Below are 72089 nucleotides of genomic sequence, written 5' to 3'. Positions count from 1 at the left end.
CATGTCAATAGCCCCCAATCTTTTTTTTTTTAATGAATGAAGGTAAACCAATCAAATTAAGATATGTTTGGCTACTTTCCCAATGTCTCCCCTTTCTCTCTAGAGCTGCTCAGTCACTCACCCCTGCAGTAAGAATTTAGCTGAGTACATGTGATGAGTGAAAAATTTGGTAATGCACCCCAGAGCAAAACCCAAATGCCTTTTTAGTCACTGTTTAAACTATGTTACTACTCCCTCAGTTTATATAAATAATGACTTAAGTTACATTTTCAAATGTTTTAATATTATACTAAGTAAATACAGTTATATAATATACATCTGAAAATCCTCTGATTCCCTGAGAAAGAAAAGCTGCTCCTGATACAGCTCTTACCCTTTTTAATCTTGCACATTATTAGGCATTCTGAGTGTATTTGCCAGTGCGTTTGTGTGAGTTGTAAATCATATGAATGTGTATACCCATTGACCACCCAGGACAAAATAATGTTATTGATCATCCACACTTTCACACCTAGGCAATTATCCCTGAAATGATCAGACCTTCTGAAATCTGAGCCATATGCCACCAACTCATAAATCAAAGCTAGAGCTCAGTGAAAGCTTGAGTGGCTCTGTCCACTGAGACTGGCTGTGAGGTTCCTTTTGCCCCATGACTTCTTAGTAACCCTGGGGAGGAATGCCTTTCCTGTGAATTCTCTCATTGGCTTGGTATCCCAGGCAGCGCAGCTATGATTTGACATTCATTCTGTCAGTGGAAGGCTGTGTGATTCAGACAAAGGAGAAGCTGACAGCCTCACTTTGGAGTGTGTATGAATATTTAAAACTTATGTTAACATTGCACATGACTGGTAAATAGTGATTTGCTATGCCTAGACTGAATGGATTTTGCACTTATTTTTGTCTTTGTCTTTTGAATGTCTAAATAAAGAAAAAAAAAAGAGTCCTTTAACCTCATAAGCATGCCATTTTCACTCTAAAACCATCTGTACCTTGCTTCATTCAGTCAACTGACAAAAACGTATAATTTATACTAAAAAAGGATTGCATGTGAATTCTTAATTTCTAATTTTATATTGTAGTTTCTAGGTGCATGAGTTGGAGTTATAATTACCCAATATTCTATTTCCTAACTGTAGGATCTTTTATCTAATTTATCCATACTGGATCTTTCTTTCCTCGGTTCTATAATAAAGGCTTGGGTTAAAACAGAGGGCATGTGTTATTTGACCAGTGCCTCTTTATCTAGGCAGAACTTAAAAACTTATAATAATTAATTTTTCAATGTTTAAAGAACAGATGATGTTTTTCCTAATAATAATTCATGTTTTTGGTGTCTTTAAAAAAAAAATTACGAGATCTAGGGACCAAGACCCTGGGACCAACCAACATCTGAAGGCAATAAACTGCTGAACGCTTAGATGGTGCTGTGGTGCTCCAGTGTGCCACTGTTCTTGTGATTCCTCTAACGCTGCGGCTTAATAACAGCTGCTGTTTAGGCAGCCCTTGCAGTAGCATGTTTTCCTACAGCTGCCCTGCTTTGCTCATTTATATTCCCTATCTTGTGAGCATGTGTTTGCAACCTCTGGAGCCTAAACTCTAAAAGTCCTGTGATTTATTTCTTGAGAAGGGTCGGGAATAATTTAGCTTTACAGCAAGACATTTTGTTAAGGCCTAAGCTGTTTTTTAAATTACTAAAAGGCATGTTATGTTTGGTGATTTTTGCAGTAACCATATATGACGGAGGCTGATATTCTGCTGCATGGGCTGGAGTCTGCCCAGGTCCTAGACCCTACCTGTAGTTTCTTGCTCCATGGATTTCAAAATAGCTGCTAAACACACCAAACCAGCAAGAACGCTCTCGCTCTAGTTTGCTCAATGACGTCTTAGAGCATTTAACCTAATCATGGGAAAACATGTATCACCTTTGCATTATCTATTGATTAAAAGCAGGTCTCAGGATCTACTTGCTCTCAAGGGGATGATGCATTAGGAGATGGGAATCACTGAAGTCACACTAGGATATTTCTGCCACATATGAGGAAATATTTTTTACTTCAGTAAACATTTATTCAGCATTTACCACATATAGCCTTCATTCACTAAATGCAAAAGAAAACTATAGTGATAAGTACTTTGAAAAATACAAAGTTGAAAAAGATAAAGCTCCTGCTTTCTAGAAAATTACATTTAATGTGAAAGTCAAATCAATACATTTATAATTCTATTTAGGTCTTCTCTGGATGGCTCAATCTGTAAAGAATCCACCTGTAATGGAGGAGACTGCCTGCAATGCAGGAGACCTGGATTCAATTCCTGGGTCAGGAAGATCCCCTCAAGAAGGAAATAAGCAACCCACTTTAATATTCTCACCTGGGATATCCCATGGATAGAGGAAACGTGCAGGCTATACTCCATGGGGTCATAAGAGTCAGACATGACTTAGTGACTAAACCACAACCATATAATTCTACTTATACCCTAAAAAACACTTAAAATGTGTTCATAACGTGCCTCTGAGAGTCTCTTGGATTAAAATACGTTCATTTTGACTTTTTTTTGGCATTTTCTTTTTTTTTTAAATTTTACTTTATTTTTAAACTTTACATAATTGTATTAGTTTTGACAAATATCAAAATAAATCCGCCACAGGTATACATGTGCTCCCCATCCTGAACCCTCCTCCCTCCTCCCTCCCCATACTATCCCTCTGGGTCATCCCAGTGCACTAGCCCCAAGCATCCAGTATCGTGCATCGAACCTGGACTGGCATCTCGTTTCATACATGATATTTTACATGTTTCAATGCCATTCTCCCAAAACTTCCCACCCTCTCCCTCTCCCACAGAGTCCATAAGACTGTTCTATACATTTTGATGCTTTTGAACTGTGGTGTTGGATAAGACTCTTGAGAGTCTCTTGAACTGCAAGAAGATCCAGCCAGTCCATCCTAAAGGAGATCAGTTCTGAATATACATTGGAAGGACTGATGCTGAAGCTGAAACTCTAATACTTTGGCCATCTGATGTGAAGAACTGACTCATTTGAAAAGACTCCTTTTTTTATTATTATTATTATTTTTTACTTTACAATATTGTATTGGTTTTGCCATACATCAACATGCATCCGCCACGGGTGTACATGTGTTCCCCATCCTGAACCCCCCTCCCACCTCCCTCCCCATACCATCCCTCTGGGTCGTCCTAGTGCACCAGCCCCAAGCTTCCTGTATCCTGCATCGAACCTGGACTGGTGATTCGTTTCTTATATGATATTATATATGTTTTAATGCCATTCTCCCAAATCATCCCCCCCCCTCCCACAGAGTCCAAAAGACTGTTCTATACATCTGTGTCTCTTTTGCTGTCTCGCATACAGGGTTGTCGTTACCATCTTTCTAAATTCCATATATATGCGTTAGTTTACTGTATTGGTGAAAAGACTCCTATGCTGGGAAAGATTGAAGGAGGGAGGAGAAGGGGATGACAGGAGATGAGATGGTTGGATGGCATCACCGACTCAATGGACATGAGTTTGAGTAATCTCCGGGAGTTGGTGATGGACAGGAAGGCCTGGCGTGCTGCAGTCCTTGGGGGTAGCAAAGAGTCATACACAACTGAGCAACTGAACTGAACTGACTGAGACTGTATTTATTTCTGATAGTGGACTAAAAGTTTCAACAAAGTGTTCAAATATATTTGGTTCTTTTGCTTAGCTCTCAGTTTACCAGCGAAATGAATTTGATGATTGTTGTAGAACAAAGACAAAGATAATGCCTTTCATTCTCTACTTCACTTAAGTATAAGTATGATATAAAATCAAAAAGAAAACAATCAATGCCAGGCACAGAATAGGTTATCAACATCTTATGGACAGAGGAGCCTGAGGGGCTATAGTCCATGAGGTTGCAAAGAGTTGGGCACCACTGAGCAGCTAACACATCATAGGTTATTAAAATCTTTGTTTATTTTCTCCTTCAGGAACAGGAAGACCATTAATGGAGAAAACATGTTGAAGATTCTTCATAGTTATTTGTGAATGCTTTAGTATCACACTGAGTTTTTCACGGTGGATTGTCTATAGAAAATGTATTATACCATGTATCAAAAATGGGATGTCTTGCTTCCTTATTTTAGCACACCTCTGCCTAACACATCTTATCCTTGTTCTCATCCCCGACACCTTAAGGAAAAAAAGAAATCACATTCCAAGTGCTAACGCAAATTTCTACAAAGCAGATTGCAGACAAAGACTTTAATTGCAACAGCTCTAAAAGATGCAAACACACGAAGCACATGGGACCGTCCACAGTCTCTGCTTAAAGTGATTGATAGCAAAACCTCATCGGGCGCTAATGAGACCTGTGATCCCTGCAGAGACAGCGTGTGCTCCCTAATTAGGAGGGAAAAGTGCTCTTCACTGCTCCATTATGACATTTTTAGCAGGGAGAAAAATGGAACATTGTTCATATTACACTCAAAATTATCTACTTAAATGTGTCCTGTAGATTCCTCTGGCAGAGACAAATTTCTGTATTCTCCAGATTCCCGTCAATATATATGCATGTATAAATAGCAAATTAAGGAAAGTCTTATCTATGGATGATCCACTGTTTCCTTATTTGCTGCAAATAAAGCCATATCATTTGCTCATTTTTTCCCCTATTTCTTAGAGAGCAAAATATGGCCTTGTTTGTCTTTTTTATTCAGATTTTGTAGAGTAGACATTCCAGTTTAAATGATTTGCTTAAATCAACTTTCAACCTAAATTCTTACCAGTCTGTTCTCTTTGGATTTGAGGGTGCTGCTCATTTTTCTCTGAGTCTTGAAGTTAGAAAAGAAAAATACTCAATTTGGCATTTTTTTTTCCCTCATTCAGCGATGATCTGCAGAATATTTAGACTTGGTGATGAAATGGATTTTATCCTTATTTTACAGAGAAAAACAAGACTTAGGATGTTGAGAGTCCTGCCCAGTGCCTCCTGGTGACTAGTACTCTGGATGAATAAAAAGAAGCTTGAATATAAATGTGTTGATTATGACAATGAAGGAATCAGGAGTTTTTCTTTTCTTGCATCAGATATTCCATTTGCACACACATGTGGATAGAATAGATGAGTATTATAGATTCATATCTTGCTTTTGCAGCTGGAGCATGCTGTATGTAAATAGGACTGCGTATGTGCAGTCTATTCCCAATCGTCTAGGAGCTGACTGAATTTTCTGTGTTTAGGCTTCTCCTCTAGTCATTTCATCAGATATAGGACTCCATCAGGCAACTGCTTCATCGGCAAATACCTCTTCATTTACAATCCCCTGCTAATCTCTGTTGGACATACACAGTGAAATAATGAGGTGTCAGTTGTCTGCTCCAAAATTACCTCCTGAATATTTTTGCCTCTGTTGGGCACCGGTGTCAAACGTATTAGTGTGTCAGACGGTGTTTTAAGTGAAAATTTCAAGAATACGATGAAAAAGAGGTTTTTGTGCTGAGAGTCATTTTCTTCATACCAAAAGCAGGTCAGTTTCTTGCCTGATTCATTCCCATCATGCTACAGCATCAAGGCGTTTAATGTGTGTTATAAAAAGGAACGTATAGGAATTAGGGAGAGACAACTGAAAGGAAGCATTTGTGAACTTTGTGTGTAAGTGAATGGATGAGCCAGCAGCTTAGAATAGGAAAAGTGTCACGTTGGGTTAGCCTGAGTTACTCTCCAAAGTGAAAGTGCACCCAGGGCATTTCTTTCCACGGGAGATTCGCTTCTGACTGTAATGTCATAAATTGTGCTTCTACAACCCTGCAGTTTATAATCAAGTGCATGAAGCTGAATTTCTTAGTCCTTACTATATGTGACTTATGGGGTAAAATACATAATATTTTACCAGTAACATATAATATTTATATATTCTGAGTAATATATAATATAGTATATTTGTATATTCTGAGTAATACATGATATTTGCTCATGTGAAGTTTACGGCCCAGTGAGGTTTATTTTCAAAAGAGTGAACCAATAAACTTACAATCAAGAGAAACCTGTAAAAGGTGCTAATTGAGCACTAAGTGTGGAATTGTTAGACAAAAAGACCTGTTTTTTGGAAGTCCATTAAGCTGAGGTCTTAGTCTGGCAACAACAACAAAAAAAGGATGTGACATATCAGAGAGCCAGTAGATCAACACAGTAATTATTGTAACTGTCTTGGGTTGGGTTTCTAAGAAGCAGAGCCTGGGCAGGCTGATTTATTGAGAGTGCCCTTGGAAGAAACCTGGAAGGTAGATGAGGGAAGCAGGAAGGGTCAGGGGAAGAAGCCAGGTAAACATGTGGTCTTCCTGCAGAGACCTCTGGGGCATGATTGACACCACTGAGTTATCATGCTTTGGGGTGGGTCAGACTTGTGTATCCCATACCAGTCAAAATTGGCTGCAGGATATAGCATTTCTTGGTGAGTTGGCTCCTGTCCCCTGAAGGCAGTTTTCTGGAGAGGCATAGCTGTGAGCTATTTGCAGCTCACCGTGACAGCCACTCGGGAATGGATGGATGCATGGACCTGGTACAACAATGACTAATGTTTATTGCACGCTTAATGTTTAAGGGCCCAGCACTCTGACAGATGTTTTACATATATAAATTGTATTAATTATATGAGGGAGTTAGCAATATTTCTCCATTTGAAATTAAATAAAACTAAAGCACAAACTAAGTGAACAGATCAAGATGACACATCAGAGAAGTGGCAGAGCCACGATTTGGACACATTCAGTCTAATTTGTTTTTTTAAAAATAGACAAGTAAACAACAAAATTGGCCGTGATTTATTTCTCATTTCTCCATAGAAAAAAAATTGTCTAGGTGGTGATTAAATTGCCACTAGTCTATGGAAGCTGAAATTTGTACCTTTTAGGAAAACATTTTCCCATATCTCAGTTGCAGTAGCAGCTTCTACGTGTCAACTCCTTTCCCATTTTGGGGATGGGGACGACCACATTGTTCACCCTTCCTGATGTCTGCTTCTCTCTCCAGGCTGGCCATGCTTCCCTTCACTCCCAGTGTTCCGTGTTTGTTTTGTGAGTGCACCACGCTCCCTTCTGCCACAGGATCTTTGCACACGCCGGTCCCTCTAGCTGAAATGTGATTCATGCTAACACCTCCTCACCCTCAACTGTGTACTTAGTTACCTCTTCATGATCCTCCTGATCTTATTGATCAGACTTCATTCATTCCATTTCCTATCTTGTTGTCTAGGCCAGGGGTTTTTGTTATAGATTCTCATTTAACTACATCTTTCTCCTTCAGAGGACTTTCCCAGTGGCTCAGGTGGTAAAGAATCTGCCTACAATGAGAGAAACCTGGGTTCAGTCCCTGGGTGGGGCGCATCCCCTGGAGAAGGGAGTGCTACCCACTTCAGTATTCTTGCCTGGAGAATTCCATGGATGGAGGACCCTAGTGAGCTACGTCCATGGTGTTGCAAAGAGTTGGACATGATTGAGTGGCTAGCAATCTCTCCTTCAGAGTTCCTATCTCATTTCGTGTTTATGTATACTTTGGTGGGATTGTTTAATTAATGCCTGTCTCCTCTTCTGCAGGATTCCCAGGTGACTCAGTGGTAAAGAATCTGCCTGCCAATGCAGGAGATGTAAGAGACACATGTTTGATACCTGGGTTGGGAAGATCCCCTGGAAGAGGAAATGGCTATCCAGAATACTTTTTTGGGAAAATTGCATGGACAGAGGAGCCTGGCGGTTATAGTCTGTGGAGTCACAAATAGTAGGACATGACTGAATGACCAAGCAAGCACACACACTGCTCTTTTGGACTGTAAATTCCGTGATGACTGGAGTTGTGTTTGCTTCACCCACTACTGTACCCAGTACAGTGCCGATATATTGTTGATATTCAATAGGTGCATACATGCTCAGTTGCTTAGTTGTGTCCAACTCTGTGACCCCGTGGCTCCTCTGTCCATGGAATTTTTCAGGCAAGAATACTGGAGTGGGTTGCCATTTTCTTCTCTAGGGGATCGTCTTGACCCAGGGATAGAACCTGTATCTCCTGGATTGGCAAGTGGATTCTTTACCACTGAGCCACCTGGGAAGTCCATTCAATAGATACTTATTAATAAATGAATAAACTAGGAAAAGAATGCCAACTGTCTGGTCCTCTGTTTCTTCCTACAGAGAAGAGGCAGGCTTGCCTCTCTGATTCAGTTGCATTTGTGCTCTGAATTTTGGTTCACTTCAAGGACCCATGTCTATCCAGCAGACATGTCTTGCTCCAGGTTTGGAGTCCTTTGAACTGATCCAGCTAGTGCCAAGTAAGTTCTGAGCTGCTCTGGAGACACCTATCCCTCACCCTTTATCAATAGCACCATTCAATTTTGAATTAAACACATTTGGATAATGCAGGCTATCACCATGTTCTGTTACTGTAAGACTCCTGTGTGCACGAATTTAGCTTCACAAACTCTTGTATGTTTCAAGGTCACTCTTTGATGATATCCAGATCCACTAAAAGCACACTCATTTTAGGAGTATGAATATTTACACTGATGTTTTAGTAAAATACTTTAAAATAAAAAAGACAGATGTCTTAAGGCTTTTTAATAATGCATCCCAATTATCTATGAATAATTTGTTCTGTTGATGTGTCTTTTTATTAGCAACAAGCTTAAGAGAAATCTAAAGATAGGATTTTTTAATGGGTGACTTTCTTCAGCAGTTGAAAAAGTAAGCAAAATATGTCTGTACCTGTTTTTCAATTACAGTCTCAAATTGATTTTTCTGTTATAGACACAAGTTTCAAAGTAGAAAAGTTGAGATGGATAATAGCTCATTACTCTACATTTTTCATGTTATTTTGCTGGTATAAAGATGGTGCATCTTATTGATTTGAAATAGTGTTGGGGTTATTACAAAAAGGAATTGACTCTGTATGTTCATTAGCTTATCCATTCCCTTTTTTCAAGAAATATTTACTATACATCAAATAAAATTTGTTATTATCTATTACTTAATAAGTTGAAAGCTGTGTTCGAATTGCATCCAGATTTTGTTGATGGAAACACTTACTACAGTTCTTAGCAAAGGGTTCATTACTCTTTGGACTTAGTAGCCCAACAGGTCATTTGCATATCTGTCCTGAGCAACTTAACATTGAAAGGGACCAGCTCTGGTAGGAACACCGCAGCTGCTAAAGTGCAAAAGAAAACTCTGTGTAACAGTGGGATAAAAAGTAAAGCAGTTGAGGAGCTACGCATAAGGTACTGCTATGTATGGGAATTTAAATATATAAGACCGGATGTACCATATCTGCTATTTATCCTATTTGATAATTCTTCTCTGAGCTCCCCAAGATATTCCAAAATTCTCACATTTTTATATTTTAATAGATTATCTTTATACCTTCAGTTTCCACATCAATCTAAAGAGAAAAAAAATATCCAAACTTGGAAACTTTGAATTGATCGCTCTCATGGTGCATCATACGTTTCACAGTGACCCAGTGTTAGAACCTCCCAAATTCCCTTCATGACAAGTAAGGTAACCATATCATTTGTTAGTCAAATTGGAATAATTTTGAGAAGGCTGATGTTCTGAAAAATTATGCCAGGGCCAAAAACTGGGATCATTTCAAGTAAATTTGGTGTATAATCAATCACCCTAAGGATGAATAAATTCGGATCTTTAGTCAGTTGTCCACTTGTCCTTTGTATAACAAATTAAAATTTCCCTCCCCAGTCAGTCTTCCTGTAGCCTCTTCCTATACTTTTAGGACAGTTTGAGGTAGAAAGAGATACCGTGTGACCTGCTCTTCAATATTTTGAGGATGGGATTTCTCACATTATCAAGGTGGATGAGGTGTGTGTGTGTTTTTAATATGCTATCTAGGTTGGTCATAGCTTTTCTTCCAAGGAGGAAGTGTCTTTTATTTATTTATTTATTTTTAACCTATTACATTTTTATTAATGACTTCACATTTTTTTAAAATTTTATTTTATTTTTAAACTTTACATAATTGTATTAGTTTTGCCAAATATCAAAATGAATCCGCCACAGGTATACATGTGTTCCCTATCCTGATCCCTCCTCCCTCCTCCCTCCCCACACCATCCCTCTGTGTTTATCTGTGCATGAACATATGCACAAGCATGCAGGAATATGATCATCTAGTTTGACATTGTCCCCACCCATAACTTTTAAAATATTTCATAGAAAAGTAAAGCCAACAGAAATAAAGTGATTAAAAAAGAATCAGTTTACCTAAATGTTGATTTGTCTAGTAACTGGATAGGTTAAAAACTAGAATTAATTAAGTGTAAAATAAAGACAGATCTTTTTTTTAGGAGATTTTTATTAGGGATATAGGCTTACAATTAAATTATAATAATTAATGTCAAATCAAGAAAGATGCCATTATGAATTAGACCCTAAAGAAAGATGCCATTACAAATTAGACCCCAACATTTCTTGAACGCAATAATTATGTTTTGCTCCATTGCCTTATGTTGTTTTAAAGTTCTATTTATTTTCTCTCTCTCAGTGTCTTCCCTGACTTTAAAACACCTTATGTGGAATTCAGCCCAGTACTGAATGATGCACAGAAAAAAAAAACAAAAAACAAAAAAACACTTCAGTGACTTCTAACAGATTAAGCCTTGGACAATAGTTTCTAAGCAGAAAGCATGACCCCGTATCTGAAAGGGTAAAGCAAACGGCTGTGAATAATGTGAGTGAATGCAGGAGGAGAGCAGAGAGGCAAAAAAAAGTTTCCAGGCTTATTTCTGGTTCAGTTCCACGACTATCTTTTTATATATTTGTCGTGAATACAAGATTTTATCACTGGCTAGCCTAAATGCCACGAAGTTCTGACTTTCATGTTCTTTCTTCGCATGGAGTATTTCATTGCATTCCTCTCTTCCCTGGGATAATAAAATTCTTTATTTCCTAATTGCTCAATGGAGGATCCACATGGCTAGGGTAATAAGAGCTGGCATAAAGCCTCTGTTTCTGAGAGGCTCTGTGGATTCAGAGAAGTCACAAGGTTTGCTCAAGTGAATTCCTTTTTGCTTGCAATTGGTCCCCCAGGTAATGTAGACCAAAGAAGAAAGAGGGGACTTCAGGCATTAATGGGAAGACCTGATCTGGAGAGAACTTTGCTCAAGCAAGGGCTTGTTAGTCACAGAGCTTTTAAAAAATGCATCTCAAAGTTCATACATTTTAGCTACTGAAATAACTTGACATGAGCTGGTTGTATAACATAAAATCCCCTTTCATTGACTCTAAGTGAAACTATTCACATTAGAGATTCAGCCGAAAACCTGTCTAGTGTTTGAGGGATTATTTCTACAAATCCAAGATAGATGGTGTGAATACTAATTGTTTGACTAATGGGAGGTAAAGCTGAACGACAATGAAGGTTGCTGTTGATATCCAGAGAGCAGCACTCAACATAGTTTGGGGCTGGTGGCTCCAGTCCTCGGTTCAGGGTTGGCATTTTGAAGATCATTTTTCCCTGAGATGTGAGTGATGGACTCCTTTCTCACTCTCTCTCTCTTTGCTTTTTATTTATTTATTACAAGTGATTTTTATTGAAGCATAGTTCCTTTACAATGTTGTGTTAGTTTCTACGTCAGCAAAGTGAATCAGTGATTCGTATATAGACACCCCCTCTTTTTTTGGATTTCCTTTCAAGTTAAATCACCACAGAGCTCTGAGTAGAGGGAACAGACTCCCTTCTTTTGATTCCTCCCCACAATGTGAACCATGAAATACTCTTTAGGGCATAGCTGCAATATTTATCCTCAATCATATTACTATTATTTTTAAAATTGAGGGTTATTTTATTGGAAAAGCACCAGGCTCCCTGAATTCGTTATGTGCAGAGGAGTTATCAAGTTAGTATTCTGTTGTGCATTTTAAGGATTATCATAATGTTATACTGAAATGCTAAGGAGGAGCTTAGATACATTGCCTTTACTGGTATTATTTTCATCTCCAGAAAACAGGTAACAGGAAAACATGGTCTTTGGAGTTTTGATGTTGATAAATTTTTAAAGTTAAGAAAAGTGGATCAGTACTTTAGGTAAAGGGTTGTCTCACATAGTGTTGTATTGCACATCCACTAACACATTTTTCAGTAACACTGTGATTTTTTTAAACCATAATTTACCATACTAGATTATTAGACATGTTTTTATCTATGACTCTATTCCCAGAACTGGCTCAATTATTTATCTACTTACTTTAAATGGGTGTCTTTACTGCAGTAACAGAAGCATGGGCTTTGAACAAGAGAGAGACTAGTTGTTCTTATTCCCTTTCTCTGGCATGTGCTCTCAGTGACCCTCTACTTTTTATTGGCTAAAACACATGTCACAAGAAAAATGACAACAACAAAAAAGACAGTGGGAATATTCAGTTGGATGAACAGAAGACTTAGAAGGAATGCGTAAATTGTCCTCAAATATTTTCAAGCTTCTTGGACTTATTGAATGGATGTATAGAGGGATAAACGAGTGAATGAATGAATGAATGAGGTACTAAGTGGAAGGCTCAGGGAAAGCTCAGGGAAGGCTCAGGAACAGTGACTAGAATGACACGCATGTTCTTCACCCTTAGAAAGCTCACCTTCGCAGACGAAGAGGAAATTACTTTCTGGAGCAGTAATTAAAAGGTGAATAAATTGATTTTGAATAGCTCCATAGGGTAGAACCAAAGCAAGTGTCAGTGTTTATCAAAAGTTTTTTTTTTATGTACTCTATATCAAATAGTTTCCAAAGTCTAATTATAAACTTAATTAAATTTAACGTGTTTATTGAAGACCTATTATGTGCAATCTATGCAGAGCAACATGGAGCATGCATCCAGGTGGTCATATTAGAAGGAGTTAGCATACAGGAGACAAAATGCTATTAGGCACTTGTAATCCAGAAAGTAGTTAGAATCCACATTTGCAAATGAATTTAGAAATATCTCAGTGTGGCAAAGTCCAGGTGTTAGGCCAGAATATGCAATTCATTCAGCTCAGTTCAGTTCAGTCACACAGTGTGTCCAACACTTTGAAACCCCACAGACTGCAGCACGCCAGGCCTACCTGTCCATCACCAACCCCTGGAGCTTGCTCAAACTCATGGCCATTGAGTTGGTGATGCCATCCAGCCATCTTGTCCTCTGTTGTCCCCTTCTCTTCCTGCCCCCAATCTTTCGCAGCATCAGGGTCTTTTCCAATGAGTCAACACTTCGCATCAGGTGGCCAAAGTACTGGAGTTTCAGCTTCAACATCAGTCCTTCCAATGAGCACCTAGGACTGATCTTTAGGATGGACTGGTTGGATCTCCTTGCAGTCCAAGGGACTCTCAAGAGTCTTCTCCAACACTACAGTTCAAAAGCATCAATTCTTCGGCACTCAGCTTTCTTTATAGTCCAACTCTCACATCCATACATGACTACTGGAAAAACCATAGCTTTGACTAGATGGACCTTTGTTGGTAAAGTAATGTTTCTGCTTTTTAATATGCTGTTGAGGTTGGTCATAGCTTTTCTTCCAAGAAGCAAGCGTCTTCTAATTTCTTAGCTGCAGTCACCATCTGCAGTGATTTTGGAACCCAGGAAAATAGTCTCTCACTGTTTCCATTGTTTCCCCGTCTTTGCCATGAAGTGATGGGACTGGATGCCATGAAGTGATGGGACTGGATGCCATGATCTTAGTTTTTTCAATGTTGAGCTTTAAGCCAACTCTTTCACTCTCCTCTTTCACTTTCATCAAAAGGCTCTTTAGTTCCTCTTCACTTTCTGCCATAAGGGTGCTGTCATTTGCATATCTGAGTTTATGGATATTTCTCCCAGTAATCTTGATTCCAGCTTGTGCTTAATACAGCCCAGCATTTCACATGATGTACTCTGCTTGTAAGTTAAATAAGTAGGATGACAATATACATTCATTCAACTAGAATAAGTTAGATATTTTTTTCTTATCTAGTTTGTGATAATTTTGATTTATGCACATCCTCTTTACTATACATTAACTTTTCTGTTTTTTAAATTATTTAAATTGAAGGATAATTCCTTCATAATATTGTGATGGTTTTTGCCATTTACCAACATGGATTGGCTAAATATATACATGTGTCCCCCTATCCTGAACCTCTTCACACCTCCCTCCCACCCCATCCCTCTGGGTTGTCCCAGAGCACTGGCTTTGGGTGCCCTGCTTCCAGCATCAAACTTGCACTGGTCATCTATTTCACATATGGTAATGTACATGTTTCAGTGCTATTCTCTCAAATCAGCCCACTCTCTCCTTCTCCCACTGAGTACAAAAGTCTGTTCTTTACATCTGTGTCTCCTCTGCGGCCCTGCATGTAGGATCACTGGTACCATCTTTCTAAGTTCCATATATATATGTGCTAATATGCAGTATTTGTCTTTTTCTTCCTGACATTTTCCTCTGTGTAATAGGCTCCAGATTGATCCACCTCGTTAGAACTGACTCAAATCACTCCTTTCTATAACTGAGTAATTAGGTGCCACAGCTTCCTTATCCATTCATCTGCTGATGGACATCTAGTTTGCTTCCATCTCCTAGCTATTGTAAACAGTGCTGCAATGAACATTGGGGTTCATGTGTCTCTTTCAATTCTGGTTTCCTCTGGGTGTATGCCCCAGAAGTGAGATTGCTGGGTCCTAGGGCAGTTCTATTCCCAGTTCTATTCCTACACTGTTCTCCATAGTGGCTGTGCTAGTTTGCATTCCCACCAACAGTGTCAGAGGGTTCCCTTTTCTCCACACCCTCTCCAGCATTTATTGTTTGTGGACTTTTTGATGGTGCTTTTCTGAGCAGCATGAGATGATACCTCATTGTAGCTTTGATTCGCATTTCTGTAATAATGAATGACGCTGAGCATCTTTTCATGTTTTTATTAGCCATCTGTATATCTTCTTTGGAGAACTGTCTGTTAGGTCTTTTGCCCGCTTTTTGATTGAGTTGTTTGTTTTATATACATTAACTTTTAATGAGAGTAAAGGGCTTTGTGAGATGTAAACTGCTGTTTATTTTTAACCCAAGAAAGAGGAAACACATGTCATATATATGTGTGTTTATATATATGTGTGTGTATGCTGTTTGTCTTATTCCTTTCTTTAAGGACATATAAAAACAAGTCTTTTTCTTCTACTTCTTCAAAGAATCAAACATGTTATTAGATTTTTTATGAATGGTTTATTTTCTTTTTTATTTAAATAGAGAAATCCATAGTTCAGGAGTTAGGTATGAGATCAACATTTGTAATAATTTTGTAACTAGTCTTTCAAACCCAAACTATATATATCCTGTTTTCCCAATTCCCCTCACATCCTTTATACAGATTTTCTACTATGAATTTACTGTCCAACATTGAGAGCCATCCTTGAAAATGTCTTTTCATAGAGATTCTGGAAAAATACTGTTATGCAATAATGAAACTTAATGACCTGTTCTGTGAGCCTTGACCTTGATTCCTTTGAGAAGTTACAGACGAAGTAGCTGTCCAAAGGAAAATGCCAGAATTAGAATGGCTATTGAAATTATTGGCTAGAAGCCATCAGTATTTAAGAGTTGATAATACTATCTTTAGCAGGGAAGTAAACTGTCCATCGTACTCACAGATAGAAACTCATTCTCTGACAATGTTGGGCTTTTGATGGAGGGTATCGTCAAGGACGTTACTTGGTTCTTCTGGTTCTACATGCCGTTCAGTTCAGTTCAATCTCTCAGTTGTGTCCGACTCTTTGCGACCCCATGGACTGCAGCACACCAGGCCTCCATGTCCGTCACCAACTCCTGGAGTTTACTCAAACTCATGTCCATTGAGTCGGTGATGCCATCCAACCACCTCATCCTCTGTCGTCCCCTTCTTCTCTCGCCTTCAATCTTTCCCAGCATCAGGGTCTTTTCAAATGAGTCAGCTCTTTGCATCAGGTGGCCAAAGTATTGGAGTTTCAGCTTCAACATTAGTCTTTCCAATGAATATTCAAGAGTGATTTCCTTTAGGATAGACTTGTTAGATCTCCTTGCAGTCCAAGGGACTCTCAAGAGTCTTCTCCAATACCACAGTTCAAAAGCATCAATTCTTCTGCGCTCAGCTTTCTTTATAGTCCAACTCTCACATTCATGCATGACCACTGGAAAAACCATAGCCTTAACTAGATGGACCTTTGTTGGCAAAGTAATGTCTCTGCTTTTTAATATGCTGTCTATGTTGGTCATAACTTTTCTTCCAAGGAGTGGAGTCTTTTAATTTCATGGCTGCAGTCACCATCTGCAGTGATTTTGGAGCCCCCAAAAATAAAGTCTGCCACTGTTTCCCCATCTATTTCCCATGAAGTGATGGGACCAGATGTCATAATCTTTGTTTTCTGAATGTTGAGTTTTAAGGCAACTTTTTCACTCTCCTTTTGCAGTTCATTAGCATGTAAACATCCGCTGGATCATGGAAAAAGCATGAGAGTTCAAGAAGAACATCTATTTCTGCTTTATTGACTATGCCAAAGCCTTTGACTGTGTGGATCACAATCAACTGTGGAAAATTCTGAAAGAGATGGGAATACCAGAACACCTGATCTGCCTCTTGAGAAATTTGTATGCAGGTCAGGAAGCAACAGTTAGAACTGGACAGGGAACAACAGACTGGTTCCAAATAGGAAAAGGAGTTCGTCAAGGCTGTATATTGTCACCTTGTTTATTTAACTTATATGCAGAGTACATCATGAGAAACGCTGGACTGGAAGAAACACAGCTGGAATCAAGATTTCCGGGAGAAATATCAATAACCTCAGATATGCAGATGACATTAACCTTATGGCAGAAAGTGAAGAGGAACTCAAAAGCCTCTTAATGCAAGTGAAAGAGGAGAGTGAAAAAGTTGGCTTAAAGCTCAACATTCAGAAAACAAAGATCATGGCATCCGGTCCCATCACTTCATGGGAAATAGATGGGGAAACAGTGGAAACAGTGTCAGACTTTATTTTTCTGGGCTCCAAAATCACTGCAGATGGTGACTGAGGCCATGAAATTAAAAGATGCTTACTCCTTGGAAGGAAAGTTATGACCAACCTAGATAGCATATTAAAAAGCAGAGACATTATTTTGCCATCAAAGTTTCGTCTAGTCAAGGCTATGGTTTTTCCAGTGGTCATGTATGGATGTGAGAGTTGGACTGTGAAGAAGGCTGAGCGCCAAAGAATTGATGCTTTTGTACTGTGGTGTTGGATAAGACTCTTGAGAGTCCCTTGGACTGCAGGGAGATCCAACCAGTCCATTCTGAAGGAGATCAGCCCTGGGATTTCTTTGGAAGGAATGATGCTAAAGCTGAAACTGCAGTACTTTGGCCACCTGATGCGAAAAGTTGACTCATTGGAAAATACCCTGATGCTGTGAGGGATTGGGGGCAGGAGGAGAGGGTGACGACAGAGGATGAGATGGCTGGATGGCATCACTGACTCGATGGACGTGAGTCTGAGTGAACTCAGGGAGTTGGTGATGGACAGGGAGGCCTGGCGTGCTGCGATTCATGGGGTCGCAAGGAGTCGGACACGACTGAGCAACTGATCTGATCTGATCTGATCTGAGCATGTAAATGGTTCTTTCATTTACTGATTTGAAACTGAGTGGAGGTCAACTCATACCATAACTACTTCGCTTTTTATAATACAATTACAATTTCTGTAAAATAAGAAAGGTTTAATGAAATGAAATTTGTTTAATAGCAGAATAACACATGGGGAAGGTGAATATCTGTTTTTAACATTCAATAATTTTATTACAATGAAACGAATTCAAAATGCTAAGGGGTGAACATTCCAGTTCAGTAACACATGGATAATACTGAAATCCCTCAAAGTATGAAAACATTAAGTTGAACTTGATGTAGACAAATAAGGTAACAGAGAGAAATGATTGAGTTTTGTCTGTGAAATAGCATTCATTTAGATCATGACTCTGCTATTTGTAGGTTGTCTGAAGTTCGGAAAAATCTAATCTGTCTATTGTTTCTCACTGCATATTAGGAATAAATAATAGAATCTATCACATCATCATTTTGAGAGTTAATGTAAAGTGTTTAGAATAGCTCCTAGTAGGTAGTGGTGTGCTGAGAAATGTTAACAACTGGCTCTGCAAAAAGAAGTTCTGATGTAGTGTTTGCCAATTTCTATAATGTAAATATTTCCATCATGGAGTAAATGCCCTCAAGATGACATCACTAGATGCTCAGTTGGAAAGAGACATGCACAATTGGTGTTCATTCACCTATGTGACCCAGCTCCAGCACGCTACAGATAGTAAGCATTAAATAAATCTTAATTGTTGTTGTTTACATATTAAAATAATGAAAGACACTTAAGAACTTTTAGCTCATGAATCAGATGTGCCATGTATTGTGATCATCTAGTTTGATGGCCTATTTAGCTTATGATTTATGACATAAAAGTCTAATACGCAATATACATTTGCTTTCGTTTCCGTGGTGGAATTAAGTTCTGCATTTTATATTTATCAGTTTGCAAAACACTCTTTAATTTACATTATGGTTGTACATTACATTTGCCTTTCCCAGGTTCATTGTGTTTACATTTTTTATTGTGATGTTGTTTCCCTACAGAGTTTGACTTTTTATTTATGTTCTCATTGTCAGGCATAATGAATTGTGAAAAGGAAAAAAGAAAAAGGTAAATTAAAGGAGCAACTTGTTAAGGTAATGCCTTCCAGATGAGGCAGCAACTGCTTACTTACTGAGGTTGTTAAGTTATCGATAGGCTTCCCATGTTGACTCTCTTTGCAAGCGTCTGTCTACCCATCTTCGGAGAAGGCAATGGCACCCCACTCCAGTACTCTTGCCTGGAAAATCCCATGGACGGAGGAGCCTGGTGGGCTGCAGTCCATGGGTTCGCTAGAGTCGGACACGACTGAGCAACTTCACTTTCACTTTTCACTTTCATGCATTGGAGAAGGAAATGGCAACCCACTCCAGTGTTCTTGCCTGGAGAATCCCAGGGACGGGGGAGCCTGGTGGGCTGCCGTCTATGGGGACGCACAGAGTCGGACACGACCGAAGCGACTTGGCAGCAGCAGCAGCAGCAGCAGCAGCAGCAGCTCTACCTATCTTAGGCAACACACAGTTCAGGCCTTCTTCCTCCTAGGATGACCTTTTAAGAGTGCAATATCAGGATGTGTGACAAGTAATAGAGAAGGAGGCCAAAAGCCTTGTCTTGCAGAGTGGCAGTAATCGTTTTAAGCCTAAAAATCCACCCCAATTATTATATTTGGCTGAATAGGTATTTACATAAAGAGGGTTCAAAATGTGCATAGAAAAAAAAATAGCTTAGATGTTGACAAGAAATTATGCTGAGATTTAAAAACTTGTCATATAAATTAATAACAAGGCCCCTCGTGCTAGAACAGTACCAATTTTTCTTCAGAACAGTTAGAACAAATAATTTATCTCGACATTAAAATTGTCACTACAAAAGTATATATAACTAACACTTCTTCAGAATTTAGATATACACAGCTGGCTATGATGTTATTATATTGGCTTGCCTCATAGCTGGAACCAGGAGCTGTATATCATTCTGGTTGACCTTTAGAAATTTGTAGTACACTTAAGTAAAAAGAGCTTCATTAGTATATTTTGGAGGATGGTTTTGAAGAGTTTTGGAGAAGGAGACCACTTTGCTTTCAAGAGTCACTTGCAATTAATCCTCAGAGGCCTAGAGAGGGTTGCTTTGGAGATGTCTTTACACAGCTAGAGTGGCAGAGGCCACGTTTTACTTTTCAGATGTTGCTAATAGTATTAGTAGCAGTTTTGGAGACTATGTGCAATGTGTGTGTGTGCTCAGTTGTTCAGTTGTGTCTGACTCTTTGCAAACCAATGGACTGTAACCTGCCAGGCTCCTCTGTCCATGGAATATTCCAGGCAAGAATTCTGGATTGGTTTGCCATTTCCTACTCCAGGGGAACTTGCTGATCCAGGGATCAAAAACACTAGCCAAAATTACTCATCCCTGAGACAATCCTCTCAGGTAGATTATTTTTATTCCAAATTTACAAGGGAGAAGATTGAGGTTAAATAGGTTTGTTAATTTGCCAAAGGTTATGGTTACCAATGAAGAAACCTACTTTTCAAAATTTTATCTACGCTTCCACAGCCCCCTTCCTTTCTCTATATCACACTGCCTCTAATAAGACATTGAAAATCAAGACTTCTGTTAGATCTTATTTTTCCATATTTTTATGTTGTGAATTTTTCTTCTCAAAAAATTGTATTAGCTTATTTAGGAAGCAATGTCCATTATTCATATTTTGCCCTTGTTCTCTATCACTGTACCTAAAAAGATTCTCTTGAAGATTGAAAATGACATATTTGGAGTCATAAAGAGAGAAAAGATACAAATTTAGAAATATGAAATACGTAAAAATGCCTATATTAGAGAGGCACTCAAAGCCTAACTCTGCCACTCTGATATTCCATGAAAGAGCAATTGCTTTCCATGGACACTTGGATTCCAAAAAACACAAAGGAAAGATATTTCACTTTATTCAAATTAGTTATAAATTGAAGGGTATATAAAAAAAATCTACAGGCACACCTCATTATGTTGCACTTTACTTTATTTTGCTTCAAAGGTACCAGTTTTTTTTTTGTCCCAAATTGATTTCTGGCAACCCTGAGTTGAGCACGTCTCTTGGCACCATTTTTTCCCCAAAGCATTTGTTCATTTTATGTCTCTGTGTTACATTTTGATAATTCTCACAATATTTCAAATGTTTTCATTATTATTATATTTGTTATAGTTATCTATGATCATGAATCTTTCATGTTAATAATTCAAAAAGATTAAGACTTGCTGAAGGCTCAGAGAGTGGTTAGCATTTTTTTAGCAATAAAATATTTTTAAAGTATGTACATTTTTTTTTTAGGCAGTGTTATTACACATTTAATAGACTATACTAGAGTGTAAATATAACTTTTATATGCACTGGGAAGCCAAACAACTCAGGTGACTCCCTTTATTGCAGTGGTCAGAACCGAACCTGCAGTATCTCTGAGGTGTGCTTGTAGTTGGTAAGTGTTGGGGCTGTTTTCAGGATTGTCTCAATATTATTTGGAAAAACAAAATATCTTGAAAAGCAATCAGTCACTAATAAGAATCAGCTTTAAAAGAGGAAAGCTGATTCTTTTAATTTATTTATTTATTATTTTTTTCTGCACAAATATTCATTGGTTTTATTTTTTAATATAAATTTATTTTAATTGGAGGCTAATTACTTTACAATAATTGAAGGATATTTGCTTTACAGAATTTTGTTGTTTTCTGTTAAACCTCATGAATCAGCCACAGGTATACATATATCCCCTCCCTCTTGAACCTCCCTCCCTTCTCCCTCCCCATCCCACCCCTCTAGGTTGATTCAGAGACCCTGTTTGTGTTTCCTGAGACATACAGCAAATTCACCTTGGTTATCTATTTTACATATGGTAATGTAGGTTTCCATATTACTCTCTCCATACATCTCACTCTCTCCTCCCCTCTCCCCGTGTCCAAAAATTGATTCTTTTTTTTATTTTGGAAAAAGATAACTGAACTTATATTGCTACAGCACACAATGATTCTATTGTGTACTTCTGGGGACAGAAGCTCAAACTGCAGACCCAAGGTAGCTACCATTTTTCATAGACTCTGAGAAAGTAAAGCAGACACAGAATACTTGACACACCTTGATTATTTAGCTTTTATTTTTTTCTGTTGTTAAAAATTGATGGTTCATATCTTTTCCAGAACTGTTTTAAATGTAAACAGGAAAAGCTAGTGTAGTCTGAAGTCAGGGAGCCTGATTCCTATAGTTTCATTTTCTTTGCTCAAGATCAATTTGGCTATTTGATGTCTTTTGTGTTTCTATACAAATTTTAAGTCTTTGTCCTTGTACGGTGAAAAATGCTGTTGGTAATTTGATGAAGATTGCATTGAATCTGTGAATTGCCTTGGGTATTGATGGTTGATTCTCCCAATCCTAACACATGCTATATCTTTCCAACCTGTTTATGTTACTTTCAATTTCTTTCATCAGCATTTTATAGTTTTCAGAGTACAAGTCTTTTCCTTCTTAGGTAGGCTTATTCCAAGTATTTTATTCTTTTTGATGCAATAACAAATGCGACTGTTCCTTAACTTCTCTTTCTGATTTTATGCTGTTAGTGTGTAGAAATGCAAGAGATTTCTATTTATTAATTTTTTAATATAAAAATCCATTGATAAGCTCTAGTATTTTTAGGGTAGCATCTTTAGGACTTTCTATGTATTGCTATACCTGCCATCTACAAGTCTGTGATGGCCTATGTTGCATAATCAACCACGAGCAAGTGAATTTCCTCCATGGAGGTCAGCAAGATAGGAGGGTGAACAGAAAATCCTGAGAAGGGTATCCAGAAGAAATAAGCAAGCAAATATCTTAGCAAGACTGTTCAGAGCTGTCAGGAACCAATGGGGAAATGAGTGGTGGCATAGGTGTTAGCATTAAACAAACATCAAAAGGCCACTTGACACTGACACCTCTTTCATTGGTTATCTTCAGATGATTATTTAAACTGTTCAGTGCTCTGCTGCCTAGAAGTACCTTTTTTAAGTCTATGATGTAGTTCTCTATAGTTCCCTAAGTCTGACTTTAGGAAGTAAATTCAAAACATTTTTGCATGAGATAGGACAGGCTATGTATAGTGAGTACTTTGAAGATGAAAATGGAGAACAGATCACTAGGGATTTTTCTTGTTTTGATGAGCCATGCCAACCTTGTGCTTGAGAGAAAGGGTTTGTCAGCTTCTATACAAAAGTCCCTGGCAGCAATACTTCCCTTGAGATATAGCTTTAAATATTCTTCTTAAAAGCAGTGATTTTTATCAAAGACCAGCAGTTTAAAAATTCATATGATCTTGGACCCTTTTTAAAAAAATGCTTTTTTCAAACCCAAAATATTTAACTAAAAATTTCCTTGCAAATTAACAAGGACTCTGATAGTAGGCTCAATGAATATATCTTCAGATTTCCTTTTACTTCTTCTTTAAAAATATATCTTATTCTCCTTACTTGCTAATGGTTATCTCTCATGTTTAGGGCCCTGGACTAGCTAATTTGCAAGGATGAATTACAAATTTCTGAAAAGTTGGTAGGAATTTCCTGAGTTTAAATGTTAAAATTTCTATATTTTCCTAACAACTTCAAAGTCAATTTTAAATTTTTTGCATGCTTCTTTGTTGGGCCCATAGAATAAATATAGACTTTTAAATATTTATGTTATTGCAAAATATCAAGAAATAGATATATAGAATAAAATGTAATTCTGCATATCAAGCTAACTATTAAAGTACCAAATTTCTTGTCCAAAGATAATAGGGTTATTCGCTCTTAATTTATTTAGATAGAATTTATTAAATAAATGTGTATCCCCAGTGGAGTCTAAAAGACCTGAGCTTAATTTAAGCCTATCCATCTAGGACTTCATTAGATAATGTCCAGTATTACTCTCAATTTATTCAATTCAAATCTTGTCTTCCCAGGAAAATAATGGGCTTCTTGAAGTTAAGAATTCGGTCGTACTTTACTGTTATACCTTTGTAACACCTAACAATGAATCTTGGATATAGAATATACTTTATAGGTGTTTGGAACTTAGTATAATTAAATCTCAAATTCCACACTGTGTATTCTGTACAGTGAGTTGTATTTTGTGTATTTTGAATATGATACATCTTCTATATTAAGAATCTGCTAGCTGTATCCCAAATCCTGGTCATCCTCATTTTTGTAAACAAAGTTTGATTGGAGCACAGGCACACCCATTTATTTGCATATTATCTGTGGCTGCTTTTGTATTCCTATGGCAGAGCTTAGTAGCTGGGACTGAAACCCTGCAGCCCAGCAAACCAAAGTCTCTGGCACTTAAAGGATTCTAAGATTGCTGCCCTCCTTTCTTGATAGTACTTATCTTTGATAGAAAATGTAAGTTTTTAGGGACTGAATTATTTGATATTTTACCATCCTTATAAAGAAAGCTGAAGAATTGATGCTTTTGAACTGTGGTGTTGAAGACTCTTGAGAGTCCCTTGGACTACAAGGAGATCCAACCAGTCCATCCTAAAGGAGATCAGTCCTGAATATTCATTGGAAGGACTGATGTTGAAGCTGAAGCTCCAATACTTTGGACACCTGATGCGAAGAACTGACTCATTTGAAAAGACCCGGATGCTGGGAAGCATTGGGAGCGGAAGGAGAAGGGGGTGACAGAGGATGAGATGGTTGGATGGCATCACTGACTTGATAGACATGAGTTTGAGTAAACTCCAGGAGTTGGTGATGGACAGGGAAGCCTGGCATGCTGCAGTCCATGGGGTCACAGAGTCGGACACTACTGAGTGACTGAACTGAACTGAGAAGTAAATTAGATTATAATACTTCCTGATGTTGAATATTTTAACTAAGATTTTCCAGTAAGAGAAAGTATCAAAAAGATTTTAAAAAAAATGGAGGTTGTACCATTTTTCTTGCCATAGCAACTATATTTCTGATTAAAGATAGAGAATAGATACATTAAAACACATCTTAAAAATGCAATTTGGTTTCCTGCCAGTATAAACCTTCATTAAAGCCAAGATTCAGAATAAATTAAAAGGTTGAAACAGCCTACTTTGTATTAGAGAAAATACACAGCTGCCTTAAAAAAGGAATTGAATTGGCTGGTTGTCATAAACTGCTCTTTGAGGCTGCCAGTTTACCTAAAGTGTATTCATAAAATACACTTAGCATTGGTTGAAATAATGGTTTACTTAGTGATCTTAAAGATGCAATTATTTCATTGCTATGTTGATTTTATAAGACAATGTTTATGTTGAAAAGGTGAAGAGCAACCCTTTACAGTCTTTGCTACTTTAAGATAGTATTTCATGCTATAGAAAGTTAATAATTGTCTTCTTTATTATTGTTTCAGATGGAAATAATGAACAACTTCTATTTAATGCTATCTTAAAACCCAAGAAAAATACTATGGAAAGCACTTAAGAACTTATATGATTTGAATATTTTAAAAGCAGTTGATGAGTTTTGACATATCAATTGTGTCTCATGTTTCCTTGGTTTTTAGACTGTGTGTGTGTGTGTGTGTGTGTGTGTGTGTGGTTGCTCTATACCATACTATATGTCAGTAGATCTCCAGTAGCATATTGGGCACCTACTGACCTGGGGAGTTCCTCTTTCAGTATCCTATCATTTTGCCTTTTCATACTGTTCATGGGGTTCTCAAAGCAAGAATACTGAAGTGGTTTGCCATTCCCTTCTCCAGTGGACCACATTCTGTCAGATCTCTCCACCATGACCCGCCCATCTTGGGTTGCCCCACGGGCATGGCTTAGTTTCATTGAGTTAGACAAGGCTGTGGTCCTAGTGTGATTAGATTGACTAGTTTCCTGTGAGTATGGTTTCAGTGTGTTTGCCCTCTGATGCCCTCTTGCAACACCTACTGTCTTACTTGGGTTTCTCTTACCTTGGACATGGGGTATCTCTTCACAGCTGCTCCAGCAAAGTGCAGTAGCTGCTCCTTACCTTGGACGAGGGGTATGTCCTCACCGCCACCCCTTCTGACTTTAAACATGGAATAGCTCCTCTAGGCTCTTCTGTGCCCGCGCAGCCACTGCTCCTTGGGGGTGGGGTTGCTCCTCCCGGCCCCCGCCCCTGGCCTCTGGCGTGGGGTAGGCCCTCCCAGCTGCAGCCCCTGGCCTCGGGCATGGGGTAGCTCCTCTTGGCCACTGCCCTTGACCTCGGATGTCGGGGAGCTCCTCTCGGCAGTTTCTGCGCCCACAGCCTGGCACTCTCGGCTGCTTGCCCCTGACCTCAGAAGTGGGGTAACTCCTCTTGGCCGCCTCCTCTCGGGCATGGGGTCCTCCGGCTTCTGCCCCTGACCTCAGACGTGGGGTAGCTGCCCGCGCTAAATGCGTGGTCGCAGCCACCGTGCTATACCGGTGACTGGTGATAGAAGCAAGGTCTGATGCTGTAAAGAGCAATATTGCATAGGAACCTGGAATGTCAGGTCCATGAATCAAGGCAAATTGGAAATGGTCAAACAAGAGATGGCAAGAGTGAATGTCGACATTCTAGGAATCAGCGAACTAAAATGGACTGGAACGGGTGAATTTAACTCAGATGACCATTATATCTACTATTGCGGGCAGGAATCCCTCAGAAGAAACGGAGTAGCCATCATGGTCAACAAAAGAGTTTGAAATGCAGTACTTGGATGCAATCTCAAAAACGACAGAATGATCTCTGTTCGTTTCCAAGGCAAACCATTCAATATCACAGTAATCCAAGTCTATGCCCCAACCAGTAACGCCGAAGAAGCTGAAGTTGAACAGTTCTATGAAGACCTACAAGACTTTTAGAACTAACACCCTAAAAAGATGTCCTTTTCATTATAGGGGACTGGAATGCAAAAGTAGGAAGTCAAGAAACAGCTGGAGTAACCAGCAAATTTGGCCTTGGAATACGGAATGAAGCAGGGCAAAGACTAATAAACTTTTGCCAAGAAAATGCACTGGTCATAGCAAACACCCTCTTCCAACAACACAAGAGAAGACTTTACACATGGACATCACCAGATGGTCAACACCGAAATCAGATTGATTATATTCTTTGCAGCCAAAGATGGAGAAGCTGTATACAGTCAACAAAAAAGAGACCAGGGGCTGACTGTGGCTCAGATCATGAACTCCTTATAGCCAAATTCAGACTTAAATTGAAGAAAGTAGGGAAAACCACTAGATCATTCAGATATGACCTAAATCAAATCCCTTATGATTATACAGTGGAAATGAGAAATAGATTCAAGGGACTAGATCCAATAGAGTGCCTGATGAACTATGGAATGAGGTTCATGACATTGTACAGGAGACAGGGATCAAGACCATCCTCATGGAAAAGAAATGCAAAAAAGCAAACTGGCTGTCTGGGGAGGCCTTACAAATAGCTGTGAAAAGAAGAGAAGCAAAAAGCAAAGGAGAAAAGGAAAGATATAAGCATCTGAATGCAGAGTTCCAAAGCATAGCAAGGAGAGATAAGAAAGCCTTCCTCAGCGACTAATGCAAAGAAATAGAGGAAAACAACAGAATGGGAAAGACTAGAGATCTCTTCAAGAAAATTAGAGATACCAAGGGAACATTTCATGCAAGGATGGGCTCGATAAAGGACAGAAATGTTATGGACCTAACAGAAGCAGAAGATATTAAGAAGAGGTGGCAAGAATACACAGAAGAACTATACAAAAAACATCTTCATGACCCAGATACTCACAATGTTGTGATCACTGACCTAGAGCCAGATCCTGGAATGTGAAGTCAAATGGGCCTTAGAAAGCATCACTACGAACAAAGCTAGTGGAGGTGATGGAATTCCAGTTGAGCTATTTCAAATCCTGAAAGATTATGCTGTGAAAGTGCTGCACTCGATATGCCAGCAAATTTGGAAAACTCAGCAGGGGCCAGAGGACTGGAAAAGGTCAGTTTTCATTCCAATCCCAAAGAAAGGCAATTCCAAAGACTGCTCAAACTACCGCACAATTGCACTCATCTCACACGCTAGTAAAGTAATGCTCAAAATTCTCCAAGCCAGGCTTCAGCAATATGTGAACTGTGAACTTCCAGATATTCCAGCTGGTTTTAGAAAAGGCAGAGGAACCAGAGACCAAATTGCCAACATCTGCTGGATCATCGAAAAAGCATGAGAGTTCCAGAAAAACATCTATTTCTGCTTTATTGACTATGCCAAAGCCTTTGACTGTGTGGATCACAATAAACTTTGGAAAATCCTGAAAGAGATGGGAATACCAGACCACCTGACCTGCCTCTTGAGAAATTTGTATGCAGGTCAGGAAGCAACAGTTAGAACTGGACATGGAACAACAGACTGGTTCCAAATAGGGAAAGGAGTACGTCAAGGCTGCATATTGTCATCCTGCTTATTTAACTTACATGCAGAGCACATCATGAGAAACGCTGGGCTGGAAGAAGCACAAGCTGGAATCAAGATTGCTGGGAGAAATACCAATAACCTCAGATATGCAGATGACACCACCATTATGGCAGAAAGTGAAGAGGAACTAAAAAGCCTCTTGATGAAGGTGAAAGAGGAGAGTGAAAAAGTTGGCTTAAAGCTCAACATTCAGAAAACGAAGATCATGGTATCTGGTCCCATCACTTCATGGGAAATAGATGGGGAAACAGTGGAAACAATGTCATACTTTATTTTTTTTTTGGCTCCAAAATCACTGCGGATGGTGAATGTGGCCATGAAATTAAAAGAGGCTTACTCCTTGGAAGGAAAGTTATGATCAACCTAGATAGCATATTGAAAAGCAGAGACATTACTTTGCCAACAAAGGTCTGTCTAGTCAAGGCTATGGTTTTTCCAGTGGTCATGTATGGATGTGAGAGTTGGACTGTGAAGAAGGCTGAGGGCTGAAGAATTGATGCTTTTGAACGGCGGTGTTGGAGAAGACTCTTGAGAGTCCCTTGGACTGCAAGGAGATCCAACCAGTCCATTCTGAAGGAGATCAGACCTGGGTGTTCTTTGGAGGGAATGATGCTAAAGCTGAAACTCCAGTACTTTGGGCACCTCATGTGAAGAGTTGACTCATTGGAAAAGACCCTGATGCTGGGAGGGATTGGGGGCAGGAGGAGAAGGGGGCGACAGAGGATGAGATGGCTGGATGGCATCACTGACTCGATGGACGTGAGTCTGAGTGAACTCAGGGAGTTGGTGATGGACAGGGAGGCCTGGAGTGCTGCATTTCATGGGGTCGCAAAGAGTCGGACGTGACTGAGCCACTGAACTGAACTGAACTGTCATTAGATGTTTAGATTGGGGAATATATTCCCCCATATGATTAAGTATATATAAGATACTATATTTATTATAATACCTAGAAAATTTAGAAACAGTATCACTAATATCAGAGAATTAATAGACCCATATTCATAATACTCGTGAAGAAATAACTGTCCCATATGGTGCATTTTCTATAGGTTAGTGTTGTACTATTTATAGGTTGTTTCTGGTATACTCTTGAATACAGGTAATTGTATTCCTATTTTGCTGATAAGTTTCAAAAATGCTATGTAATTTGCTCAAATTCAGGACCAGACCAAATCCATCTGGCCAGGTAGTGTTAGGGATTTATTTCCATCGTTTCCTGCAAGGGTAGAGTATAAAGGGCCCTCTGCTATTTTCAAGAAACATCACAATTCTGGTAGAAAGTAGCTGCATAATGATACTCAGAGGAGAGTTTATGGGGGCAAGTAGTTGTTGGTCTTAGAGTTCTCAGCCTGGTAGCTAATTTTTATTGAGAATCTTCTATTTTCTGCATATTTAGTGCTTTACATTTATTTTATTATAGAATTTTAAAATGATTTGGATGGTGTTTGTACAAGATCAAGCCATTATTATATTTGGTACAGACAACATTAACACCTACATCTCTCTGTTGCCAATGTTTTAATTTGTAGCCACAAAGTTCTGTGACTTCTGGTACTTCAATAATATGAAGTGGAAAACCATAAAACCCCACAATGATTTAATTGAGTGAGATTTCAAATAATCTCAACAGCCTGCAGAATCTGAATATTCATTCTTAGATGAACATAGGAGGAGAGTTAGCTAAATGCTTCTTTTCTCCTTTTGTGTATATGGCAGTGATAGATAAAGACCATAAATTTTAAAGAACTTTTTATTTTATATTAGAGTATAGCCAATTAACAATGTTGTGATAGTTTTAGGTAGACAGCAAAGGGACTCAGCCAAACATATACATGTATCCATTCTCTCCCAAACTCCCCTCACATCTAGGCTGTCCCATAACATTGAGCAGAGTTCCCAGTGCTATACAGTAGGATCTTACTGGTTATCCATTTCAAACATAGCAGAGTGTATGTACAAGGATCGTGATATTTTTGAAAAATATTTACATTGAAACTTTGTTTGGTGGCGTGGCCCATCTTCAGATGCTGGCTTCTTAAAGAGTTTTGAATATCACTCAAAAGCCAGCTTCTCAGCCTTAAACCCAGGTTCTCAGCTTACTACAAAGAGAAAAAAGAGTATTTTATCTATATCCTCTCCTATAGGAGATGAAGGAATCAGCTGTAGTAAAAAGCAGAGAATTAAGATGGCATTGGTTCCCTGAGCAGAGACCTAGCAACTTGTCCACCCACAGCTGAGTACTATGGGGAAGGTGCTCTGCGTGGTAGCAGAGAGGGGAGATACGATAGCAGAGAAACAATTATCTAGCTTTTTATGAAACTAGTGGAACCTGCAAGTTTTGTGCACCATCTTTGCGTCCAGCATGGTAACTAGTATCAGTGACTGAATGAGGTGTCTTGTCAGTGGCTTGAGAGCTACTTCAAGAGCCCTCTACCCTTCCACCCACCCAAATATGGGAGGAAATCAAATGTATCAATGTGTTCCCAAGAGGTATGTGGAATTGACCAGGATTCCACAGTCCTGGAAGATCTCATGATAAGAATGAGGAAGGGGCAGGCCTGTATGGACCTGGTGCCTGGAAGGCAGAGAGAATGATGAGGCAGGATGATGTGTGGGAGAGTGAAGGCTGGTGTGGGCTGTGTGCATCAGTAGAAGCCAGCATAGACAGATGCTTATCCTGATGGTACACACAACTCCCTCTAGTCTGAGGATGGCAAAGAAGCTCTCTGAGAGCTTAGATCACCCACAGCAGAACGGAAGGTAAAGATGGAGTGGTGGGCGGGAGAGGGAAAGTGGGAATTTTTGATTGCTGAAGTAATTGAATATATTAGGCTCAGTTCAGTCGTTCAGTTGTGTCCGACTCTTTGTGACCCCATAAATCACAGCACCCCAGGCCTCCCTGTCCATCACCAACTCCCGGAGTTCACTGAGACTCACATCCATCGAGTCAGTGATGCCATCCAGCCATCTCATCCTCTGTCATCCCCTTCTCCTCCTGCTCCCGATCCCTCCCAGCATCATGGTCTTTTCCAATGAGAACTCTTCGCATGAGGTGGCCAAGTATTGGAGTTTCAGCCTCAGCATCAGTCCTTCCAATGAACACCCAGGACTTATCTCCTTTAGGATGGACTGGTTGGATCTCTTTGCAGTTCAAGGGACTCTCAAGAGTCTTCTCCAACACCACAGTTCAAAAGCATCAACTCTTCGGCGCTCAGCTTTCTTCACAGTCCAACTCTCACATCCATACATGACCACTGGAAAAACCATAGCCTTGACTAGACGGACCTTTGCTGGCAAAGTAATATCTTTGCTTTTTAATATGCTGTCTAGGTTGGTCATAACTTTCCTTCCAAGGATTAAGCGTCTTTTAATTTCATGACTGCAGTCACCATCTGCAGTGATTTGTGGGCCCCCCAAAATAAAGTCTGACACTGTTTCCACTGTTTCCCCATCTATTTCCCAAGAAGTGATGGGACCAGATGCCATGATCTTCGTTTTCTGAATGTTCAGCTTTAAGCCAACTTTTTCACTCTCCTCTTTCACCTTCATCAAGTGGCTTTTTAGTTCCTCTTCATTTTCTGCCATAAGGGTGGTATCATCTGCATATCCGAGGTTATTGATATTTCTCCTGGCAATCTTGGCTCCAGCTTGTGCTTCTTCCAGCCCAGTGTTTCTCATGATGTACTCTGCATATAAGTTAAATAAGCAGGGTGACTATACAGCCTTGATGTACTCCTTTTCCTATTTGGAACCAGTCTGTTGTTCTACATCCAGTTCTAACTGTTGCTTCCTGACCTGCATATAGGTTTCTTAAGAGGCAGGTCAGGTGGTCTGGTATTTCCATCTCTTGAAGAATTTTCCACAGTTGATTGTGATCCACACAGTCAAAGGCTTTGGCATAGTCAACAAAGCAGAAACAGATGTTTTTCTGGAACTCTCTTGCTTTTTCCATGATCATCCAGCGGATATTGGCAATTTGATCTCTGATTCCTCTGCCTTTTCTAAAACCAGCTTGAATATCTGGAAGTTCACAGTTCACGTATTGCTGAAGCCTGGCTTGGAGAATTTTGAGCATTACTTTACTAGCGTGTGAGATGAGTGCAATTGTGTGGTAGTTTGAGCATTCTTTGCATTGCCTTTCTTTGGGATTATAATGAAAACTGACCTTTTCTAGTCCTGTGGCCACTGCTGAGTTTTCCAAATTTGCTGGCATATTGAGTGCAGCACTTTCACAGCATCATCTTTCAGGATTTGAAATAGCTCAACTGGAATTCCATCACCTCCAGTAGCTTTGTTCATTGTACCCCTCCCCAGATAAATTTTAAACGGAAAATAACTGAGTTTAACGTGAATTGGCAAATTTAAGTTTTATACTACTGAGAGGAAATGGGGCTTTGAAAACTCAGAAATAAAGAAAAAAACATGATATACTAATATAGCTTATGCTTTTGACTGTGAAGTTTGTTTATGCTGATATGTTGTTTTCTAATTTTTTCCTACTCAATCATATGTAGTAGCAATTTCTTCTTGTCAGGCCACATAGGTATTCAACATCATTTTCAATGAACATATAGTGTCCACTGTATATTTGTCTAACCATTCGCCAGTGTTGGACATTTAATCTGTTTCCATGTCATGTTTTCTTTTATGCAATTCTGGGCAGGATTCTTTCTGTGCCATTACAAACCAGATATGGCTTTGTAATCATCTGGCTGTAATTTTCTACATTTGCTTAACTTTAAATGAGCTATATTTTTATATTTTGAGAGGTCTTTTACAGGTTGGAAACTGTGACAAGAACTTTCCTTATTGTATAGTCATAATATCTAAAGCTTTGGATATGTTTCATTGTAATGGATCTTCATTTGACCTCTGGTAGTCTGTGGGGTTGCAAAAAGTTGGACATGAGTAAGCGACACACACACACACACAGAGAGACATGATCATCTATGTTATTTGTCCTGTAGTTCTATATTTCTTAAGATAAATCATATTGAGACATGGAATTCTACTGTATAACTATTATAAATTCTCAAAGAAAATATTGCCCACATAATTTATACTTTTTTTTTTGGTATTGCATTCTATTAGTGTACACAGATTAAATTTGACTAAAATTTAAACATAAGGAAATTGAACAATGTTTTAACACTGTGGTATTGACAGAGTATATTTGTGCTGCTTTAAGGGAAATAAACAGAGAAGGCAATGGCACCCCACTCCAGTACTCTTGCCTGGAAAATCCCGTGGACGGAGGAGCCTGGTGGGCTGCAGTCCATGGGGTCGCTAAGAGTCGGACACGACTGAGCGACTTCACTTTCACTTTTCACTTTCACGCATTGGAGAAGGAAATGGCAACCCACTCCAGTGTTCTTGCCTGGAGAATCCCAGGGACGGGGGAGCCTGGTGGGCTGCTGTCTATGGGGTCGCACAGAGTCGTACACGGGAAATAAAAGGCTTCAATGTTTATATTAACAAGTCACACACTTATGTCTTGTGATTTCATAAAAGAGAATATAATTATTTAATATGAAGCTCACTTATTTTAAAATGCCTATTTTCTGGGTTTTTTCTTCAAGTAAAGAGTTGTTATTCAATTGGTTCAGAAATAATCTGGCATGGTCTCTCAATCTTTGGAAAAAGTTGCTTTTAAAATTATTTTTTAAATTTTTGGATAAAAACTTTTGATCGAATATTTTAAGACATTTGGGGGATTTGGGGGATTTTGGAACAGAGGGAGGAAACAATTAGATGTTCATAGCAAATGTGAATGTTTATTCAATACCCAGATGATGAAGCTCATGGTGCATCAAAGAGAAAAAGGCCTCAATAATTAATTACTGATAGAATAGGTGGTTGAGTTCATGATTGAAAGACTCAATGGCCAACAAATCATCTGTCAAGGAGACAGTAGATGACAGTGTTATAAATGACTGCTATCTAATAGTAATAGAGCTTCTGATCCCTGAATTATTTTCTTTCAGTAGCTACTGAGTTTGTTTCTGTGTTTCAGCCACTAAAATATAAACAGGACCAGATTGATCTCCTACCTGTGCAGAGCTACATATCATGCTAAGGAAGCTTCTAGTTACCAAAGTATAAAGGATAGGTATTTGGCCACCTGATGCGAAGAACTGACTCATTAGAAAAGACCCTGATGCTGGGAAAGATTGAAGGCAGGAGGAGAAGGGGACGACAGAGGATGAGATGGTTGGATGGCATCACCGACGCGATGGACATGAGTTTGAGTGAACTCAGGGAATTGGTGATGGACAGGGAGGCCTGGCATGCTGCAGTCCATGGGGTAGCAAAGAGTCAGACACAACTGAGTGACTCAACAGAACTGAACTGAACTGAAGGAATAGGTAAGAATGACAGTTTGCAGGAAACATAGAGGAATATAGAAACTTGAGGGGCTATTTATAAGAACATGAATTTCATATTACTTAACAGAAATACATATTTTGGAAAGGAATATTTTGGAAGCAGAGAGACCATGAAATATGAGTAAGACTTTGAAAGGCAGAGAAGAGGAATGGAATTCTACGTATATAGAGTGGTACCAACAAAGACAAAAAGTGAGAATGATCGGGAAGTGTTGATGGCAGAACTCTAAGTGAAGTGTTGGATGTTTGGGTAGGAACAGGTACTAAAACTAAAAAGATAGGCTGCTTTGAATGAGCCTCAAGAAGAGAATAACCTTTAATCACAGTTTAATGAGTCTACAACTGTGCTGTCCAATATGATAGCCACTAGTCACAATAAGATATGCTCTAAGCATAAAATGCACGTCAGATTTTGAAGACTTAATATGAACAAAACAATGTAAAGCATCTTGTTAATAATTTTATAGTGATGACATATTAAAATAACAATAATGCTTTTGATACAGTTAAAAAAGATGTATTATTAATATATATTATTACACATATATTACAAAAATTAATTTCACTTATTTATTTTTACTTCAATGTGTATATATTCAACATAATATTTAAAATTACATACTTGACTCACATATGTGGGTTGTATTCACGACCCTCATATTTCTGTTGAATGTTGAAGTCTAGAATTTTACATGGAAGCAATGACTATTTGGGGGTGTTGAGGGGATAGTGCTGAGGGTTTAGATTGTTCTGTTTGGGGTGATATTGGCTTTGCTACCTGGTGGAATAATGAGTAGAAAATACTGAATTGGAGTTGGTAGAACAGAAACAAGACATCTCACAGAGCCTTTCACACAGCAGTGTTTGTGAGGCTAAGTTGTGAAGACAAGAATATGAGTGACATCTAGGGAGGAAGTGTCTGCTGAGGACAGCTAGGAGCAGAGGACCAGCCTGAGTTATGCCAGGTTGAGCATGACTTTTATCTTTGCATTTTAAAGACCTTGAGATACAATTCTAGAGAAGGTATTAGCAGAAACAACACCAAGTCAAACCACCACAACAGCTCATGGCTTTGTTTAATGAATGCTGTATTGTTAAAGACCCAATTTCAGAAGATGAATTCAGAAGACTAAGTGATTTTCTCCCCTCATACGTATACAAGGTAAAGAATTTAATCTACAGTTAATCAATGAAAAGTATCGTGAGAGATGGAAGAGTGGAGACAAGAACTGTAAAGTAAGTCAATTAGAAAGTTTAAATCTGAAAGGACTCTCCGTGGCCTGCCTGCCTCACTGTGCTTATCCTAGTAGAAAGAGATATTTTTTAAAAACGAATTAATTGCACTCATAATTGTTCCTTTCCTCAGAAAGGAGGCAAATGAAATCTTGGCAAGCTGGGGAATGTTCACCTCAAGGGATGATTTGCTAGGCCTGGCGTTTTCAAGAACTGCTGATGAGTTCTGCCCACTACTTGCCATGATGGAAGGATGAACAGTTTAGCTTCATTTCCTGTGAGTGATTGAGACCTCGAAACTTTCCATGGTTTTGCTAGTGTTGTATTGATGGAAGGGCTTGCATCACAAGCAGCCTGTGCCCAGGCTGACTCCAGACAAAGCCAGAACTCTCCTGAGAGCCAGGGCACACCGTTCTCTGAAAAAGGAGGCTCACTCTGCTAGTGCAAAGAATCCCACTGCTAAGGCTGGCTCTGTAATGGAGACAAACTGAGAAAAACGTGGACATTTTATATTTGAAATTCTAAGAGAAGGAAAAGCAAACCCTGCAATCCTAGCTTAGCTTTATCCTTTTCATAAACTCTGGAAGAGAAAGAGCATTTTGTAATTTAATCAAGTGAGGAATGCAATACACACATTTTTTAGAGATTAATCTAGATGTGAAAACAGTTAAACCTACCCATAAAAGTAATGGTGCTTTTAGGATTCATAAATTTCATCAGATTAAGTCAGGCATTCAACTTTATTTTTCTCTCCAGTGTCTGAGGGAAACACTGTCTCATCCTTTGGACAAGGGACACAAGCCTGTCTGTGATTTTGGCCACGGGCTTTCAAAGTGGGATATATTTAAGTATCATTTAAAGAATTCACTAACATACAGATTCCTGGGTCTTTGTATAGTCAGTAGATCTTTAATGAGAACCATAAATGTGCTTTTTAAACAATCACCTTGACGCAGAAGGTCTTGAACTATAGCTTTAAGTAACAATTTTTTAGAATAAAACATCTGCTTGATAGCTTAAAATAGAATGTTAATTTGGATGAGGCACTGGCTTTTTAGGACTAACTGATGCTGATTGGGAATACATAGACCAAGTATCTCTTGTTGCTTTTGGAAACTACAGTAAACCAACTGATAATTAAATGTTTGAAGTTACAAATACTGTTATCCATGGAAGTCAAGATGTGAACATATAAAATCAGTTCAGTTCAGTTGCTCAGTCATGTCCGACTCTTTGTGACCCCATGGACTGCAGCACGCCAGGCCTCCCTGTCCATTGCCACCTCCTGGAGTTTATTCAAACTCATGCCCATTGAGTCAGTGATGCCATCCAACCATCTCATCCTCTGTCATCCCCTTCTCCTCCTGCCTTCAATCTTTCCCAGCATCAGGGTCTTTTCAAATGAGTTACTTCTTCACATCGGGTGGCCAAAGTATTGGAGTTTCAGCTTCAACATCAGTCCTTCCAATAAATATTCAGGACTGACTTCCTTCAGGATGGACTGGTTGGATCTCCTTGCAGTCCAAGGGACTCTCCAGAGTCTTCTCCAACACCACAGTTCAAAAGCTTCAATTCTTTGGCGCTCAGCTTTCTTTATAGTCCAAATATATGAAATATCTACATGAAAATTTTAGTCTTGCTTTCTGAGGTTGTTAATTAGACAACCTTATAACTTATAACTCTCCATGGTTTTACTTGTTCTCAAGCAGCTCAAAATCCAAAAATATTTAGCACCCCATTTCCTGTCTTTCCAAGAACTAAGAAGGCATGGATTTGCCTTAAATAAGTAGAAAATGATACAGAAATGCAGTTGTGGATTGTAACAAGCATATACAGTCCCTGTCACTGATACCTGTCTTGTGTGAGTTTATTCACTAAGTTACCCAGTGTGAAGAGATGCTGTTGTGAGATATCAGCCAATTTGCACTCTCCTTTCCTCCTCTGTGGCCACATTCACCGTAGTCAGTGGGAGCTGTCCTCATTTGGCTACCTGACACAAAGCCTCGTTACTGCCAGGAACTGCCATCACAGCACAACCAGAAGGCATAAATTTTGGTCATAAATCAGAAAAGTTCAGAAGAATTTTTGAGGACTCATTGTCCTACTGTTTCTGCTGTAACAAATTACTACAAACTTGGTGACTTAGAACAAAACAAATTTACTGTCTTAAAATAAAGGGTGGAAGTCCAAAATGGGTTGGCAGGGCTGCATTTCATTTGGAATCTCTAGGGGAGGATCTTTCCTTGCCATTTCAAGTATCTAGAGCCTATTCCTCTCGCTCATGGTCTCTTCCTCTATCTTCAAAACCTGCAGCAGAATAGCATCTTTAAATCTCTCTCTGATTCTTATCTTCCTCTTATAAGGACCCTTGTGATCACATTGGCCCATCCAGAAATCCTGGATAATCTTTTCATCTCAAGGTTCTTAACTTAAACACATTTGAAAAATCCCCTTTGCCTTGTAAGGTAACATATTCATAGGTTCCATGGTCTTCCCTGGTGGCTCAGAGGTTAAAGCATCTGCCTGCAATGTGGGAGACCTGGGTTCCATCCCTGGATCGGGAAGATCCCCTGGAGAAGGAAATGGCAACCCACTCCCGTATTCTTGCCTGGAGAATCCCATGGACAGAGGAGCCTGGTGGGCTACAGTCCCCGGGGTCGCAAAGAGTTGGGCACGACTGAGCGACCTTACTTTTACTTTACTGTGGTCTAATATATTGACATATTTGGGGAGCCATTATTTTGTTTACCTCATCTACCATAGATAAAATTTTTGGGCTGGTAAAGAAAGGAGAGTCTACGGGAGCTTAAGAGTTTTTGGCATTGGGGTAAGTCTCCAATAAAACTCTCTACTCTCTTCCCACTTCAAATTAGTTATGAGAATGTCCTAGGAAACCTTGGCAATCTGAGAAAAGAGGACATTTTTTTCACATTTTTAGAGAGGAGTCCATGGAAGCAAACAAGACTTCCTGCACTAGCTTGATGTAGCACTAGAAGATTTATAGGGAGGACTTTGTATTTTAGGTGTAGTTATATACACAGCATGAGCACTCTTGATTCTCCAGTATCCATAGGGTAGCAGAGGAAAGCATCTCTGAATTCTCTGTGACACAGGAATGGTTAGAGAGGGCAGAGAAAGGATACAGTAAGTGGATCTCATGATTAGAGCATATAGAACAGAGTACTATGGCCAGGGATCTGAGACCTGTGTGCCAGTTGGGAGGTATGACCGTTGTGAAGACAGATAGGCTGGTTGGTGTTTGTCAAGTGGCTGTCAGCATGGACAAATGATGATGATCAGGCACCAAATGCCTTCCATCAATGCTGAGAAGCTATGTAAGCTCTCCAGAATCTTAATGCCCCTCTGAAGGGAATGGGAAGGAAAAACTTTGAGTTGACTCACTCAGTAGCTTCCTGCAATGGCTAACTTTATTTAGAATTAAGTTTTCTGCCATGAGGCAGAATGGGGGCTCAGAATAAACTATATTACTTTATAAAGTTAATTTTTGTTGCTCACACAATTAAGTATAATGACTTAACCATTTTATACCTTTACATTTTCAAGAAATCTTCAGAGTTTAAGATGTAACCTCATAGGGGTACTAGGTAACATTAGGACATCAGAAAAGCTTCTTTAGCTCTCATTCATTCTCTCCATATTTTGTTTACTTTTTGTTCCTTTTTTAAAGCCTTTGTCTAGATATCTCAGTGACTTGTGCTTATCAAAAATTTAGTGCTCTAAAACTTGAATCAAGCAGTAAGAGATTTCTTCACTTATATAGCTAGAAAATTCTGTGCAAATGTGAGCTTTAGGGTGAGTTTAACCCAGTTATTAATACATCATGTCACTGAGGTGCCTGTCCTGTCCCTGTGGTCTCTCATTGCATGCCTTTGCAAATTCAGATTGTCCTTAGGCTGGTTTATCCCATGATTGCATCAAGGCTGCCAGCTATGGTATATATGACCCCCAGATTTTGCATAAGTCTGGGGGAAGGCAGGAATTTTCTTCTCCTAGCCATGAAATAAATATCCCGAGCCTTACTTTTGCAAGAGTAATTTGGTTCCATGCTCACTCCTAAACTGTAAACTATATGAGTAGAATCCCATGTTCTCTTTAGCTTAGGTTTTAGTTATACTATCATACTTGAATCAAAAAATGACCTAAATGGCTTAGATCCCTCAGAGTTCACTTGGGCTTGAAGTGGGGTCAGTTTTTCTCAATCACCTAGCTTCTTTTTAAGAAGAATATTTATTTATTTTTATTTGGCTGCACCAGATTTTAGTCATGGCACATGGAAGTTTTAGTTGCAGCAGGTGGGATCTGGTTCCCTGACCAGGGATCAAACCTGGGTCCCCTGAAATCTTAGCCACTGGACCATCACATAAGTCCCACCTAGCTCCTGTATAAAAGGGGAGGGATGAAAAAGATGATCTTCTAACAGTTGCCTTTGCCACTGAAAATCGTTTGTGTTTCTCTCATTATCATATTCTTTTGTATAATCCCCTCAAGATTTCTAAAGTAACAATTTTGTTAACATGATAAACTAAGGTGTTTCACTGAGGGCATTCACAAGAAAATATATGGCCCTTTGGGGTTAACAGGCTGCTTTTATTGTACTAGAAAATTAGAGCAATTCAGACATAGTAAATAAAGCCAACTCCATGGAATATTATCAGGGAGCATCTTTGGGCTGCCACAAATTACACAATTCGTGACAAATGACTGAACGTTAAAAAAGAAGTTTTGCATTTTCAAAGACTGGAGGGAGAGTGGTTGTATCAATCAATGAGGGATTCGTCCTGGCTCTGATTCAGGCACTTTTGGATAAGATGAGTCACTGACAAACTAGAATAAAATGACTCATATCTTAGAGTTTTGGAAGACTCTTAACTTGAGCACTACCAATCCTGGGGGAGTGATTTCACTCTACATTTGAAAGTCAAATTGGGGGGCCTCTTTTTTGCCAGTCTTTTTGACACAATAAACTATAATGTGTCTTTTAGCTTCTTTGGAGCCAAGCCACTCATAAAATTATTCACTGTAATGGCTTCTTTGGAGCAGTGACAGGACTTGATATAAAGGTTTGTTAGGTACAGCCAGCTTTGCCGATTACATCTCTAAAGATGGCAAATAGGAACTTTAGGGATGGGAAGGATTTTGGAGATAAGGCCGTGTTTTATTGGATGACAAGACTAAAAGTCAGGAAAGAACCAATGAGAGTTATTGAGAAAACATGCGATTCATAGAGCCTGAAGAATTGTATAATATGGATTTTGGGGACACAATGTGTTTTACACAGATTGAAATGTATAATAATATTGACAATAAATTGCACAAAGTTGTATGTTATGAATATTTTATATACAAAGCATACAAACACCAAATAAATATATGTTGGATGGATAAAGTAGATAACACCATTTTACTTGCTAATTTTTCAAAATCTTGTAACAATTAATCAGTGATTCTGAAATATCTTCTAATTTCTTCATAGAAGACATGGAGGAGCAGTTTACCAACTTCTGTTTCTTTGATAATTTAGCCAGTTTGTATTAACTTCTTTTCTGAGTAATGAAGAGAGATAAACTTTTTCAAGAGGGTGCAGTTTGCATTTCAGAACATAATAAAATGTACTGACTTGTTTGGCACCTCATATGCCTGGAATGAGCATCATTAAGAATATTTAAACTCAAGATCCAGTATCACTTTCAGGATCAAGCTATATAACAATACTACAGCATGTTTCCAGAGCTAACCGCCATCTGCTTACTCCAGTGAAAAGCTGGATGAATCAAAATCATCTACAGATGAAACTCTGATCTTTTATCATTAATTTTTAGTTTGTGAAGGAATAGACAGGCACACAGCTAAAAGTACTAAAAGTCAATTAACAGCAGACATATACAACTTTTGCTCTTCATAGGATGTTACTAGTATTAATCAAAGTAATTTTCTTATCATACATAAGAAAACTAAATGCAGGATAGGGAATTCATTCTTGGGCTCACAGCTGCTAAATAGCAAAATTTATCTTTTTGGCAATTGGAACCAGTTTGACATCTTCTCTGCAGTTAGAAATAGTATTGGGATTTGGTATTTGTAGTCCTCTAGCCCAGTACTGTTAAATTGAGATGAATTTGCATTTTATTCTAAGTGCAATGGGAAATCTTTGGAGGATTTTTAAATAAAAGAGTGATATGGTTTAATTTACAATTTTAGAAGTTCCTCAGTGACTCAACAGTAAAGAATCTGCCTGCAATGCAGGAGACGCAAGAGACGTGGGTTTGATGCCTGGGTCAGGAAGATTCCCTGGAGAAGGAAATGGCCAGCCACTCTAGTATGCTTGCCTGGGAAATCCTATGGACAGAGGAGCCTGATGTGTTATAGTTCATGGGGTCTCAGAAGATGTGGACACAACTTAGCAACTAAACAACAACAACAAGAAACCATTCTTGTTACTGAATGAGCAGAAGATGGGCTGGACAGAAGCGGGAGTGGAAGTAGGGTAACAAATTAGAATGCTCCTATAATATGCAAATGAGTGAAAGTGAAAGTCTCTCAGTTGTGTCTAACTCTTTGTGATTCCATGGACTATCCAGGTCATGGAATTCTCCAAGCCAGAATACTGGAGTGAGTAGCCTTTCCCTTCTCTGGGAGATCTTCCCCACCCAGAGATCAAACCCAGGTCTCCTGCATTGCAGGTAGATTCTTTACCAGCTGAGCCACCTGCGAAGCCCAAGAATACTGGAGTGGGTAGCCTATTCCTTCTCCAGGGGATCTTCCAATCCAGGAATCGAACCAGGGTCTCAACATTGCAGACTGATTCTTTACTAACTGAGCTATGAGGGAAGCCCCATGCAAATGAGAGATACAGAGTTTTAGAATGGAAATGGTGGCCATGGGACAGAAAAACAGACACATTGATAATATGTAAAAATAGATTAATAAAATGACTTTTATGAAACAGGGAAAATTAAAAATAATTCTTATATTTATGGGTTTGATAATGGAATTGAAGGTGGGATGGTGGTGCTGTTTACATGTGTGAGGAAGTCTAGGTAAGGTAGTAAGTTTTATATGTATTTTTGGTGCATAATTAATATCCACATCTACACCATACCTGGTGGCTCAGACGATAAAATGTCTGCCTATGATGCGGGAGACCAGGGTTTGGTTCCTGGATTGGGAAGATCCCCTGGAGAAGGAAATGGCAACCCACTCCAGTAGTCTTGCCTGGAAAATTCCATGAATGGAGGGGGATGGAGGAGCCACGAGGTTGCAAAGAGTCAAGACAGGATTGAGAGACTTCACTTTCTTTCTTTCTTTTACACCATACTACCAGGTTTGATTTAAACGCCCTTCCTTCATGACATGATGGTAGGCATAGTTTTTGTTTATATTATAAAATAAGTTTCTAATTGCCACCCAGCGATAATTATCTTTTCCCCCCTCTTTACAACAGAATTTTAGCAACAACATGTTCTGATAAAATTTTATTTCCCTGTCTTCCATGAAGTAGAGGTGACCATGATAGAGTTAACAAATCTGGTCAATGAGATAAGAGTACTATTAGGTGGACTTTCTAAGGAAGCTTAACGTGGACATAGATTCAGATGGAACATGTTGCATTTTCCTTTTAATTTCTCCCTCCTTTCTGCCTGAAATGTGGATCCAGTCACTGGAAATGTAGCCAAAAACGAACGGCCATGAAAGACTGAAAACAAGACCATAGACCTCTATCTTGACATTGTTGAGTTACACCAGTAACCTTGGATTGATTTCATCCCATTTCTTATTATGTTAGAAGAAAATGAAGCTTATTTTGTTAAGCCACTGTTATCTCTGTTTTATATTGTACACAGTCTAAACTAAATTCTAACTGATAGCATTCATCATACTCTGTGTTATAAATTGTGGTGGTTTCCTGTCTTCCTCACTAGTTAAGTTCCTTGACTTCAGAGTCCTGCTTTATCTGTCTTTGTATTCATGACACTCAGCACAGGATTAACACATGATATGCACCATAAACACCCTTCTCCAACAACCCAAGAGAAGACTGCACATGAACATCACCGAATGGTCAAGACTGAAATCAGATTGATGATATTCTTTGCAGCCAAAGATGGAGAAGCCCTATACAGTCAGCAAAAACAAGACTGGGAGCTGACTGTGGCTCACATCATGAACTCTTTATTGCAAATTCAGACTTAAATTGAAGAAAGGAGGGAAAACCACTAGACCACTGAGGTATGACCTAAATAAAATCCCTACAATTTTACAGTGGAAGTGACAAATGGATTCAAGGGATTAGGTCTGATAAAGCGCCTAAAGAACTATGGACAGAGGTTTATGACATTGTACAGAAAGCAGTGACCAAGACCATCCCCAGAAAAAGAAATGCAAAAAGGCAAAATGCTTGTCTATGGAGGCCTTACAAATAGCTGAGAAAAGAAGAGAAGCAGAAGGCAAAGGAAAAAAGGAAAGATATACCCATTTGAATGCAGAGTTCCAAAGAATAGCAAGGAAAGATAAAAAAGCCTTCCTTAGTGATCAATGCAAAGAACTAGAGGAAAACAATAGAATGGAAAAGACTAGAGATCTCTTCAAGAAAATTAGAGATACCAAGGGAACATTTCATGCAATGACGGGCACAATAAAGGACAGAAATGGTATGGAGCTAACAGAAGCAGAAGATATTAAGAAGAGGTGACAAAAATACACAGAATGAAATGAAAGTGGCTCAGTCTTTGCAAACCCATGGACTATACAGTCTATGGAATTCTCTAGGCTAGAATACTGGAGTGGGTAGCCCTTCCCTTCTCCAGGGGATCTTTTCAAACCGGAGATTGAACCCAGGTCTCCCACACTGCAGGCAGATTCTTCACCAGTTGAGCCACAAGGGAAGTCCAAGAATACTGGAGTGGGCAGTCTGTTCCTTCTCCAGGGGATCTTCCCGACTCAGGAATTGAACTGGGGTTCCTGTGCTGCAGGTGGATTCTTTACCCACTGAGATATCAAGGAAGCCCTAAAATACACAGAAGAACTATACAAAAAAGATCTTCATGACCCAGATAACCATGATGGTGTGATCACTCACCTAGAGTCAGACATCCTGGAATGTGAACTCAAGTGGGCCTTAGGAAGCATCACTATGAACAAAGCTAGTGGAGGTGATGGGATTCCAGTTGAGCTATTTCAAATCCTGAAAGAGGATGCTGTGAAAGTGCTGCACTCAATATGCCAGCAAATTTGGAAAACTCAACAGTGGCCACAGGACTGGAAAAAGTCAGTTTTCATTCCAATCCCAAAGAAAGGAAATGCCAAAGGACATTCAAACTACCACACAATTGCACTCATCTCACACAGTAGCAAAATAATGTTCAAAACTCTCCAAGCCAGACTTCAACAGAATGTGAACCATGAACTTTCAGATGTTCAAGCTGGATTTAGAAAGGGCAGAGGAACCAGAGATCAAATTGCCAACATCTGTTGGATCATTGAAAAAGCAAGAGAGTTCCAGAGATATATTTACTTCTGCTTTATTGACTAGGCCAAAGCCTTTGACTGTGTGATCACAAAAAAACTGTGGAAAGTTCTGAAAGAGATGGGAATACCAGGCCACCTGACCTGCCTCCTGAGAAATCTGTATGCAGGTCAAGAAGCAACAATTAGAACCAGACATGGAACAACAGACTGGTTCCAAATCAGGAAAGGAGTACGTCAAGGCTGCATATTGTCACCGTCCTTATTTAACTTACATGCAGTGTACATCATGTGAGATGCCAGGCTGGATGAAGCTCAAGCTAGAATCAAGATTGCTGGGAGAAATATCAATAACCTCAGATATGGAGATGACACTGCCCTCATGGCAGAAAGTGAAGAATTAAAGAGCCTCTTGATGAAAGTGAAAGAGGAGAGTGAAAAAGTTGGCTTGAAGCTCAGCATTCAGAAAACTAAGATCGTGGCATCTGGTCCCATCACTTCATGGCAAATAGATGGGGAAACAGTGAAAGACTTGATTTTGGGGGGCTCCAAAATCACTGGAGATGGTGACTTCAGCCTTGAAATTAGAAGATGGTTGTTCCTTGGAAGAAAAGTTAGGACCAAAGTAGACAGCTTATTAAAAAGCAGAGACATTAGTTTGCCAACAAAGATCTGTCTAGTCAAAGCTATGGTTTTTCCAGCAGGCATGTATGGATGTGAGAGTTGGACTATAAAGAAAGCTGAGTGCTGAAGAACTGATGCTTTTGAACTATGGTGTTGGAGAAGATTCTTGAAAGTCCTTTGAACAGAAGGGAGACCCAAGCAGTTAATCCTAAAGGAAATCAGTTCTGAATATTCATTGAAAGGACTGATGCTGAAGCTGAAACTCCAATACCTTGGCCACTTGATGTGAAGAACTGACTCCTTTGAAAAGACCCCGATGCTGGGAAAGATTGAAGGCGGGAGGATAAGGGAAAGACAGAGGATGAGATGGTTGGATAGCATCGCTGACTTGATGGATGTGAATTTGAGCAAGCTCCAACTCAGGTGATGGACAGGGGGGCCTGGCATACTGAAGTTCATGAGGTTGCAGAGTCAAGACATGGCTGAGTGACTGAACTGAACCGAACTGGTACTTTCTGAGAACCCCGTTTCTCCACACTGCCATTGTTTTATCTTGTATTTTATTTCTGAATCAGTAATTCTTAAATTTTAATTTTATATTGGAGCAGAGATGATTAACAATACTGTCTTAATTTCAGGTGTACAGCAAAGTCATTCAGTTATCATATACATGTATCTGTTCTGAAAATTCCAGAAAACGTGGTTTTAAAGATGAAGTAGTCTTTTTATCTTTTTTTTAAGATAAAACCTGTACTGGAGAACATGGGATTTAGATTCTTTAGAGATTTATTCCATACTATTAAATAGAGTGTCTATAGAATACTCATGAGTCTTCCTCCAGATGGAAAGATATTACCTTCTTTGTTCATTGTCCTTTTCACAATGTTCACATAGGCAAAGCTAATAGGAAAGAAACAAACAGCAGCAAACTTTATGGCACACTTTTTCTTTAAAACAGGAGACTTATAATTAGTACCAAATGGTGTTTTCCTGTGTTCCAGTAAGAGTAAAATTCACAGAACTAATAGAACAATAGTAAGAGCAGCAAAGACCTTAGGACATCTACACTGAAGAGAAAATGTTGCATAAATCTTCTCAAAGCAACCCAGTCTTTCCAAAGGCAAATAAATTGCTTAGGGCATGACCTTTATTTCTATCGAAAACCCCTAAAGGGTCTTGGATATGAAGACACTGAAGCCATGTTTAAGACCAGCATCCAGAGTTAAATGTATCCTTCTATAATCAGTAGGCGTTCTACCCCTTGCCAAGTAACTTGTTGATGTGAGTGAATCTGTGGTACTTGCCTGGTAACTGTGTAAGGTGCAAAATGGAGAGGTGTACTTTGAGAGGGTTTTCTGAGCTAAGGCTTATTTTTCCTGCATCGCTCACTTTTCCACAATGAAGATCCTGATTGCCTTCAAACGTCCTCATCTTACTGTCCTGCCATGGTATAAAGTACAGTGTACTTAAAAGTAAACTCAAAAAATAAAATAAAAGTAAACTCATCTTGTTTACATAAACACACACACACACACACACCCTCATGACTTACAGGCAAAGAGGCCAACACTGGAAAACAGAAAACACTTAAAATCTTTGGGTTGTATACTGCTCATTCTTTTGAGACTCTAAAAGATTGTCAAAAAGTTCTAAAATAAGGGTGGCTAATATTTTGGAAGTTTCAGGGGTAAGTAGAAATATTTATAAGTGCCGTTTATAAATATCAAAAATGGAAATAAACTTAAGAATCTCAAGAGAGAGGAGAGTAGTACTGGGGAGAAAACTTTTTAAACTTAGATTCCCTACTTTATTAAACAGGAGAATGTTAATGAGAAAGTAAGCATAGTTTTCAAACAACTAAAATGTTAATGGCCAAAACATATTTTAGAAGTAACAATGTGGGAATAGTTTTCTAGTCTTCCATTTCTCTTGTTCATATGACACTTTTGAGTGAATGAAGTGCATTTATACACATTATATTATTCTTGGAAACAACCTCACAATTTAGTGATTTTTATTGTGTTGAATTTGCAATTGGGCAAATTTAGGCTCAGAGAGCTAAAGTGACTTGCCCACCATCACAGAATCATGGAGACATTGGTGGGGATCTTTCGTGTTAATAGTCTCCATGCAGTGGAGATACAGACTTGACTTACACACAGGATGTTCCCCACGTAAACCTCACTCCCAACTTGAATTCTCTTGTGGTATAATGGCAGGAATACAAATGCATATGTATGAGAAATCTGAGATAAGAACAAAATTTTGCAATTGCAAGAAGATAGGCACTAATTGTCTGAGGCAAACAGGGAAGACTCCAGGAGAAGCAGGAATTTTGCAGTGGAGCAGGGATAACTGCAAATCAAAGCCGAGGAATTCACACTTGCAAAAGACTCTGATCAATGAGAGAGGACCAAGGGTTTGCCAGGCTGGAACAAATGGTCCAAGGAGATGAGAAGGAGGTTAGGAGGAACAGAGGTTACCAGAGGCTGAATCAGGAAAGGGAGATAGGGGCTAGCAACTGAGGATTCTTACAGGCTAAGCTTCTTTTTTTTTTTTTTTTTTAAATTTATTTATTTATTTTTTTTAAATTTTTAATTTCAGGTATACACGTGCTCCCCATCCTGAACCCTCCTCCCTCCCCCCTCCCCATACCATCCCCCTGGGCCGTCCCAGCGCACCAGCCCCAAGCATCCAGCATCGTGCACTGAACCTGGACTGGCATCTCGTTTCATACATGACATTTCCCATGTTTCAATGCCATTCTCCCAAATCTTCCCACCCTCTCCCTCTCCCACAGAGTCCATAAGACTGTTCTATACATCAGTGTCTCTTTTGCTGTCTCGTATACAGGGTTATCGTTACCATCTTTCTAAATTCCATATATATGCGTTAGTATACTGTATTGGTGTTTTTCTTTCTGGCTTACTTCACTCTGTATAATAGGCTCCAGTTTCATCCACCTCATCAGAACTGATTCAAATGTATTCTTTTTAATGGCTGAGTAATACTCCATTGTGTATATGTACCACAGCTTTCTTATCCATTCATCTGCTGATGGACATCTAGGTTGCTTCCATGTCCTGGCTATTATAAACAGTGCTGCGATGAACATTGGGGTACACGTGTCTCTTTCCCTTCTGGTTTCCTTTTTTAACCTGACTCACAAAGATGTTGGGAGAACAGGTGAAGATCAATACAAACATAATTCTTGGAAAGTCCACACTTAGAATCCACATTTTGACTCGTGGGCTCTGGAAAAACTAATTGTATTTAATAGAAACTCCTTCACTTTTGATGTTGCCTTTGACTTCCAGCTTCAGAGAGAAATCATTACATTCAATCTAAATCTTTGAACTAAAAGATGAGTTTGTCAGTCTCTAAGAGTCATATGCTTATTTGATTGGAAGATTTTTACACTTTATTTTACTCAACATCAGGAATTCTCTACGGAAATATTCACTTATGTTTGATCAAAAGTGAGGGAAATGACATAAAGCAATTCAATTACAAAAATGTGCATTTTGGAGTGCTCTTTATAATCCTGTTAAGGCAATCTCTGAACACCATGTCAGGCAAGAGTCTGCAACGATCATTCGTCTAGCAGGTATCTGAACAGCAGTGAGCTGGCTGCTGTCACATTATCCATGTTCCAACTCTCTTTCTTTCCAGAAGTTGTCTCTTAGCCTTAGTTTTATAGGAACAATGAGTGTCAGAAGAAAAAAGAAAAAGTGAACAATCCAAGCAATTGCTTTTTCTTATTAAGTTAATTCCACCACCCTGTTGCTATTGGTTATATCTCTCTCAGCCCCTTTGTACTTCCATGCCCCTTGTAGTACTGCCTTTCTTCCCTTCCTATTAATAAATCCCCAAATCACAATGAGAAAACACAGATTTCATTTTACTTTAGTTGAGAGATCCCAAATCCCATAGTGGAGGTGTGTATAATAACAGGTTACTAAGTCTCCAAGCTAGCTCTGGCCTTTGTTTCTTTGGAGACTGAGACCAAAGATTACCATCCAGAAAATGCGCATCTATTGTGATGTGAGATGTTCAGCAGGGAGACAACCCAGCATCCACTTTCTCTCTATTGAAATACATTTGAGAAAACACAGTTCTGGGGCTTTGTTCCAGAAGTAGATTAAGAATTTAATGCAGTTTCCTAAGTGAGAAGTCCTCAGATGCCATCCCAGTGGCCTTTTGTCTTTCTGGTTTAAATTGAACAGAATGTATATTCTTGAGTGAAAAAAAAACTGAAAATGGCCTGCAAAATGAATCAATCATGGGAGTACAAAAGTCAAGCAAAAACAATAGCAATGAATTTGTTCAGGTACATGCTGAGGGAAAGCCTACTGCTTAACCGACACTCAGCTTGCCTTTTCAAGGTTGATGGACGTCAGAGCATGTATCAACAAGGTAATTTATTTGCAGTGTTGAAAAATAACCCTTCCTCACTCTTTAAAGTCTGGTTTAACGCATTCCAAAATTTTCAGTTCATGAACTATACCTGTTTTATTTGCCGCCTCCACTTTCTGGCAAGGCAGATGGATTTCATCCTTGTCCTAATTAGAAATGCCAGATCATAGTGCTATAGCAACCAATGCTGTCGCTTCGGATCCTTCCGAGGATGCCACCCCCACACATTCCTTTGACTCATGACTATTTCTCATAATTTCCTGATCCTCTAAATGGCAGGGCAGATGGCCCAGGCCCTAGAGCAAACCACGCTGACAGTTGCTCCAGGTCTGATGCTGTCGCAGGAACCACTCTAGTCGCCTATGGGCATTTTGGATTCAGGTGCTAATGCACTCTGCACTGAAAATTGGAAGTTTGTAAACTTGTGCTTTTTTTTTTTTTTTTCCGTCAGTCACTCTTATACTTCTTACAAGTGATATTTATGAAAAACATGTCTAAAGCGATGCATTACTAGCACTGCCACTTAAATATAAACTCTGCTTTCTCTGATTCCTTGAGGTACACATTTCTTAGGATTAATTGATCTCAAGTTCTTTGTTTTTTGACAGCAAAATTAAACACACACACATACACACAAACATACATGATGCACACACACCCTAAAATAAGAACTAAGAAGGAAGAGGTTTCTTTATGAATACATCTGAGACTTTCCAACACGTTGCAACTGGAATTCCAGGTGACTTCTGCTTTATTCCCATTTAGAAACTCCAGTGATTTTTTTAGAGACGAAAAGGCGATTCATTCTTTTGTCTTGTTTAAAATTGGATTCTTAGAGTTCTACCAGTCATGACTTTGTCGTTCATTGGTTTGGGTATGAGACAAGTATACATCAAACGCCTGTCTGCCAAATACCTTCCAGGTGCTGAAGGTGCAGCCATAAACAATACCAACAAAAGTTTTTTCTCTCATGCACTTACATTTTGTAGAGAAGCTGTAGAGAAGTCTAAAAGCTTGTTTACAGTTAGTGATCAGGAGAATTGAGTTTCAGTGTTGATACTTACAGAGTTGTTGTGCGGCTTTGACCTAATCTCAGGCGTCTATGGACTTCATTTCTTGTTTGTAATATGAAAGAGGCAGGCAAAATGATGATTTCTGTAGGCTGATTGAGAGTATCTTTTTTTTTTTTTTTTTTTTGACATTGGTGTCCTGATAATACATCTGGTAGTGTGATGCTTAGCGAGTGCTTAGCACTAGTCCTTACCTTAAAGGAATACATGGGATTTGTGAATCCAGTACTTTTTTTGTCTGTGGTCGTTTATTCATCCATACATTTAATAAATGTGGAATGCGTATCTTCTATGTGTGTAGAAACTGTGCTTAGTAAGTCAGGGATATAGAGCTGAATGAGATAAGTCTCTCTTCGTGGTCTGGCTGAGGAGACACTGTTAAAGTAACTAGAAGAATTCCAGTGGGATAAGTGTTATACTCACTAGCAGTCTGAGGAAGGTGCAGAGAGAGAAAGGCCAGGGTACAATTGAGTCTGCCCATAAGATTTAATTAAGGCTTGCAGTGGAGGAGACATTTGTCTGGGGTCACCAGGGGTTAGAGAGGTAGAACAGAGAAGGATTTTGAAGAGAAAGCAGTGAGTGCAGTGATATGGAGATGAGGAAGAGCATTGTGCTGCGAAGGGCAAAAGAAATAAAGAGTTCTTCTAAGATCAAACTTATAGGGTCAGTGTCCAAGGTGAGTGAGAGGAGATCAGAAAGGAGAGCAAATGGGTTAGCTAGATTCTTGTATGGTTCATTAGTAAGTTCTAGCTTTTATCATTAACACAAGGAGCTTGAATTGAAGGTTTTCTGGGTCTAGGTCAATGGTATTAATTTGTTTGATGAGTCTGTTTTCAAAGCTGGCTCTATTGAGGAAAACTTAGGAGCATTCTAAATAGGCTGCAGTTTTTTTGTTCATACAAAATATGTCATGAAATACCAGAGGGACAGGCAAGTTTGCCTATTTATATGCATCAATTAACTAATGGGATATAAGCAGTGAGTGAATGTATTTTTCTTCAGTCTTTCAACTTTTAAAAATATATATATTTAAAAAATACCCCATTCCCTTTTCTTGCAAACTTGGGATTCATGCTGATGTCAAAACTTTCAGCCATGTTCAACTATAAGGACAGCCTCATTTTGATCATTAAGGCCACTTTTAAAGTAATAAAAGTCTATTTCAATCTTAACTAAAACTTCAATTCCAATATCAACTTTAAAACATCTTCCCTGACCGCCATTAAGCCTGACCCATGAATTGGGAAACTTGCTTGGGGACAGAGGTGTGTTTGGTTCTTTCACTCTGTTTTTCTATGTTTTGGATTCTTCAGGATTTTAGCGTTGGGAGGAGGAATTCCGCCTTCAATGCAGGAGACACCGGTTAGATTCCTCAGTCGGGATGATCCGCTGGAGAAGGGATATCCTACCCACTCCAGTATCCTTGGGTTTAACTTGTGGTTCAGCTGGTAAAGAATCCACCTGCAATGCAGGAGACCTGGGTTTGATCCCTGAGTTGGGAAGATCCCCTGGAGAAGGGAAAGGCTACCCACTCCGGTATTCTGGCCTGGAGAATTCCATGGGCTGTGTAGTCCATGGGGTCACAAAGAGTCCGACACAACCAAGTCACTTTCACTTTTCACGGTAGTCATTCACTAAGCCGCTCTTTTAATTTTCTATTTGCTCAGTGTCTTCTGTGAGGCTAATGATGTATCTCTGGATATCCTGTGGACCCAGATGTGCATTCAGCAGAGCCCCTGCACAGACTGCCCCTCTACAGCCTCATAACATGGGTGAATGTGGGTGATGTGCTCTTTTAGGAACGTTTTGTTCCCACCCAGTCTCCCACTCTTGGCTATCTTAACTTAGCAGATTTCCTTCTTGTGTGGGATACCTTCAGAATAGCTCAAATCTGTTACTTTTTTGTGGCATCCTTTTTGTCATCAGGAAACTTGTGCACCTTTACCATACAAGGAGACTCGTCTTACTCTTCCCCTTTCTCCCTGCTCTGCAATCATGGGGCAGCCAGGTATTCTCTGGCATTCGGAATTATTCATGTCAGAAATACAACCTGGCCTCTTGTTTCAAATATACTCCCAAACTCTGGAGGAAATGCGACAATTTCTCCTACCTGCTCTCCAGGAGGCACCAGGATGAACCTGGCGAGTGAGCGTCATGGTTGAGCAAATGTCCACCAAGTCACCACTCTTCTTTCGGCAAGTCTGAAGCCTGTAGTGTTTTTTTCTTAGAGGCTCTCCTTTTATCTGGTGGAGTTATGGGTGTGGGAAGAAACAGATCCATAGCAAGCTGAGGGAGAACAGCATAGCACTGCTTTTAAAAGAATCCCCTGAGTGGAAGTGAGGGTAGAAGGACTAATTCTACTACCTCATGGCAATTGATTGAAGAGATAGGAAGTGTCTGGCAGCTTTCTAGAATATTCTTTCAGCAAATAGAAGCATCATTTATTGCTCTCAATGTTGAAGTTTTGGTTAAATTTGTGAGAACAAATTTGCATTTTCATTGCAAATGCTTTTTGTATTTTTCTAGTGTATTTTTTGTCTTAATGTTATATGATATTCACCTTAACAGTTCTAGCCTATCTTCCTGAGATTATGGGAGCTAATAAAAGGCTAGATTTTTTTAAAAAGTGGAGTATCATCTTGCGGGGAGCCAACCGTGATAAAGGCAATATTAATTAACATGAAACCTCAAAAGAAATGGGCCACTCGGGGATGTTAGACTGGGCTACATTTGTAACCACCTTTCCCCATTTAGAGAGTTAGAGTTCTTCCCCAGAGCTTTTCTACTGAAGAACTGGACCGTATTTTGTCAAAAGATATCCTCACCTGGAAAACGCTCCTTTATAATGCCAATCAAGTGATTTCCATACTATATGCTTTGAAACCATTTTTACTGTAATAAAAGCCAGATCTGTCAACTGGAATTCTAGGGTTCTTATGGAGTGCAACTATTGAAAAACCATCTTTATTATACTATTTCATAAGTTAATAACTCCTAATACGACTTTTCACATTCTGGTACCAATTAAGGCAAACATTGGCAGTTGACCCCTTAGCAATCTGTAAATTTGCTTGTGGCAAAAGTGTGATTAACAGCAATGTTGTGTGCGTCAATCGACAATTCTGATTCAGATAGTTCTGTTCTGTTGTCTTCCTGATGTTTTTATTGAGCTCCTGATGAGACTGTCTCTTTAGCTAGTTTCTGAATTCTGTGAAGTAAACGAGGGTCCATGGGCTTGTGATAAGGACAGCAGAAAAGCATAAAGAAGACAAGCAGAGGGCTGAGAGTAGGCATGGTAGAATATAACACTTCAAATGGAATTTTAATTTGATGAATGAATTCTGCAAACTATTTGACGTCTTATGTGTGAAATTCACACACACACAAATATGGATGAGTTTGGGGTTGAGCTCCTGCTGTAGTCAAACTTCATTCAGAGAGCCAGGCTGGGAAGTTCTTCCTTTGAAGGCTTCAGTACCATAATAGAAAGCTATCACATTTATATGGGAAAGTAGAGAAGAGGCATAGTGTACAATGCAGGGCCCGATGTGAATAGAAATCATTTTATTTATACCAGTAGCTAAGCATGGAAACGCCAGGAAAGCTGTCTATATTTGTTTTGTCCTTGATGTTATTAAGGTTCTGGTTCAAACTTTGTTATGGATAATAGTCATCTTATAGCATTTACCCAAACGGAAGGCTTGTTTCAGTATAATTCCTTAATTCATAAGCAAAACGTACCAGATGTGTCTTAATTCCAATAGAGTGAATTAAGCATGTTATCTTGGTTAGAAATCTATTATCTCTTCTTTCTTTGTTAGTCCCTAGGCAGCTGTGTGCTCAAAAGAGTAGGAATTTGGAAGACACGTAGGGCGGGGTTATAATTCTGACTCTTCCATTTTATTTTTGTCATACTGAGTAAGTTACTGGACCTCTCTGAGTCCCAGGATCCTCATTAGAATAGCAAACATTAATTTAGTTTTCATGGACTATAAACACATATATCATTTAAGCCTCACAGAATTGTTGAAGTCAGTGTTATTATTATCTTCACTTTAGAGGAGAAAGCAGAGGCTAATGATTTTTAAGTAACTTGTTATGCAGCTTGTAAATGGAAGAACTAGTTTGAATTCATGTCTGTCTCTCTCCAAAGCCCTTGTCTCAACTCTGCTTTACAGCATGAATACCTCTTTTTAAGAAAAATAATTTTGATATATACATCCTTGATGAAATTATTTGAGAAGATATTCTAGTTAGAGGCTACCCTGGTGGTGCAGTGGTTAAGAATCCACCTGCCAATGCAGAAGACACAGGAGATGTGGGTTCATCTCTAGGTTGGGTAAATCCTCTAGAGAAGGAAATGACAACCTACTCCAGTATTCTTGCCTGGAAAATTCCATGGACAGAGGAGCCTGGCAGGCAACATCCCATGGGATCGCAAAGAGTCGGACGTGTGAAATGAAAATATTTCCTGCCATAGCAATGGGCAAGAACTATCACAGCCGTCAGTGATTTCTGGCCTTCAACGGTGAATAAGGGCTTCCAAAATGAAACACAATGCCTGTGACCCAGTAGATGCCACCACCTTCCATGAGGAGCTGGCAGGGGTTGGGGTGGGGGATGCAGGAGGCAGCCATCTGCCGCTCCTTAAGATGAACAAGGAACAGGATTTGACCCCAGGGCATCAGGGGATGAGATGGTTGGATGGCATTACCAGTGCAATGAACACAGACTTAGGCAAACTCCAGGAGATGGTGAGAGACAAGGAGGCCTTGTGTGCTGCAGCCCATGGGGGTCCCAAAGAGTCGGACACGACTGGGCAACTGAACATGGAGAGGGCAATGGCACCCCACTCCAGTTCTCTTGCCTGGAAAATCCCATGGACGGAGGAGCCTGGTAGGCTGCATTCCATGGGGTCACTAGGAGTTGTTTACTAAGGTTTTACCAAGTGAAAGTGTGAAAGTGAAAGTCACTCAGGTGTGTACAGCTCTTTGCGATCCCATGGACTATACAGTCCATGGAATTCTCCAGGCCAGAATCCTGGAGTGGGTAACCGTTCCCTTCTCCAGAGAATCTTCCCAACCCAGGGATTGAACCCAGGTCTCCTGCATTGCATTGTAGGCGGATTCTTTACCAGCTGAGCCACACCAAGGGTGGGCCATTTGCTTACTGTGGCCAGGAATATGGATTCTACTTCTAGAAGGAGGGAGGAAAAGCAGCACTGAATAATCAGATAGTGACAACCACAAAAATACTTCAATATGCTATGTTGATATGGTGCATAGTTACAGATGGTTTAACTAAACTTTTACTTTTTTTTCTAAAATCTAAAGAATTTTCTAGATTTTTCTTTTTTTATTCTTAAGTGTAATTTTAATATCAGTAAATTACAGAGGAAAATAATTCTTTTATTTTGTAACTAATGATCAAAAACATTTTATTCACCTTGGTTGAACAATGCATCTGTTAATTTGTGTAACTGGAAATGCCCCGAGTAATGTCTTTTCTGATTTGGCCAGAGTGGAAAGAGAACTTAACACATATGTTACAGTCATTCTGAATTTCCAAAACAGAAGGACATTATGGGGGCTGGTGCTGTGTGCTTCCTGTTGTAACGTCATATATTTAATGGGCAAAGAGTGGGAGAAGCTGGCAAGTCATTCAAACAGTCTCATTGTGTGGTACCTAGGAGAGTTAATCAGAAGTCATATAATTTATTGAAGCAGACATACTTCCAACAGTGCAAAGTACATCTAACAGCAAATGACTCTGGTATCCTGAGTAATAAGGTGAACAAGAATCAATATTTAAAATGAGAAAGTGCAAACATTCTATCTTCAAATTAACAGTCTTGAAGAAGAAACAGCTGTTACATTAGTTATCACTTTCTGGATTCAACACAGTACTGTCATTTAATTTCTTGGACCCGTATTTGCTTGGCTGCAGCATCCCACATGATTTAAACCCTGTAAAGTTTGGCTTTACCTCTCATTCCAGGTGCAAAATTTTACACTAAGCCTCTATTCACTTTTGAATTGAGATTCTTCCCAAACAAAGGTTATTTTCAGGCAATTTAAAACTTTCAGACACAGACTTTCTTAGTGAATTCCACTTGTTGTTTTTTGGACTTCCAAGTGTGGGGGTTGGAAATGCATTGAGTTTCCTGGACCAAGATGTTAGCATATGTCCAGAGTTTTCATTTTCATTATTATTCCATGTTATCTTTTAATAATATGTTTGTTTGCTTTCAAACTCCTAATAGTCTAGTACCATGGAACCAGGATGATTTTCAGTTGCATAGTCACCCATAAGATATTAGGAAATTTATCAAAGTAGACAAAGCATGTGAACACATGCTTGTGTACACACATGTATGCACACGCAGACATACCTTGCATGCTGTTCTTTGACAGTAAAAACCTGTCTAAAAAACTTTCCATTGTGTTCGTGCCACACACCTTTAGTTTTGGTTAAGCTCTTGTATTACTAACTGTCTGACACTAGAGTCTAATGGAGAACTCATCAACACCCCTTCCTACACCGATCCCCATCACTATGAACAATATTAGCAACTGCATAATTCAAGGTGCCCCTTCTTTCACATGCTCTGTTTTTAAAAATCAACGCTTACCTGCCATCCTTTTTATTAATACTAAGACTTTTATACAAGAAAGTAAAAGACATTCCTTAAAATACTCTCCAAAAGTTAAGAATTTATTCAATCATTCAAAATTATGTATTGAATATTTGTATTGCTAATACAGCTGTGAAAAAGACAAATGAAGTTTCTGAACTCATGAAACTTAAATTTTAGTGAGGAGAGTCAGAAACAAGTTAAGAAAAAATAAGTAAGTATGTGAATAAATAAATATTTTGGAGTTGGAAGTGCAATGAAAAATAATTGCTCTATTTTACAACTCTGGAGAGTGTCTGCATCTTAAAAGTCACTTGCTAAATTAATTGATTCTGAAGTACTTGGAATTTGTGTTGGAATAGATGCCTGTCACCCACTTCTGTAAGTTTCTCCGCTTGCCATTACATTTTGTTTTCATCATTCAGAATTTTCTTTTTAGGCTAGTTTATAAAAGGAAGGCTGTGGGCCAGCCATTTGTCTAAAGTGCCAGATAGGAACAGAGTCATGTGGTAAAAACAGAGCCAACAACTTGTGGGCGTCTAATGTGTTTTATAGCACACATGTGTTTTATAGAAAAGACATAGAGACAGCAGGGAACAGTGTGTATCAAAGAAAACATTGAAGAGAGTTTCAAGAAAGATGTGATTGATCAATAGTGTTAAATGCATCTACAAGAGCCAGAAAGAAAGCATTTATTTGGCTACATGAAGTTACCAGTGACTTAGGCAAGAGAAATTCCAGTAGAATAATGGTAGCAGAATCTGGATTCCTGTGTTTTAGTAGTCCCTGAGTAAGTAGAGTCAGAATCTGTGAAGTTCGGGTCCTTAAAAAGGAGAGAGGTAGATAGTACCAAGAGAATCTCGTTCTGGCTTCAAGGAGGTTTGGACATATTTTTAGGCTGAAGGGAAAGAGCAATGAAGAGAAAACTTCAGAGATAAAAGATCATTTGGCAAAAATTAAATAAAAGGCAAGAGGTCTGTAGTTCAAGGCACAGGTAAAGGGTTGACCTTAAATAGAAGGAGGAAAATCTTTTTGAGGTTACAGAGAAGCTGATATAATGGCTGTGACTATGGACATAATAGGTACCAGTAAGAGTAACTTAACAGAGATCTAATCAGAGGGCTTTAATATGATGCAACGTTGTATTTAGACAGTGTGTGGAGCAAGGGTTCACTTGGAGCTGAATGTGAATGGAAGGAGTGTGAGATAAAGACCGACGATGTTAGAGGAGGGGAGTTGAGGCTGGAGAATGTGTAGCGGCACGGATCTGCACTCGTGGATGATTTTCTCCTTAAGTGTTCAGCCTTTACGTTACAAAAGGAGAGAGTACTATTTATAACATTGATCCAGAAGCAAGGTTTCACCAGGTAGAGAAATGAAAGGAAAAGGAAAAGGATGGATTTAATGAGATTATAAACAGTGTGGAGTGGCTCAGATGACTTACCTCAGTGTCCATGTTGGATAGAAAAGGATAGGAAAGAAAATATCCCAGAGTTTGAAGGTTTTGATAAAATATTGAGTTTCAATGTATTATGACATAATCCTTGGTGTGGTTCTGGGAGTGGGTAGCTGAAGTAAATTTTAGGAGGTCAAGAATTTGTGAGCAAGAATGAGTATAGGAAGAAGTTCAAATAAATATAGAAGGTAGAAAAAGCATTTAGATAATAGGACTGTAGCAGTAGGAGAAATCCCACAGATATAGTGAAAAGAGTTGAAAGTAGGATCAATAGTTCTAGAAGAAGCGAGCGAAGTCAGGGTGGACTTTACACTGAAGAGTAGAAGTAGGAATGAGTTCTTGTTTACTGCTAACCTTAAATATTGTAATTCTATTGTTGTTGTTATTCAGTCGCTCAGCTGTGTCCAACTCTAACACAAATTAATTCTGAGACTTTCCAAGGTCCAGGGGAATACTGTACTGTTCTCCAAGAGTTAGTTAGGGCTCTGTTCTTGGTATCAAGTGATGAGCATTTATTCCTATATAGCTTTTCAGCATTATACAGGTTGGCTCTTTATATCCAGAGCTAGGATTCCTGACTCTCAGGAAACTATATTTGAGTCCTGGACTTAAACCATTTAAAACTGATGTCAACCTATTCATTTTCTTTGAGTATAATTTTGGAAGAAAGGAAACACCTATCTTCTATTTCCTGTTGTTTCTTGATTCTGTTTATCCTTGAGCAGGGACTTGTTGGCTATGTGAATTAATTTTCAAATTCTTCTTCCTACTGGTGTACATTTACATGTAAGAAGACAAATCACAGCTGAAAAATAGAATTTTTAAAAGATTTTGACAGAGATTGCCAACTGGTATTAGATATCTCTCTTATGAAGAAGTTGCTTGCTGTTGTTCCATTTGTAAACCATGTCATGGTTAATATGGAAGTGATTTTATTTCTGATCTGATACCTACAGAGAAGCACTCATGTTAGTACCCTGAAGTTTACATGCCCCTTTTAGTCTTCTGCTCTGACCTGGAGGAAATCACTTAATCATTATTTATTTCAATTTTGCCAGCTACAAATATGAGGTTGCATTGCTTAGCAAATAGAAGACCAAAAGAGAATGAAGAGAATTGTTTGAATGCTAGCCTACCATTGACATTAATGACTTTGGGCAAGTCAATTGCAGTCACAAAGAGCCAGTTTCTTGCCTAAAATAGCATCTACTCTCACTTCTATGAGAAAATGGCAGTTTTAGGTACATAAGAATATCTGTAAGGCATTTGAGCTGTGGTCTACATGTTGGTTACACATATTTCCAAGGAGTAAGTTGATGAATTTAATAATAAATAAAAAGTGTCAATGTGGAAATTAAATCCTTCAGTCTCCCTTGTAATTTTACTATTCTATTATATTCTTATTTTACGTATTTGATTATGCAAGTATAACATAACAAAAATCTAGAGGCAGGGTAAATTAGTTGTAAACAAATAGCATTTGTTTCCATTTACACACACACTTTCAGAGGATTTGCTTGTGTTAAAGACTTTGTCTCATCAAGAATTATATATTTCCCTAATATCTACTGAGCATAACCCATGTACCCGAGAGTGTTGTAGGCCCTTAAGAATCAAAGATAATAGAATGATATGGCTTCTGACCTCTGTAAATTCATTTTCTAATGGTATCAGTTAATGAGTCCATGTATTTTGATATGAATATTAAATGTTCTTGAAATACATCTTATATGTTCTAACAAGGCATAGACTTTTATTTGGACTTTAAAAAAATAGACTTTATTTTATAGGGTGATTTTAGGTTCAGAGCAAAACTGACTGGAAAGCATATAGTTCTTATACACAATGCATCCACTCATGCATGACTTCCTCCACCATCAATATCCTAAAAATCTCCTGTGGTCCAACTATTTATTCTTCTTTCTCTCCAAACTCTGGGCTACCACTGATCTTTTTACTCTGTGCATAGTTTTGTTTTTTCTAGAATGTCATGTAGTTGGAATCATACAGCATGTAGACTTTTCAGTTTGGCTTCTTTTTCTTAGTAATATGCATTTAAGTTTCCTCTGTGTGTTTTAATGTCCTCTTGTTGTTCAGTTGCTAAGTCCTGTCCAATTTTTTGCACCCCCATGGACTGCAGCACACCAGGCCCCTCTGTCCTCCTCTATCTCCCAGAGTTTGCTCAAATTTATGGCCACTGAGTCAGTGATGCTATCCAACCATCTCATCCTCTGCCACCCCCCTCTCCTTTTTCCTTCAATCTTTCCCAGCATCAGGGTATTTTCCAATGAATCAGCTCTTAGCACCAGGTGGCCAAAGTATTGGATCTCAGCTTCAGTCTTTCCAATGAATATTCAGGGTTGATTTCATGTCTTGAGAGCTCATTTATTTTTATTGCTGAATAAAATGTTATCTGGAAGTACTACAATTTAGCCATTCACCTACTACAAGATAGCTTAGTTGTTTCCAAGTTTTGGCAATTATGCATGAAGATGTGATAAATACCCATGTGTAGGTTTTATGTGGATGTAAGATTTCCACTCCTTTGGGTAAATAACAAGGAGCATGATTGTTCAGCTGTATGGTAAAAGAATGCTTTGTTTTGTAAGAACAGAAGCTATCTTCCAATGACTGCACCATTTTACATTCCCGCCCACAATGAACGTTCCACATCTGTTGATTCACATCTGTGCCAACATTTGCTGTTTTAGTGTTTCGGATTTTAGCCATTCAAACAGATTTGTAGTAGCATCTCGTTGTTTTAATTCTTTCGGACTTTTTGATTGATATCTCATTAAATATTATGGGGTGATGTATTATAGTAAAGGCATACTTTTAAGGATTAGCAGGAATTTGTCAGATGAACAAAAGCCCAGAGGCATTCCAGGCAAAGAAAACTTTTGTAAAAAGTTTCATAAGTGAAAGAGAATATGATACAGAGTAAGTCATTGGAAATGTGGTATAGAACATACAAGGAAGAGTAATAGGCAGTCAGGACATATATTTAGATAAAGGCTAAACTTTGAGAACATTTATGATTTATGTTGGATTTTATTTTTATAAAAGCTGGCAGGATTTTAGTAATTTTGGTGATCAGGTAGTTTCAACTAGATAAACTTCATTATTCACATTTGTACATTTTGTAAAATCACATTTCAAAAACAAACATATGAAGAAATATTCTTATATTTTTTAAAGGTACATTTTGGAGTACTTTGGCACTAGATTAAGACTATTTCAACAAAAATAAGACTTTTTTTTTTTAAAGAATAAAGGCTATATAGAAGAAATGTGGCAAAGTGTTGGTAATTGTAGTGCTATAATAGGCATATGAGGACTTGTCACGTTTGTCTTTACTTCTGTGTATTCTTGAGAATTCTTAAACAAGTTATTTTTAAAAATCGCAAATAGTAGAGTGTCTGGCATTGGCAACATTTAAGCAATGAAGTAGTGTAATTAGATTTACATATAAGGAAGGTCATTTATGGAGAAGGCAATGGCACCCCACTCCAGTACTCTTGCCTGGAGAATCCCATGGACAGAGGAGCCTGGTAGGCTGCAGTCCATGGGGTAGTGAAGAGTCGGACACGACTGAACGACTTCACTTTCACTTTCATGCATTGGAGAAGGAAATGGCACGCACTCCAGTGTTCTTGCCTGGAGAATCCTAGGGACAGCGGAGCCTGGTGGGCTGCTGTCTATGGGGTCGCTCAGAGTCGGACACGACTGAAGCGACTTAGCAGCAGCAGCAACAGCAAGGTCATTTATGAAGCACAGTTGGCAGTGAGTAGGATGGTAGCCATGACTAGTTAGAAACATGTTGCAATGTTACAGGTAAGAAATGATGTGGACCTTCATTGATGAATCATAAATATAGGGACGATATATAAAACTATGCCATTTATGACATCTCATAAGGTGACTGGGTGGAATAAACTAAAAGACAATCAAGGACCAAACTCTAGAAAACAACATTTGAGTGTTAAAGAGCCCAGAGAAGCCATTGAAAACTTGAGGTGTAATGGCTAAATAAATGAGAGGTTAAGGAGGAAGCACCAAGGCTGTTAATGAAAGAAAATACATATTGCATTTGTATGACTGAATGTCACAAACTAGGTACCACCTGGCTCTAGGCTCTAGGTGTTTGCTACAGGTTGTCTACATAGTTCTCTATTTGAATAATTTTTTCATAGTTAATAGTTCTTTTCTCTTCAGGGTTATTTTCTGGCAGTCATAGCCATGTTAGTTTTCAAAATAAAGGTTGGTTCCTAATGTATTTATTTGTAGAATGAGCTTTTGGAGGCTGAAACTTAATAAGGAAAATAAACCTCAGATCAAAATTCAAAGCTCTAGCCTTCATGTCACATTCAGAAAGAACCCTCATAAATAATGTTATAGATAACTCATAGTTGAAATATGTTTTTTAATCAAAACTAATTAAATCAGGTCAATATGATTATTTAAAACTTTATCAGATCTGTCAGGGAAAGATTAAGGGCAGAAGGAAAAGAGGGCATCAGAGGATGAGATGGCTGGATGGCATCACCAATGCAATGGACATAAACTTGGGCAAGTTTTGGGAGATGGTAAGGGGCAGGGAGACCTGGCATGCTGCAGTCCAGGGTGTTGCAAAGAGCTGGACACGAGTAGGGGACTGAACAACAACAGATCAATCACATTTGCTTTCCCGTTGTTGATAACACAATATAGTTTGGTTGGAAACTAGAAAACTAATAACCTGGCATGCTACAGTTAATCTCAGATTGAAGTACCTTTTAATAATAATAACAACAGGTAATGTTTATAAACACAAGCTGGGTATTTGTTGCTATGCCATGCGCCATTCATCTCTTCAATCCTAAGTATTCTATGAGGTTTGTAATATTTATGCAAAACTTTTTTGATAGATGGTAACTTAATAGATGAAGATGTTGACTGAAATTAACCAAGATTCAGTAACTTGCCTAGTTACACGGATAGAAAGTGACAGAGCAGGAATTTGGTCCCATCAGGAATGACTATGAATCTTGGGTTCTTTACATTAAAGGTGGTACATTTGTATTACATGCATTACTTTGTCTCTTTGGGCCAAGCATTCAGAACATCCCATCACAAGGACCTATGTCTGATCGTAAGATAATCATACATCAAACAACAGGGAACATGAGAATAGATAGACTTGCCAAGGGCTATAAACATTGTACTTCTTCTCATAGCCTCTGGATATTGATACCATAGCTAAGGTTTCAGCACTTAAAATAAATATCTCACAAATACTTTTTGGGTTTTAGTGCAAATTTCATAATTTATGGAAAAATAAGAATAATTATGGGCATATTATAAAGTGATCTTTTTGAAGATAGAAGTCAGAATAACTGGTATTAGAGGCTCTACCTTTTTAATAGCATAGAAACAATGAGTTGGATGTTCATAAATCTTTTTGACAAGCTGGCATTCTCCCAAGAGTTAAAGGAATCCAAGGATGAAATTATAGAAATAATAGTTAAAATGTATAACAACAGTTCACTCTACCTGAATATTGGCAAGCTATTAACATAATTTTTTTTTAATATATAGCAATAGCTAGAAGAGTGTCCCTGGAAGCCTGGACACACAACATCAAATCTCGTTTCTATGATGATGAGGTGGTGCGTCAGACCGAGGGCTTGTCAGGTTGACAGCTCCCTTCTGGGAAGTCTCGGAATGCCTGTAAGGCTCACGCCCACCTCAGAGAGGTCTCTAAGGCACAGGTCATTGTACTCTGTGTCAGATGACCCTGCTAGATTAGTCATGGCCGACTGGTTCATGTATAGGTCCTGAGGAAACACGCCAGGAGCAAGCTCAATCCACAGGAAAGAGAAAGGAAGATTAGTGAGCAGTAGCCCTGCTATTCAATCTAAGTGAAAGTGAAAAGTGTTTCTCATTCCTGTCTGACTCTTTGTGACCCCATGGACTGTAGCCCTGCCAGGCTCCTCTGTCTGTGAAATTCTCCAAGGCAAGAATACTGGAGTGGGTAGCCATTCCCTTCTCCAGGGGATCTTCCCGACGCAGGGATCTAACCTGGGTCTTCTGTATTGTAGGCAGATTCTTTATCGTCTTAAGCCACCAACACCGCCCCCCTGCCACCGCCTCCAATTTCTTCCTCCCAAAGTATCTGGATTCATACATTTTCTACACAAGTTATACATAATCACTTACAATTCTTTCCTTCAATATGAATGAGAAAGAGGGAGCAAGGTTTGTCTTATAAGCCCCTTCTAAATGTAAAGGTTGGCTTTCATCTTTTTTCCAAGTGCCCCTTATTTTTTAGAACCAACTAAGTTTCATTTGTCTAAGAAGTGTGCCACAATGACTGATTTTTCAGTTCAGTTCAGTTCAGTTCTGTTCAGTCGCTCAGTTGTGTCCGACTTTTTGCGACCCCGTGAATTGCAGCACGCCAGGCCTCCCTGTCCATCACCAACTCCCAGAGTTTACCCAAACTCATGTGCATCGAGTTGGTGATGCCATCCAGCCATCTCATCCTCTGTCATCCCCTTCTCCTCACGCCTTCAATCTTTCCCAGCATCAAGGTCTTTTCCAATGAGTCAACTCTTCGTGTGAGGTGGCCAAAGTACTGGTTTCAGCTTCAGCATCAGTCCTTCCTGACTTTTAGATGTATAAAAGTCCTTTGGACGTTGATATGTCCCAAACCATCTCCTAGTCTCCTCCCTGCCAATAAAATATTCTTCTCATAGCCCACTTATCTAGGTTGATGACAATGGCAGTCTTCTGTTTTCCTGGGTCCGAACCTAGAGCCTTAGCCTTGATGACACTTTTTATCTTACATTTTGTATTCATTCAACTATCAGCTCTCTGAAATATGTCCAGGATACAGCTACTTCCCAGCACTGCCACTGCCATCACTCTGGTGGGAGCCTCCGTCGTCTCTCATCTGGATTACTGCAATAGCTTCCTAACTGGCATCCCTGTTTGTCCTTACCCCATTCAGCAGCCAGTGAAAACTAACACTCCTCTGTTAGTTTCCTAATCAGAGTACAAGTTGCCATCCTTACAATCCTCTATAAGGCCCTATGCAATTGATTCCCTGCTCCTACCTCTTAAAGCAAAGTTGCTCAGTCTTGTCTGACACTTTGTGACCCCATGGACTATAGCCTATCAGGCTCCTCCATCCATGGAATTTTGCAGGCAAGAGTACTAGAGTGGGTTGCTGTTTCCTCCTCCAGGGGATTTTCCCAACCCAGGAATTGAACCTGGGTCTCCAGCATTGCAAGCAGATGATTTTACTGTTTGAACCACCAGGAAAGCCCCTACCTCTTAACTTCTATTAATACTCAATTAAACCAGTAACACTAGTTTCTTTGCTAGTTTGTGAATGGTCCTGGCATGTTGACTCTGCCTGGAACTTTTCTTTGGGAAGAAGAGGAGTCTGGGTCATCTCCCAGGTCCCTCCCTAGTGAGAACTTTCCCAGCTGAAAATGCAACGTACCCCTACGCTGCCTCTCCTCCTATCTTGCATTATTTTTCTCCTTAGCACTTAGACTGTTTACTGTAGAGTACTTGTAGTAGTGGAAGTAGTAGTCTATCTAAGTAGTGGAATCATAGGTGGTATAAATTTTTTGTAAGTTCTACATTTCTGAGTTTTAAACAGTAAGCATATCAGAGGCAGGAGGCCTCATTATGGGCTGAGAGACTCAGGAATGTCCTTGTGGAAGAGGAAAGGCTGAAGCTGCCTTCTGTAAGCTTGGTAGGCCGTGCTTGAAGACAAAGAGAGAACACCCTAGGTCGTGATAAAACATGCATGAAAGGTGGAGGGTACTTCATGATGTCATATTTTAGAGTCAGTGTGGAGAGCAGCCAGGTCAGCCTCCTCATTTATCTCCGAAATGTTGAGTGCACAACTGGGAACAGATTGCATAGAACCCAAAAGTGATTTTAGTCCCTTGTGCTTCTGAAGGGAAGAATGCTGTGATGAAAGCAGCTTCAGAATTACTCTCCTAAATTCTCCTAGTCTTTTCCTTCCTTTCTGATATCCCCACATACTCCATGATGATCTTAGAAGCAATTTATGTACATGTTCCAGTATTTTAATGCTGTTAAATAATTAATCTTATGCTTTAGCAGAAAAAATTGTTTCACTGAAGTAACATAATTTTCTATCAAGATCTAATTTTCAAGCCATTTCCAGTGGGATTTTTTCTTTAAATATTTTAAATGGAAAGGGAAAAAATTAATTAAAAATTATCAAGCTAGAAATAAAACTGCAGATTTAGAAACACAAAGAATATTAACATTTTTGCTCTGTCTTGTTTGAAGAAACGCCAAAGGATTTCTATTATAAATGATTGTTTTATATTGATTTTTCTGTCTCATTTATATCACTTGTGGAACTGTGAGTGGAAGATACCACCTTAAAAATATATTTCTCATGTTCCATAAATGTGTTTTTCCTACATGTGGAACATGGCTCTGATTTCAACACATGGTCACATCAGTGCCTTTATGTTGAAATTAGGAAGGGTGAGACAAAAATACTTCAATGCTATTCAAATGTGCCTGCTGTGAACTGAGACCTTCCCAGGGAACAGGCGCCAGGCATGAAGACTGGTTAACAGAGGATGAGTTTCTATTAAGGGACAAATGATACAGTTGAGGAAAAGACCATCTCAAACACTACGTGTGTGTGTTCTCAGTCATGTCCAACTCTTTGCCACGCCCTGAACTGTATCCCACTGGGCTCCTCTGTTCACGGGATTTTCCAGGCAAGAATACTGGAATGGGTTGCCATTTCCATGAAAGAATGTATAAAACATCTTTGAAGTCAGATGTGAAGATTTTTTTGCAGGGGCAGAGAATCAGTATTTAGAGTTAAGGACATAGATAGGATACTATAATAAATCCCAATGATTCAGAATATCACTGTGGGGGTAGAGTTTGGAGTCTTTTTTTCTCTTACGGAAAGCTCATTCTATCTATAATGCTTTTAATGATTTTCTGCCAGTGCCTTAATTCAGAGAGCTCAGTAATTTCTAATATAAGATGTTATATTCTAACATAAGATGTTCTGCCCTTTGGATTTACAAAATGGAATAACAATCAAAAGTGATTTTAATGGATTAATTTGCATTTCTGGGAGATTCTTTGTTTGCAATAGAACAGCTGCTGCTAAGTCGCTCCAGTCGTGTCCAACTCTGTGCGACCCCATAGACGGCAGCCCACCAGGCTCCCCCATCCTTGGGATTCTCCAGGCAAGAACACTGGAGTGGGTTGCCATTTCCTTCTCCAAGGCATGAAAGTGAAGAGTGAAAGTCAAGTCGCTCAGTCCTGTCCAACTCTTTGCGACCCCATGGACTGCAGCCCACCAGGCTCCTCCGTTCATGGGACTTTCCAGGCAAGAGTACTGGAGTGGGTTGCCATTGCCTTCTCCATTGTAATAGAACAGAGGATGCAGTATAAAGAGCCAAGGGCTTTAATGTGAGGTGATGGATTCTCAAAAGTAAAACACTCAGTGGAAATACACAAAATAAAAGAAAAAGAGCTGAATACCTGAAACTAACACTGAACTAACACTGAAACTAAAACCAGCATTGTAAATCAACTATACTTCAATAATAAAAACTGCATACATTTTTTTTAAAAGAACACTATAATGCAAGTTACAGTGAGCTAATACTACTATGAAATGGGATAGTTCTAAAATAACAGTAGACTCATATAAAGTACTTATCACAAAAAAATGAAAAGAAAGATAAAAGCAGCTTATAGGAAGGATTACTTTATAACATTTATTTTTTAGTCATATGGAACTGTGACAGATTGTTCATGGAGCGAGTAGGTAGTAATGAAGAATCAGGGTGGAGCTTACATTAGAATCAGGGTCCAGGAGATCAGACAATAGACCAGATGCAATCAGATGCTTTCAGTGTCCTATCTTTGTGCCTTTTCATACTGTTCATGGGGTTCTCAAGGCAAGAATACTGAAGTAGTTTGTCATTGCCTTCTCCAGTGAACCGTGTTTTGTCAGAAGCATCAATAACCTCAGATATGCAGATGACACCACCCTTATGGCAGAAAGTGAAGAGGAACTAAAGAACCTCTTGATGAAGGTGAAAGAGGAGAGTGAAAAAACTGGCTTACAATTCAACATTCAAAAAACTAAGATCATGGCATCTGGTCCCATCACTTCATGGCAAATAGATGGGGAAACAATGGAAACAGTGACAGACTTTATTTTCTTGGGCTCCAAAATCACAGCGGATGGTGACTGCAGGCATGAAATTAAAAGACACTTGCTCCTTGGAAGAAAAGCTATGACTAACCTAGATAACATGTTAAAAATCCGAGACATTACTTTGCCAACAAAGATCCATTTAGTCAAAGCTATGGTTTTTCCAGTAGTCATGTATGGATGTGAGAGTTGGACTATAAAGAAAGCTGAGCGCCAAAGAATTGATGCTTTTGAACTGTGGTGTTGGAGAAGACTCTTGAGAGTCCCTTGGACTGCAAGGAGATCCAACCAGTCCATCTAAAGGAAATCAGGCCTGAATATTCATTGAAAGGACTGATGCTGAAGCTGAAACTTCAGTACTTTGGCTGCTGCTGCTGCTAAGTCACTTCAGTCATGTCCGACTCGGTGCGACCCCATAGACGGCAGCCCACCAGGCTCCCCCGTCCCTGGGATTCTCCAGGCAAGAACACTGGAGTGGGTTGCCATTTCCTTCTCCAATGCATAAAAGTGAAAAAGTAAAAGTGAAGTCGCTCAGTCGTGTCCGACTCTTTGCGACCTCATGGACTGCAGCCTACCAGGCTCCTCCGTCCATGGGATTTTCCAGGCAAGAGTACTGGAGTGGGGTGCCATTGCCTTCTCCATACCTTGGCTACCTGATGCAAAGAACTGACTCATTTGAAAAGACCCTGATGCTGGGAAAGATTGAAGACAGGAGGAAAAGGGGATGACAGAGGATGAGAAAGTTGGATGGCATCACCGACTTGATGGACATGAGTTTGAGTAAACTCTGGGAGTTGGTGATGGACAGGGAGGCCTGGCGTGCTGCAATCCATGGGGTTGCAAAGACTCGGACATGATTGAGCAACTGAACTGAATCAGATACTTAAAATTTCTCCAAATTATTCTCTAACTACAGGAGAAACTTCCACTGAAAGTGGCAAGTCATCAGTAAAATCTATTTCTTTCGATTTATGAATTTCCACTTTAGTAATATAAGCAGGAGAATTTTTGTCGCCAGAATGCTTTTCTTTCCCCATTTTACTCTCCAGCTCCTCCTTCTTCACTCAACCACCTTTTGAATTTTATTTCCATCCTTTCGAGTTTGATCTTCTGTCTCCCTCTCCCCTATTCTGTATTTTTGTATTTGTACTCTCTTGACCTTAAGTTCTAATGTTAATTCAGCAACTGGAAACCTAAAAACATGAAGATAGCTTAAGGAGCTTCTGGGACAACATCAGGTATACTAATATTTATATTATAAGAGTCCCAGAAGGAGAAGCAAGGGATAAAGGGTCAGAAAACTTATTTGAAGAAATAATAGTTGAAAACTTTCCTAATCTGGGGAAGGAAGTACAGAGAGTCCCAGACAAGATGAGCTCAAAGAATTCCACACTGAGTCAGGTTGTAATTAAAATAGCAAAAGGTAAAGATGGAAAAGGAGAACTTTAAGGGCAGCAGGAGAAAAACAAATGGTAGGATGCAAGGAAACTCTCATAAGACCATCAGCTTGTTTTTCAGTTAATACTTTGAGGACAGAAGGGAATGGCATAATATACTTAAAGTGCTATTTGCAAGCATTAGGCAAACTATGTAAATGCAGTTAAGATAAACATTTCCTTTTCAGATAGTCTTTCTTTCCTTTACAGAAATGAATTTGCTTCTTTTTTTTTTTTCCTTTTTAATCCAGTGTCATGAAAGACTGACAATATGTTAGATTTAGAGATTTAGAAAGAATATCCAAATTCAGCTGGTTCTATTCACCTCATATGTGCTGTTGCTGCGTCGCTTCAGTCGTCTCTGACTCTGTGTGACCCCATAGTCAGCAGCCCACCAGGCTCCCCCGTCCCTGGGATTCTCTAGGCAAGAACACTGGAGTGGGTTGCCATTTCCTTCTCCAATGCATGAAAGTGAAAAGTGAAAGTGAAGTCGCTCAGTCGTGTCTGACTCTTCTCGACCCCTGCAGCCTACCAGGCTCCTCCGTCCATGGGATTTTCCAGGCAAGAGTACTGGAGTCGGGTGCCATTGCCTTCTCCGACCTCATATGTAAATCCCCCTTAAATCAATCTCCAGGCCAGTGGGAAGGATTTGGAATTTTGACCCTGCTATTTAGTGGCCATAGAAGTTGGCCCATGTGGCTTTTGGAAATGTAGTTTTCTTACCTATGGCATGTGGGTAGTAACAATAACCTCACACAGTTGATGTGATGCTGGTATTTACTTTTGTTTTATATAATTAGCAATACTTTGGAGGAGTTAATGCTTAGAAATTCTATATATGTATGTATTTATTGCACTATGGATTTGTTTATTTATTATTATGAAGATAATTTCCCCCAGCTTTATTGAGGAATAATTGGCAAATATAATTGTATATATTTAAGGTATATGTATATATGTATACACTTTGTGGAAAGATTATCAAAATAAGATAATTAACATATCCATCACTTCACATGGTTAAATGTAAGGACAGAAACTATACTTACTCTCAGATAGCAAAAAGCTCCCTCAGTCAGTTAAAA

This window comes from Bos indicus x Bos taurus, chromosome 7 (assembly GCF_003369695.1).
Source record: "Bos indicus x Bos taurus breed Angus x Brahman F1 hybrid chromosome 7, Bos_hybrid_MaternalHap_v2.0, whole genome shotgun sequence".
Taxonomy (NCBI): Eukaryota; Metazoa; Chordata; class Mammalia; order Artiodactyla; family Bovidae; genus Bos; species Bos indicus x Bos taurus.
The sequence above is the reverse complement of the archived record's forward strand: the minus strand, read 5'-3'. Positions refer to the sequence as shown.